Raw genomic sequence first — 71,862 nt, 5'->3', positions numbered from 1 at the left:
ATACTGAGATGCTTTCCAACATGATGATAATGAACTAAACCTCTGAACTGTAACCCATCCACAATTAAATGTTTCCTTTAGAAGAGGTCATGGTGTCTTTACACAGCAATAGAAACCCTAACTTAGACAACCACCTAGAACCCACCTAGCACAGCTCTGCCACACACAAAAAGGTCAGGAAGTATCCTTAAGCTTCCTTGCTTCCTTTTCCCCTCAGAGCTGTGGCCTATAAGACCTCACCAATCTAACCTTTTAAAAAAGAACCACTGCTCCCTCATACTTTAGCACACACACAATCTGGAACATGGTTCACTCTTAGCACTGAAAGTTCAGATGATATCTTCTTGCCATCACCTCTGCAGACCCTACAGCAGTGTGCATACATAATAACTATAATCTGTAACTTTTTGCTGAACCTTGCCAAAATTCAGGTTCTAATCCAGAGCAAACAAAAATTATGCAAGGCATAAAACAGAAGCTAGGAAGAGTAAAATGCAAGCAAAGTCAGAAAAAGGGGTAAATTACTAGTGTAGAGGCAGGACGTAGACTGTTAAGGGACATAAACTCTCAGGAGGCCAGAAAGAAGACTGCTGAGAATGAGTTCCAGGACAGCCCGAGCTCTGGGTTACATACAGTGAGAGAACCTGTCTCAGTGAATGAATGAGTCCATGAATTGACTAATAAAAATTAAAAAAATCTCAGCCTCAATATCTGGTAAAGTAGTGAAAGCATGTTAAAGTCTCTGCAAAAGAGGCTGGGGAGACAAGTCAGCAGTTGGGAGCACTGATTTGTCTTGCAGAAGACCTGCATTCAGTTCCCAGCATCCACATGGCAGCTCACAAGCATTTGTAACTCCAACTCTCAGTGATCTGACATACTCTTCTGGCCTCTGCACATGTGGCACACTGACACAGACACAAGCAAAACACTCACACATGAAATAAAAATAATATTGAAAATATTTATGCAAAAAGTAGTAGCTAACATTTACTGAGGAATTTCTTTTTCTGTTTCTCTCTCTCTCTCTCTTTTTGAGACAGGGTTTCTCTGTATAGCTAGCTTTACCTATGTTGGAACTCACTCGTAGAGCAGGCTGGCTTCAAACTCAAAGAGATTCGCCTGCTTCTGCTTCCCTAGTGCTGGTATTAAAGATGTGCGCTGCCACTGCCTGGCTGAGGGTTTGTAGCACACTGACTGATCTTCATGATAACCCTGCAAAGGTTGTACTATTGTAAAAAGGAGGTGGGGTTTCTCCCAGAATCTAAGAAAGCTCAGCAGGGGCTGGAAAGGGTGCTATAAGCATTGGCTAGTCTTCAAGAGGACCCATTTCAATTCCCAGCAGCCACATGATGGCTCACGAGCATCTGTAACTCCAGTTCCAGATCCAACACTCTCTTCTGGTGTATATGAACACCTAAACATACATAATGCATACATATATACTCAGGCATACACAAAATAAAATCTAAAATAAAATAAAAAAGCTCAAATAATTCATGCAAGTCAATGGCAAATAGCAGAGTCAACTCAAGCCAAGGAACATGGTGGCATACTTTAATTCCAGCATTCAGGAATTAGAAGCAAGGAGGATCTGTGTGTTTGATACCAGCATGATCTACATATTGAGTTCCAGGACAGAGAGGACAATATAGAGAGCCAGCCGCAACTCATTACCCACCCTCTCTCAAGCCAAGGACAGGAAAAAGCCCAAAGTTATACTCTCATGACAACAAAATACCACTTTCTCAAAAAGTGGTGTCTTTAAAGGTTATACAATCTCCACAGATGATGTCAGCACCTAGGGAAGCCTTTGTCTGACAAGGAGGTAGGCCTGTGAACACTGGGCAAATACAAAAGAGGTATGGCATTGCGGTGTTATCTTGCTTAAATAAAGCCTGTCTGAAGGTCAGAGAATGAAGCTTGCCACTAGCTAACCATAGAGGTCTGGAGGTCTGTACAGACAGACAGGAAGTGAGATGTCTGGGCAGAAACAGGAAGTGATATGGCTGGACAGAAAGAGGATATAAGCAGGGAGAAACAGAAACTTGCACTTTTGTCTGCTGAGATGCTAAGGAGGTAAGGTGTGGCTGTGGCTTGTTCCTTCTTCTCTCTGGGCTCTCAGTGTTTTCCTCTATTTCTGACTCTTAAGTTTTTATTATTTAGACCAATTAAGAACTCCATTTACATTTTTTGGCACCCAACATGGGGCATGAACCCACAACCCAGGGATTAAGAGTCTCATACTTTACTAACTCAGGACATTTCAGAAAAACCTCCAAGGGCATAAAACAGACTTAGAAAACAATGGGAAATATTTATCCTCAACACAAGTGCTATAAGATTATGTGACACTTACCTCAGTGTATGACTTTTTGGTTATATGAACATTCTTGGCTCTGTAGGATTGGCGTCTTCTTTTGTAATCTCTCACTTCTGCCAAGATTTCCAGGTAAGATTTTGGACTTTTTCGGCTATTATCTAATGAAAGAATAAAATTATTACATCCTTAGAAGTTTTAAATTCACATATGTATGTAATATATATAGTATATATTATATTATGCATCTGTTTGTGGGTTTGTCCATGTGAGTGAGGGTGTCTGAGGAGTCCAGAGGACGCCATCTGGTCCCTTGGAGCAGGAGTTACAGGCAGCTATGAGCCACCCAATGGGGATACTGAGAACCAAACTTGAGTCCTTTGCAAGAGCATTACAAGCTCTTAACCACTGATCTATCTATTCCCACTTTTAAATTAAGAACTTACAGTTAGGAATAATCCTTTTCAAGGTAACACACAAAAAGTTTCAAAATATTCTATATTATGTACACAAGCAGGCTATTTTTAACCACTCTTTTAACCCATTAGGTAAACACAGAATTGTTCAAGTCCACAGATTACATAAAACTAGCAATTTTACAGGTGGAACTATTTAAAGTAGAAGTTAAAGTAAAACTCCATTCATAAGTAATCCCATTAATTAATAAAATCAATATGAGATAGAGGATACAAAGCCAACCATCTTACCCCACCTCAAATGGCACAAAAATGAAATCACTTTACTAACACTCATGAGATAGAATGCCAAGAAATGTAAGGAATGATATTCATCTTAAACCTTGATTGACTTTAGCAGCCAAGTCTACAAACAGATCGCTGTCGTTTTCAATGACTTGAGAACCCGATCGCTTTTTCTTTGTCTCCTCAATGACAAAATCATAAAGGGCAAGACGATCTGCTTGGGTAAGGTCACAAACAGATCGTTTGTGATTCAGAGGAACTTCAACAGGCAATGAAGAGTACATTCCTAAGAGAGAATAAGACAAGAGTAAATGAGGGGTGATGCACATAGACTTACACTTCCTTTAAGTATGTGCATCAATGCAACATTAACACAAGCTACTTTTTTACATAAAAAAATAAAAAGGATGTGATAAATGGTAATGTCCATGGATGTCTGCTATTCTCTCCACACAAGATTAAGACAGGGTCCATGAAACCAGGCAGTAATAACCACAGGAAAAGGCTTGCTCATCAGAAAGTCTGTTTTCCCTTCATGATGATGTCTTGCCATGTTTGCCAGGTTGGTGAAGACTCTGAGCTTCAAGGGATTCTTCTGCTTCAGCTTCCCAAGTCACTAGGACTACAGGCACAAGCCACAGGAACAGGCTAAGAAAGCCTCTGTATAACTTAAGTATGGCCTCTATTACAAAAGGAGGAATTATTTCTGTGCAAATGTCTTTTTTCTCATAAAAGCTGAAAATATTTTTGTAGGCAATGTACATTTTTAGTCCTTCTAAAAACAAACTAAGGAACTATGAATATGTTTAAAAAACTCATATGAAACATTAATAGACATTCAATACTCAAGTTCATTACATCTGTGCAATGACTAGAATAGGGAATCAAAAAATGCAAATTAAGCCCCAAGTATGATGGCACACACTAATCCTAGCTCTCAGGATTGGGAAGATCACAGTCAGGCCTACACAGCGAGAGGTCAACCTGGGTGGGCTACACAGTGAGACCTTTTTGTTTAAAGTAGAAATCTTAAAGTTCCTAAGACCAGGAGAAGACTATTTAAACTAGTTTTAATTTCCAAAAGAGGAAGTATGCTGGCTTAACTAAACAAATAGAAAAGGTAGCAGCAGTACACCTAACTAGTTATGATCATTCTAAAATCTGCTCACGAACAAACAATAAGTAAATACAATACCTTGATATGATGTATTAAAACATCGAAGAAAAATTTTGTTTTGAGATTCAAGCATTCTCAAAGAAATAAAATGATTGTAACTATAAACAAAGCAGTTGAAAATAGTCTTCCTACTGCAAAGAGAACATCATGACTAAAGGAAGGCTAATGTTTGCTACGTCACCCTAAAAGAGTTATAGGAGCTCTCCCCAGACCTCATTAATATCTCAGATAAGAGGCAAAAGAAGAATCCAAATAAGAGCATACACAGAACTAAGCATATTAAAAAAGAGAAAGGAAAAAAAGGAATGACTTTACATTTCACACTTCTCCACAAGCTAAGGAGAGATCAGTGGCACTGAGGCTGGGGTTTGACACCTGGACGATGCTACCAGGGGCTGGAAATCAGTGAGAATCCCTCTTAAATCAGCCAATCACTCTGATGCTGAGGCACTATCAAAAGACTTTATGTAGCCAGGTGTTAAACATAATATACAACATAAAACTGGCTTTGGCAAGCCTAATAATTCCTTTGAATATAAGCTATAAAAATCTGAGAGGAAAAATACAAAATTAAAAACAGTGCAATAATGAAGTTCAAAGTTCTCTTTTATTCATTAATCTTAAACTTCTTTATGATAGAAACTAACACTTATATATGCAATCAAAATTCCAAACCAAGACTTCTAAGAGCGACAATTATTGAGATAAAGTCAGAAGTTTCAGTGACACTTTTAAAAGGATATCATTTGAAAAAAGGATACTGCATATCTTTAAATAAGGAGTACATTCAGGTTCCTAATTCCTCTTTATACTCACCCCAATTACTGAAAAAGAAAAAGTACAGAAAAGGTTAAACAACAAACTACATTTTAAATGTCTCGTAACAGATATTTGTGATAAAAAAAAAGGATAAGCACACTTAAGCAAGCTTTATTTATAGGAAGTGTAAATTTTCAAACTGAAAGTTTCCATATGTTTATGTGCTGTCAGTCCTCTTCTTGCATTCTTTAAATTGTGGTAAAATAGAAATGAAATACAATTCATCCTTCTTATCAATTTTACTTATACAGTTCAGAGGACTGGACCAGACTTCACTATAAGCACTCATCATCACCTTGTCCCATCTCCAGAACTCTCATCACACCAAAATCAGACTTTAATTAATGCCCATTCTTCCTGTTGTCACTAGCCATCATGGCAAACTTACCCATGACACACATATTTTAGTCAAAGGAACTGTCTCAGTGTGGCACTCATGCCTGTACAGAGCACCTCCACAGGGACAATCCCTAACATTAAATAAAAATAAAAACGAGGCCTATGAGAGAAAACTAATTTACCCAAATGGCCCTCCAAGGTTCTTCTATAGGACGCTGATAGCAAACCATTTGCCACATCTCAAATATGTGTCATGAAACTTAAAGCAACATGAATGCTTAATATTGGAGAAAAAAGGTAAACCACTAAGTATAAAATTATTACTTATGATCAAAAACCAGTCAAAATAGCTGCACAAGACAGTAATCACCTAGGCCTAGGCTGTTCCCATCATGTGGAGGTTAGTAGAGCTTAGGTCTGACTGACACAACAGGCACAACAAAACATTCACTGCCAAAAGACTTCCATTCTAGTGCATCTTAAACTATTAATAAGATGAAGAAATGCATATCGCATCATGTTCACCTGAATAAATCAGTAAGAAAGTAGTTAGAGATTCTTGTTCTCAGGTTCCAGAAGCAAAAAATATCTGAGACATAAGTAGACCACAAAGATAGTCCTGATTTTTAAAAAATGCAGAACCCTACATGAGATTTAAGCACATTTTTAAAAGAGGATTACAGATGACATTAAAATAGCAATCAAATCTTAAGATGAATTCAAAATCAAGTAAGATTCTTTATTCTACTGGGTTCAAAGTAATTCTCAGATGCCCTAAGATCAATTCCCAGTACTACAAAAACCAAGACAACTGCTTCTGTGATGAGCTGAGCTCGGATGTCTAAACTTTACTGTCTAGTTCTATAAAGTCACACCCTGTGACCTTTTCTAAATCTTTTACTTATATAAAACTCACCCATGTCATACTAATACTTTCTGCACATTATTTTTCTTAGACAGTATGCCTACAAGTTACTGTAGCACTTGCCATGTCTATTCTCAAAAGACAAGACAACTATTCTGCTACACAGAAGAACAAAAACTGACAAGTTACTTATGTAAGGGTGAGTAGCAGGCTTACTTTTAGACTGACAAACAATAAATGAATGGTCAGGGCACTGACATGAGCATGTGTGTACAGTCTGATGTTCTCACAACGATGGAATACATTTGAACATCAAAAAGAACCCCAGTCCATGACTATCACTACATGAAGTTCATTTGTAACCCAAAATAGAATTCAGCTGAGAGCCTGTGACACAAGACAGAATTTCATTCTGGATGCAGCCTTGCAGCCACCCAGCAAAGGTGAGTTTCTTTCCTTTATGTTTCTTCACATATATGGAGGAAAACAATTCTCCAACATAGCACAAGTTTGCTGGGAAAAAGAAATGAAACATGCAAAAGAGCTCTGGAGTGAAGGAGTTTAAAAAATAAAAGGATTAGCTGGGTGTGTGGCACATACCAGGAACTCCAGCATTCCCAACGGAGGCTGAGGTAAGAGCATTGTCAGACTGAGGGAGCCTAGGCCAGAGACCCTGTCTCAAAGAATCAAGAGGGGCGGGAGTGGACAACAACAACGAAAACACCAACGGCTTTGAGAACAAACACACAAGGACTTTCTCAGCCTGGCCCTATCAGCCAGTTGTTTACTATCTGTAACATACCGGATTACATGAGCCAAGTACTCTTTCAACTCCAAAACAAACTCATTACTCTATCTAAACCAGCTACAAGTCAGTATCTTAAAAGTCAAGACTCTCAAAAGAACCTTCATTTAAAAAAAGAAAAAAGTTAATTCTACTGCTCTATTAACAGGGCCAACAAACAGAAATAACAGAGATCCTAAAAGACTCAGTGATCACAGATCAGTGATCTATAAATTTGAAAGCTGAACTGAAGCCAACAGGCGCCAAAGTGGGAACCTTGAAAGGAAATATGATTAGGCTGGTAAGATGGCTCAGTGGGTAAAGATCCTTGCCACCAAGTCTGGCCACATGAGTTCAACCCTCAGAAGCCGCACTGTGGAAGGAGAGAATTGACTTCCTAAAGTCGTCCTTGAACCTCTACACGTTATGGCGCATGTGCTACCCCAAATATATTTCTGGCTACTGGAAGTAACGAACGCAAGATACACAGACCAAGAACAAAACAAATCTTCATTCTACCATCACAGTGCAACTCAGGAGAAACCACTTCCAGATAGTTTCTAGTTTGTCAAACTTTAAGGCAGAAACATTTTAAAACAGCTCTTAGCCAGACATGAGACCTTACAAGCCCATGAAGACAAAAGCAGATAACCACCGTGCTTGTGCTTTCCTGGGGCATTCAATGTCTCAGAGATCACAAATGCAAACTTAGGAGGAAATATTCTGAGAGAATAGTATGAATATTTCAATATTTTCAAGCTCTCAGGGTCGGGTACTTGAACCCCAACAGAACAAAACAAGACACCCTTATCTAATATACTTACTCACTAAATAATTTGTTTCTAAAAAACTTACCCACAAGGCAATCACACCTATCAGTTAATGTCAAAACAGTACCCCTGGCTGAGATGGTGTTTGAGGGAGCCTCCCGTGTATCTCAATAGGAAATAGCTATTAATCAAGTTGAAACAATGTAAGCTATTCCACTGTTAAATGTAAAACTGATCCTTTTCCAATGTAACCTTTTCACAAGGGTTTTCTTTGAGAAGTAGTATCATGCTTATATGAGAGAGAAGAAATACCTTGATTCACCACTTAGCTGAAACTACAACAACACTTACTTGGACTATAACAATCCCCATCTTTCCCAGCTGCAGTTTTAGCTTGTTTAATTATCTGGAACTGTGAGTCCTTATCTGAAAAAGAAAAATCAGAATCATGGCTTATAAACTCAATTAAGTTCTGAGCTAGCTACAGCCCAAGAGGTGATCAGTTTCCAGTTAGTTCAGAAAACATAACCAGGCATTCAGGATTAGCAGGTACAAATTCAAGCAACTAATATCTCTTAAAGTCCAGCCTCCACTTGAAGTGTATTAGGTTTATCATAATCTTTAAGGGATGGGGATAGTGTGCGTCCCTGGCAAATAGACTCTAGGTTCAGTCTCCAGTACCATAAAAAGTTAAGAAATGTAAGCAATAACTAGGGCAATATCTCACCAAAAGTTACATATCTGAGTTGAATCAGGGCATCTGCTTCTAAAGGTCAATCAAGACTTTAACCATACACTGCTAATAACTGGAACACATCCTATTTCTATCTTCCCTTTCTCTTCTCTCCACATTGTATGAATCATGATCCTACCACCCTTCCTCGAGTCTTCAGTCAATACTACATGATCATATTTTTGTTATAACCCACAAGGGAGGTATGTGCCCTACTATATAATTGTTTGGTTTTGGTTTTTTAAGACAGGGTTTCTCTATGTAACAGTCCTGGCTATCCAGGAACTTGCTCTATAGACCAGGCAGGTCACAAACTCAGAGATCCACTCGCCTCTGCCTCTCTAGTGCTGAGATTTAAGGTGTGTGCCACCATGCCTGTTCTACCACACAAAATTCTTCAGGATTTTTCACTCCCTGTTAAGATAAGCCCAGTCCTATTTTTACATTACATGAACTATCATCATTGTGTATTAAATACTATTATCATTAATCATAAGAATGTCTATAATACCCATTCTTTTGCTAAAGAAAAATTAACACAAAAACTTGACTATTTTTAAATTATAATCTAATATACTTACTCAAAGTAACTGAAGGAATCTTCAAATTCTCATAGAAAAAAGCAGGATTGTACATTTCATCCTAAACAGTAAAAAAAAAAAAAAAAAAAAGAAACCTTAGCTAGTATTCTTAAGGACTCACAATTGGCTGTTCTAAGATTTGAAATAAATAATACCACTATTTAACTATCTAACAATTTGTGAAGTTAGGCAAAGTACTATCTATTCTACAAGGGCTCACAATACACTCTCCTAACTTACAAATGAATAAATTACATTACAGGTGATGTAATAAACAAGTGTTACCTCTTCCTCTTTGGCATAACCCAGCTTCCTCAATCTGCAAGATTCCATGTGCTTTGCTAGTGATGATTTAGGCATATGATGATTGGAATCATAAGGGCATATCATGATTTCATCCTGCAAAAATCAAACAGAAAGAAGAAAATAGTATTTAACCAACAATCTGGCACTTCCTTTTCTGCAGAGCTCCCTTCAATGTGGGTGCTTGTAAAAAAGGGAATTCTCTCAATGCATCAGTCTAAAGCCTCAGTCCTCTCTCCAGCCCTTCAGAGTTTTACTTCCTTTTTTTCTCGTTTATTTGTTTTCAAGACAAGGTTTCTCTGTGTGGTCTTTGCTATCCTGGAACTCACTCTGTAAACTAAGCTGGCCTCGAACTCACAGAGATCCTCCTTGCTTCTGCCTACAAAGTGCTCAGATTAAAGGTGTGGGCCACCATCATCACCCAACTGAGCTTAACTTTTTTAATGATTGACTCCCTGTCTCCCCAGACTCACAGTCATTGATGTTTATTTCTATAATCTGCCATCACTACCTCACTGACACCGGCCACTAGCAATCTTCCTCCTACTGAAGCCAAAGAGCATACTTGTATTTGAGCTTTTGATCCTGGGACTCCTGGTACACTTTGCTCTCTTTTGTTGCTTGTATGTGCACATGTATACAGGGGCACATGTGTAAATGTGCATGTGTGGAAGTCAGAGATCAACATCAGGTGTCTTTCTCAGTCACTCTCTACCTCATTTTTTGAGACAAGGTCTCTTACTAATCTGAAGTTCGCCTAATTGGGCAAGACTGGCTAGCCAGCAAGCCCCATGTCTCCAGTACTGAGGCTGCTGGTTCTAGGGATGCTCATGCTTCTGAAGCAAGCACATTATCAGCTCAGTGGCCTCCCCAGCCCTTGTTTTGTTTTGTTTGTGTGGCAGGCTCCTGCTATGTAGCCCAAGCTGTCCTTGAACTCACTCATGGCCATCTTCCACCTCAGCCTCCACTGTGCTGGGAATTACAATTATTCCTCACCACATCTAGCTCCTCATAAATGTTTATTTCTACCCCTCTGGTTCTTATTTGGTTTCCTGCAGTTGCCCCTTTTAAATGCTGGTATTTCATGTAATCATTAACCTCTTGTCGTTTGATAACATGTTTCCTAGCAATATTCTGGTTTCAATTATCATTATACTTTTGTTCCCCAAATCTACCTCATCGGGCACCTTACACTAGGAATAAGGTGGCTCAGAGGGCAAAGCATTCACCAATCAAGTCTGAGAGCCTGAGCTCAGAAGAGAGAAATGATCCACAAAACTATCCTGAACCACCCCACATCATATACACACAAAATTTTCCTTAGTCTTTTTAGTAATTAAGTACCTTATTCTTAAAGTTCAACAGGAACAAAAATAAGTTCAATATATTCATGATTTGTGTGATTGTTGATCTTAATTGTCAAATTGATAAAACCTAGAATCACCTAGGGTCTTTGAACCTATATCTATGGAGAAGCATCTTGACTGGGTTAATTTTTGAGGCTGAAGACTGTGGGTGGAACTATTCCCTGGCTCAGGTTGCTAAACTGTACAAAAGGAAAAAGCGGGCTGAACACAGAGATTCATTGCGCTTCTTGGTTGCAGATGCAATGACCAACTGCCTCAAGACCCTGTAGCTTTGGCTTCCCTACCATCATAGACTTTACCTTACACTGCAAGCCTTCTTAGTTTTTGTCCCCTTGTGATAAAACACCCTGCAAAAGCAACTTAAGAAGAGTTTATCTGGCCCACAGTTCCAGATTACAATCCATCCTGCAGAGAAGTCACACCTGCAAAGGTGCAAACGCAGTAGCTATTCACATCCACAATTACAGGATGAGGCAAAGACTGTATGACACGCTAGTGCTTAAGTTATTTTTTCCTTTAATTTAATACAGGGCCCAGCCCATAATATGGTGCCACCCACCTTCAGAGTGAATTTCCCCACCTTAATTAATCCAATTAATAAATCTCTCCCTGGGATGCCCATAGGCCAACCTACTTTATTAGGTATACATCTTATTAAAAACACAAATGTAATTTGAATATGCCCTGGCTTAAAATTTGCCTATGCCTCCTCCCCTGTTGCCCTCATTTAAAAGACAAACAACTACAATAAAACAAGATTCTCTAGTATGACTGACAAGGACCTTTAGGTTCTAACCACCTACCTACCATTACAACATTCGCATGTATATTATGGTGTCCTGGTTGCTCTGGAACCTACTATGTAGACCAGGCTTGCTCAAATTTACAGAGATTCATCTGTCTGCCTCCCAGATGCTGGGATTAAAGGTGTCTACCACTATGCCTGGCCATCAGCTATCCTCCTAATGTTCTAGCCACCCGTAAGTACTTGAAGCTCTCCAATCTTATCATTTAAGCCTGGAATTTCAAGTGTGCTAATGCTTTCTCTGTGCTTCATCTAGCCAATTCTACTCATTTACTTTTCAGCTTTGAAATTTGGGGGGGGGGGGGGGTTGAGCAGGGCCAGGGAGATGACTCAGTAAAAGAAGCATAAGGGCCCCCTGAGTTCAAATTCCCAGAACCCATGCAAAAGACGGGCATGGTTGATATGCATCTGCAATGTCTGTGCTCCCACTATGAGACAGGAGAGCAACAGGAAAATGCCCAGAAGCTCACAGACCAGCTAGAATGGTGTATGCAATATCAAGACAAGAGACCCTGAACAAAGTAAAAGTCAATGATCCATAACCCAGGTCATACCCCATACACACCCACGCAGATTTTTAAAACACACTTTTCCAGAAGCATTTGCTGACCCACCATAGTCTATAGTAACCAGAACTACGAAAATTGTAACTCCACCCATCACAGACTTTGCCACACGACAATACAACAGCTGTCATTTCTCTGTATCCCCCTCACTGCCACCATGAAGCTCCCTACCATGTCATTGCTTTCCACTAAGCAGTATCACAGAAACATGGAGGTTCATTAAGTATCTGGTTGCATCTATTCTAGAAATTATCAATGTCATTTCCCAGGTTTTTTTTTAAGCCAGTTACTCTTCTGAGTATCAGATAAGCGTGTACTCCACAGCTTACTGTCAGTATCTACGGATTTAACAATGGAGTTTTACACATAGCAATTAAGTACACAAATTCTCAGAGGTCAGAAGGCCTGCATTCAAACCCCAGCTGCCATTCAGTATCAGTGTATACACTTTGATGTTGTGTTTCCTCATCTACAGAATGCTGCCAATCATTCTGGCCTCGGAGGGTTAGGGTGAATTTTAAATTAAGTAATGTGTGCCTTATACAAAGTGTTAGGTGAGTGTTAATACCCTGATGCTGAGTAAGCAATGCTATAGAAGGGTGTAGTGGGCCCTGCTCAATGGCCTGGAAATTCCATAAATTATCTAATACATAGCTCAAAATTTTTCAGTTCCCCCAAATTCTACACAGTACCGTTACTAGGTTTTAATCCACGAGCTATAATTGGTTAATTCGCAACTCCAAATATACTTGTAAAGGAACAATGGAGGGTATTTTCCTTCTAATTTCCACTTCAGTTTTAATAGTGAGTAGCTTATATGTAAACCAAACATCTCTTAAATATTTCCATTGGCGTGAGACTTAAACCTTGTTTAGTAAACGCAGTAGAGTAAACGCTGGGGGTATAAGAAATCACTGCGCAATGCAAATTCCCCTTCATCCTGCGCTCATCGGAGCAAAAGTCAAGATCACTCAGATACACTTCTTCAGGGTCAGCTTTAATCGTCCCAGAACCGGTACTTTCCGAGTGGAAGGTGTCCGGGTTTAAGGCAGAGAAAAGAGAACTCGACTCCAGCTTTCCTGACCCTGACTCTGAACGCCATGCGGAATCCTTATGACAGATGACAAAGCAAATCGTCAAACCCATCAGCAGCACCCCCCGGGACATGCATCCAACGACCCCTACGCTCCTCTGCACCGCAGCGGGGTGGAGCGCTCGGAGAGACCCGGACCGAACGCGCGCCTTCCTCTCGACGAGAAGCCCATGGCCCCGGAGAGGCCGGGCCGCCTCGTCCCTCACCTCGGCCGCCGCCTCGTCCCCAGGGTCCAGCTGATCCAGGCTCCATCCCAGGGACGCCGTCACCTCCTCCAGAGTCCGGCAGCAGCTCTCTACGAACTCACTCAACTCCTCCTGCAGCCGCCGCCGCTCCTCCAAAGGAGGAGGCTCAACCTCCATGGTCGCTGCTCGCCTCGCACAGGAAGTAGTCGAACTGCGGGCCGCGCGCGGGCTTCTGGGAGCTGTGGGCGGGGCCAGAGTGGCACCAGCCTATAAGGAAGAGCCGCGGGCAGGGCGGGAGCGGTAGTTTTGAAAGGTGTGTTCCGGGCTCTTCCGGACAAGACTTCGTTTATTTAACAGCTGGTTTGTACTTGTGTCTTATCGTCCCAGAACATCATCTCCCACGCCTCGTCAGCGTTTTTGTTAAAAAATTATTTATATCGGCAAGAAAGCTTAAAGAATAACAAAAAAGTGGCGTAGCCTTCCTCTAGCTCATTAGCATTTCGCCACTTTCAGTTACTCTAAATGTCTTCATAACTTCTTGACGCTGCATCACAAATATTAGCATGCACGTCCTCAGAACCCTTTCCTACATAACTGCAATGCACGATCAAACAGAAATTAAACCGGTGCACGTCTTGGTCCCAGCTCTTGGGAGGCAGAGGCAGGTGGATCTCTGTGAGTTCGAAGCCAGTTAGTTACAAAGCTACACAGAGAAACCCTGTTTCAAAAAATAACAAAAAAAAAAAAAGAAGAAGGAAGTAAGAGAGGGAGGGAGAAAGGAAGGGAGAGAGAAAAGAAAATTCGTAAAATCATCTAAAAGTATAGTTTGTTTTCTGCCATATTCTTCTTATAGTGATTTTATTATAGTTTAATCAATTGGCTATAATTAGTTATAATCTCTTAATTTAGGACATCCTCCTGTCTTCTCTCTCCAGTTCACCCTCCCCTCTCTGAGACAGTGTCACTACATAAGGTGGCTGTCTGGCCTGGAACTCATTTTGGAGACCAGACCTGAGATCTGCCTGTTTCTGCATTCCAAGTACTAAGATTAAAGACTTGCACCACCAGTCTGGGGTAGTTATAGAGAAGAAAGGAGACTGAAATTTTTCTTTTGGGTCTTTGGTGGGCTGTTACCAGTGGTAACTAAGAAAACACAGAGAGTGGTGGAATGTCAGATGACAGATGTTTCTCCCAATCATTTCTGAGCATGGATAGGACGGAGAAGGCAAGAACCTTAAAAACTAAAAATTAAAAGCCAGTTGCTTTAGTTCTGGAAACCAAATTAATTTAGTGTCAGAAGTTATTATTATTTAGCGAAAATGGAAGAGCTTTACAAAATAGTGTGACCACTGCTAACACAGACCATAGCAATGTTTCCTCCATGTCCATATAACCCTCCACTGATCTATTCCTACAATTTAAAAACCATTCTTCCCATGTAGTGTCACGTGTTCACATTTATTAATGGGCATTTGACTCAGTTTCTTTAATAAAATACTTTGACAAAAGCTATTTAAGAGGGTGTCGTGAAACACATTTTATCACAGTAACAGAAAAGTAATTAGTACATGGGGAAAAGGGTTTATTTTGGTTCACAGTTCAGGGCTACAGTCCATCATTCCAGGAGATGTCACTGTGGTAAGAGTCTGAGGAGTCTAGTCCCACAGCATTCACAGCAAAGAAGCAGGGAGCACGGTATAAGTGCATGCATCCCACACTCAGGAACCCTACCCCTTCTCGTTCAGTCCTGGGCCCGACACATGAAATAGTACAGACTACGAAAAGCCGGGCATTGGTGGCGCACGCCTTTAATCCCAGCACTTGGGAGGCAGAGGCAGGCGGACCTCTGTGAGTTCGAGACCATCCTGGTCTACAAAGTGAGTTCCAGGAGAGCCTCCAAAACAATACTGAGAAACCCTGTCTCGAAAAAAAAAAAAAACAGACTACATTCAGAGTAACAGCCAGCTCAACCTGGCATGAAGGAACCTTGGGAATGATCTTCTGAATGATAGTGGGTGCAAACAGGTCTGACCAAGCTCATCATCACAAGCAATGTACTGCAGTCACTCTTGGATGGCTTCTGACTCTTGCCCACCCTCCTGTTATTGATGTATATGATGGTCAACTGACATTCTTTCCTTCTGTTACGAAAGAGCTAGAAAATCTTCAGAGACTTAATGTCAGCCATAACAAACTGAAAATGTGCCCCAAAGGAGTTAGAAACATAAGAAACCTGAAGGTGCTGCATATCTAGCAAAATAAACTAAACTGTGTACTATAAAGATTTGAACTTTCTAGTTTAAAAGATTTAGGTCTTCCAATCATCTGAAAACTCTGCTTGCTATTTTTGCTTTGTCTATCCAGTCTGCTGCAATCCTGTCTATATAGTAGACAACTAAAGGGTCTGTCCACAGAAATAAGCAAAGTAAAAAGATGAAAGCATTTGGGTTGTAGTTCAAGTCTCTCAGGGCCTGTGCCTCCTGAACTGACCAGTGTGGAGTCACTAGAATTAATAATAAATAAGGAATCTCCTTCATGTAGGCTATCAAAAGAATTACATGTATATAAAGAATAGACTGAAACATTAGGACAGTGGTTCTCAATATTCCTTATGCTATGACCCTTTAATTTAGTTTCTTATGTTGTGGTGATCCCTGTGGTTGATTGAAAGAAAATGGCTCCCAAAGGGAGTGGCACTATTAGGAGGTGTGGCTTTGTTGGAGTAGGTGTGGTCTTTTTGGAGGAAGTGTGCCACTGTAGAGGTGGGTTTTGAGGTTTCACATATGCTTAAGCTATGCCCAGTGAGACAGATCAGTTCCTACTGCCTGAGGGATCAAGATATAGCTCCCTCTCTGTTCTCAGCTCCTTCTCCAGAACCATGTCTGCCTGCATGCTCTGAAACAATAAACCACCTAATTAAATGTTTTCCTTTTTAAGAGTTGCCATGGTCATGGTGTCTCTTCACAACAATAGAAACCCTAAGGTACCCCCAACCATAAAATTATTTCCATTTGCTACTTCATAACTATAATGTTGCTAGTGTTACAAATCATAATGTAAACATATAATATATAGGATATCTTAAATGTGACCCCCAAAGGAGTCACAACCCACAGGTTGAGAACCACTGCATTGAGGACAATGTCTTAAGCCTTGAATGTGATCCTGGTGCCAGACCTGAGGGACAACTTAAACTCTCCCTGATGAAACAACTCTGCTGTCATCTTCAGGAAAGCTTGATTAAGTAACAATGGTATTAGTAGTCTGTTCTGCCTATTGGGAAGCCTTCATTTGAAATTCCTGGCACTAGAAGATAATCTTTTACAAACCATTCAAAGGTAAATGGTAAGCAAAGAACCCAAGGAATCCTAAAACCTCCGAAGCAAACTTAATGATCAACAACTGTGGACCTGAGACTGCCTTGGAACTGCCAATGAATCCTGAGTCAGTGGTCACACCTTTGTCACACTAAGGCTGCTAGACTGGAGTGATAGACATGCAACCTTCACTCCCAGTGACTGTGTTTGATACTGTAAAAACACCATCATTTCCGCAGTGAGAATCATCTGTGTGAAACTGAAGAAAACATTTGTACATCTAAAGGACTGACATCTGATGTCAATCTCAGTTTTAACATTGCTAGCAGAGCTGCAAATGATCTACCCTTCCTTTGAGAAATTCAGAGCGCTGCCTGCAGTTCTGCACTCCACCTGCCCGGAAAGCAGCTCTGATCTGCTAACAATCAGGCTGGTTCCGTGGACCTCAGAAAATGAAGCTGATGGAAAATGCGAGCACCTGAGCCTTCTGCACAACGGCCTGCTGCAAACTCCCCTGCAGCTTGGGAAATGCGTGTTTATAAACACTATTAATTGATGGAAATCTGTTCCACATTCCTTGAGCAAGCATATTAAGAAAGGCACAGACATTGTACTGGGGTATGAGAGATCAAATTCCTGCCTGACATATATTTGGCTTCCCATCCTAGGAGTGGTCGTCCTGGAAAGGCCAGAGCTAGCCTCCACTGACTGTATTTACTGCCTCTAAATGCTTTCTTGTTGAGAGTCTTAACAGTTTTTAAAGTGTTCTGTACATTTATAATGGTGTTGGTAACATGCAGTACTGTAGCATTCAGATAGTATTCATACACACTGTGTTGAATATTTTCAGTTTTAAAAAGTATATTTTTTATTTTTTGTGTGTATCAGTGTTTTGCCTCCATATATGTCTGTGTACCACATATGCCTAGTGCCTTTGGAGGCCAGAAGAGGTGTCAAATCTGCTGGAAATGGAGTTACAGATTGTTCTGAGCTACCACGTGGGTACTGGGAAATGAACCTTGTTTTGTAAATTCATTCCCTAGTAACATCACAAGAAATTTTATTTAATATTTTCAGTGACAAAGTGATCATTTTTATAAAAGTGATGCTCCTCGCTCTTGCTTCTTTAACCTGAACATGATTATCCAGATACAGCTTTTTATTAGGAATAAAAGTCAATGATTTTACTAAGTATTATTGAGATTTAAGAGAAAATAAGACTTTCCATCACCCATGATATGACATTTTTATGTGGTTGGTCTCAGGACATGTTTATGTTAGGTTTTTTGGTTTGAGTTTTTAATTTGACTTAATATGCCTTTAATTTGACTTAATATATCTTTTTAGTTCAGCACTTTAATTTTAAAATCTGCTTACAGTGGAGGTTAAGACTAGAGTAGCAGTAATGCAGTCATTCTCTAAAACAGACTCTGATATAAGTAATCTTGGTTCAATAAAAACAAAATGTAAACATTTTTGCTTATAATTAAATTATCAGAAGCAAGTTTATGAGCCATCCTGGAACTCACCCGTGTGATTGTGTCAAGTAACCAATTCAATAGCAGATGTGTCAGCAGGTGTCAAGCTTATGGATGGTTAGGGCGTGTTTATCTAAGGAAAGGTCATTGTTACTAAAGATACATGCTACATGTTCATAATGAAAATTACATAAAAATACTATCCCCCACAGAGGGGTGCCTGCTTATTGGCTCATCTCAGGTGACGCTAGATTTTTCCAACTTGACAGGGAATACCAACCACCCTAGCATTCTGTCCACGTCTAGCTTTTTCCAGCTTGACAGGGAATACCAACCACCCTAGCATTCTGTCCACGTCTAGATTTTTCCAGCTTGACAGGGAATACCAACCACCCTAGCATTCTGTCCACGTCTCTGTTTTGTTATTTATTTTACCATAGAATAGGGAGTGGATTTAGGTTTTAAAATTTGGAATTATTATTTCATCATCATAATTCTTGTTACTATCCAAATGGTTGTAAATTTGGCGGGTGGAAATCATCTTCCTCCCTCCTCCGCATCTTTGACACGGCTCTATCAGTGTTAGGTGCTTTGCTTTGCTTTGTAAGCCAGCGAATCTCTTCTTTTGTGAGTGTCAGCCTTTAGTCTTCCCGTCTTGTTTAAACCCCCAGAACTGAATCTCTCTTATATTTCTAAGCCTCATTATCAGATCTGTGCTCCCCTCCTCACATTTTACCACCAGTGAAAGAACTATGAGGAAAATGTTGGTTAACAATTATTTCCAAAGCCAAATAATATAGCTCCCCCTTTTAATCTTAAAAAGGAGTAAGGTCATTCACTAAACAATAAAAAAATAAGTGTTATGAGGAAAGCATGACACCAGTAAAAACCAAGTGGGCCAGCAGCTTCAAGCAGATGCGGAGTTAGGGTTGAGCCCTAGAGTCATTATTCACACTCTACCCACAGAGTATTATTTTATTTTCTTAGCCAAATGGTAGATGTAAGATCACAGATATCACAGTAGCTGTGTTTCTCTACCTTCTTCCCTCCCTCTCTCTGCCCTCCCTTTCTCTCCCAGAATTCAGGCTACAGCTGACAAATCCCTGCTGTGGAGGTTAGCATACACAGATGAGTGGGGTAGGGAGCAAGCCAACCCAGCCCGCTCCCACACCCACAGCTGCAAGACAAACTTACGGTTCTACCCAGTACCTGGCTCCCTGGCATGTAGAATATGTCAGACTAAATAATATGGTGTGGAATTTCATGACAGCTCTAAAAGTCAGAGTCTCCTTTGTTTAAGGGGATTTCTCTGAAAGTTTGTGCTCTCTCTCTCTCTCTCTCTCTCTCTCTCTCTCTCTCTCTCTCTCTCTCTCTCTCTCTCTGTCTCTCTCTCTGTCTCCACTCCACTTCTCCCTCCCTGTCCATGCTGTGCGTGAGGGAGACCTTTTCTACTCTTCCACTTTAAGCCATCCTTCCTAATGCCCTCTCACTCAACGCCTGATCGTGGCCCCCAGTGGTTGTAAGGTTTTCTTGCAAATAAAGCTCATTATGAAGAGAAATGGGTCTTCGCTTCCTTATTCATCAAACCTGTGACTTCTTTCCCTTTTCTCTTTATTGTACAAATAGGGGAAGTGTGAGAACAATCTTGAAGATGACACAATGACTGTTGCTGAATTTCTCTTTTTATATGGATGCCCAGTGTATGTGAAAGACGTCAAAACTCCACCCAGGTCAAGTATGTGCTGTTTCTAGGACTGTCCCACCTTTTTAAGAATGCTTTAAAATTTTATTATCTGTGTGTGCTGTTTTTGTGAATTTGACAAACTAGAGTCACCTGGCAAGAGGAAATCTCAACTGAAAAATTATTTCTATCAGGTTGACTTTGTGGGCATGTCTGTGAGGTATTTCCTTGACTAATGATTGATGTGGGCGGTGCCGCTCCTGGGCAGCAGATTATAAAAGCCAGCAAGCTGAGCAAGCCACGGAAAGCAAGCTAGGATCCGTTCATGGTTCCTACATGAGCTCCTGCCTTGGACTGTAACCAGTAAGATGGAATAAACGCTTTCCTCCCCAAGTTGGTTTTGCTCAGTACCAAAGCACGTGTGTGGAGGCCAGAGGACAATTCTGTGGATCCGGTTCTCTCCTCCTACCCTTTCGTGGATTTCGAGGGATCAAACTCTGGGCTTCAAGCTTGCAAAGCAAGCAAATTTAAAAACAGCCATCTTTCCAGTCTAAAACTCCCATCTATCTCAGAGTTTGGTAACAACTTTTACAGAAACCTGGAGGACATAGGGAAATCTCGCCAGCTGACCCTATTTCTCTGGTTGCTGTTTTAACCTGAGGAACTCTTCTACAACAATGCTGTTAATCTCTGTTTAATCATCACCTCCATTTTGTTGCTTATTTCACCATGACTTGAGTTTAATTAAACAAATGTGAAGTTTTAAATTTTTAGTATTATATACTTTATTATATTTCATTACTATTTAGTATATAGCTATATAGTATAGAGTATAATAACAAATAGTATATTTGCTATTACTGTTGAATCATCCTATATTTGGTCTATGAAAGCCAGATTAATGCATGCCCTATGTGTCTTTGACACATCCCCATTAGTCTTTGTATGCCAGGCTTCTATTACGGGCTGAGTTGGGTTCTCCCAAAACTTCCATAGTCACAGTGTGACTAAGTTTGGAGATAAGGACTTTAATGAGATGAGATTAAACAAAGCTGTAAGGGTAGGACCTAGTTTGATTTTTAAGTCTTCATAAAAGACACACCTCCTGTGCAGCACAAATTGGATAGAGATTAGCATGACTCTTGTTCAAGGATGGCATGCAAATCCTCAAACATTCCACGCTTTTTACTACAAGATAATTGTGGATCCATGTTATTCCAGCACTACTCACAACAGCTAAGATACAGAACCAGTCTAGGAATCAACCAACAGATGACTGGATAAAGAGAACTTGGTGCACATGTTGTGGCATGTGTAGAGGGTCAGGAAAAATGATGGAACTAGAGACTGTTATGTTCAACAAAATAAGCCAGATTCAGAAAGTCAAGCATCATGCTTTCTCTCATAAGCAAAATTCAGATGGGTGTGGGTGGGTGTGTGGGTGTGTGTCCAGAAAAAGGATCAAGGGGGGGTGTGATCTAAAGGGAGGGGTGGGAGGAATAAGACAGAGTAATGAAATACATGTGACATAAAAGAGGGAAAAGACTATTGGGGAGAGGGAACCAGCAAGAGGGGGAGAAAGGAGAGCAGTAAGAGGGACAGATAGCAATCAAGTGTAATGGTATGTATGGAAACTCCATGATGAGAAAGATGACTCAGAAGTTAGCCCTGCAGCACCTGAACTGTGGCCTTCCAGCCTCCAGAATTGAAGGGTAATAGATTTGTTTAAGCCAAAAGGTCTGTGGTGTGTAATGGAAGCCTGAGGTGCTTAACCGGGTCTAACACAGGAACTCCCTGAATTCTCTCTCTCTCTCTCTCTCTCTCTCTCTCTCTCTCTCTCTCTCTCTCTCTCTCTCTCTCTCTCTCTCCCAACCCCGTCAGTTTTCTTCTTCCTTTTAGACTTACAAGGGCTATTTTTATACTATGTTTTTCTAACCTAAAACCTATGGCATGGCATACAGAACTTAGTGAATGAAATGAACTTCAAATCCTACAAATTAGGAGATGAGGACAAAGAAGAGCTGAACTGTGAGGGGGTGGGAAAAATAGAAAATAGTACTAGAAAGGAAAAATACCATGTTTCATGAAAATAAAGGTAACTTTCAATTGGTACCAAAAGTCCCCAAAGGCATGTTTGATTTTAATGATTTTCTTGTTTTGTGTGCTTAGTATTTTATTTGCTGTTCTACAATACTATCTATAATAAATTTGTGTATATCCGGTTGGTGGATGGAAGTTATCCCACTGTTTGTTTTATGTGTCTCCTGTACCGACCCAGACTGCAAATGCTTTTGTAAATTCTATTGAATTTTTATAGTACCTTGCCCAATACCAGACACAATACATGTTTGTTGAAATGTCTTCCATAGGCTTGTTGTGGAAGGGTTGGTCCCCAAATGGTAGAGCTACTTTGAGATGCTAGAAATTTTAGGGGGAAGGGTCTGGCTAGAGGGAGTAGGCCACTGGTGGGGGGGTCCTTTCCTTCCATTTCCCCTCCCCCTCCTGCCCAGAAGCAATGCAGCCAAGGATTATGAACTGAAACCATGAGGCAGAATAAGTCATTCCTTATCCATAAACTCCTATTTCATTATTCTTTAATGAACTCTTCAGGGACCATTCCCATAGATTCAGGATAAAATGCAACATTACTTCTTTCTAGTGTATCCAGAAAGGAATCTTAGCCATTTTATTTTTTCCCCAGTGCTATGATATATATATATATATATATATATATATATATATATATATATAGGTTTTATGAGACAGGGTTTCTCTGTATTGTTTTGGAGGCTGTCGGTCCAGCCCGGCCTCGAACTCACAGAGACCCGCCTGCCTCTGCCTCCCGAGTGCTGGGATTAAAGGCGTGCACCACCACCGCCCAGCTATGATATATATTTTTTGATGAACTTATCCAGAATAAGCCAGAACAGGGCTTTGGTCTCTAGAATGATCTACTTCTATCAACTTCTTTCCAAGGAGCTAAAGTGAAAGAAATAAGTTCAGAAGACTATCTCTTCTTAAAAAAAAAAATCCAACCTAGTATTTTGAGGGATCTTCTTACTAAGTTAGTTAGTAAACAAATGGTTTAAACCTATATTCTGATACATAAAAATCAGCCACTAAATGTCCGTGTATGTGTAAGGCATTATGAAATCAATACACAGACATTTCCAAAGTCTAAAAGTTTATTGCCAGAACAGCAAACTTCATAAAGACACCTTTTTAAAGCACATAGAAAATGACAAGTCAAATAAACAGGAAAACCTCAACTAACAAGGATCAAGGTTTGCTGCTATTGTGGACATAGTCAAAGTAATACCAAACCAAACAAGTGCACTTAAGAGCATATGGGTAATACAATCTATGTTCTCAAACTAAGGGAAACTTGGGCCAAAATGTTTGGAGTGGGGAGGGGGCGGCTTTCTCCTAGTATAGAAGGTATAACTATTCAGATGAGAAACAACAAAATGAGGACTAAGTAACCAGCAATCTGTTTAATCTCTATTTCCAAGCCCAGAAATTGGACCTTATAGTCCAAAAAAAAAAAAAAAGTTACAGAAAATTGAGCCAAACAGAAGAGAAGAAATACATTCTAAACTCAATCTGCGCTATCCTTACAAGTGATTACCGCTTCACACTACACCGAAGCACACTACATCAGCTGAGCCTTTAAAAGCTAGAGAGTCAAATGAGCCTTTACTACTGCGATTTTATTGCGGCTACGTTTTAAGCACAGAATGTTCTACCACGATACTGCAAGCACCAGGTTTTCTTTGTTATTTAAGATAAAGTAGAAATTCACACAAATGATTCTGAAGTATGGCAACCATTTCTGACCACTAATGCCCAATGGAGCTACTGCTAAATGAATAGGAGTAGGAGTAGGAGGAATTCCCCGTAGCATCAAAGCTTCCTCGCCGAGATCCGCTGCGGGACCCGGAGCGAGAGCCTGAGCGAGATCCGGACCTCGAACCAGAGCGAGAACCAGGGGCAGACATGTTATATGGGCTAGGCAAACCCTTGGAGGACACGGAGGCGGCTTCCAGAAGGCGCAGCCCGGTGATATCCTCCACCATGGAGCGATTCATGGCATCCTTGTAGGAGATTTTTAATTTGGTTTTGGGGCAGGTGAGGATTTTGGCATAGCTGCTGATATCTTGCAACCTCTGAGCTGCACGGCCATCGATGAAACCCTTTCGAATGGCTTCCTCGGTGCTGATCCTCCCATGCACTTCCGGGTCAACGAGGCCTCCGGTGAGGAACTGGAACTCCAGGAAGCGCTGGCCTGCCTCATAGGGAAGCCATTTTTCTTTCACTGCCTCTGCTGCAGACATCTTCTTCTTTCCTTTTACGCCTTCGAAGCCAATGAAGGCCTTCTGGGCAGGCTTCAGCCTGGTGGCCATATCTTGGTCAATGAGACCCTGGGAGACCGCATCTTGAAGAGACAGCTTCTGACCCGTGGTAGGGTGGATGATGCCACCAGTGCAAGCCTGAGCCTCCAGAAGCCTCTGGCCAGTGATGCTATCCACAATGCCCCTCTCTATGCCTTCTGTAATCGAGATTTTCTCCAGGTTTTCTGTGTCAAAGATGGCTGCGATGGGGCTTGACTCCTCCAGGGGGTCAGACAGAGAGCTGCTTCTGATGGTTAGATTTCTAACGCTGGATATGGTAGAAATCTTACTTACTGATTCGTGCCGGGAGCTGCTAAAAACATCATCATTGACACCACCGCTCAAGCCGCCGCTATTGCCAACACCGTTTTTCAGGGAGATCATATCAGCAAACTGCGTGAGGCTCAGGCTGCCGGATCGGTACTGATCGAAGAACTTCCTGTCAACCAGGCCTTTGTCAATGGCATCTTGAATGTCATACTGACTGCCCGTCTTCCTGTCTACCAGGACCACCCTGGTGGAGCCATCGGACCCTGTAATGGTTATTTCTTCCCACTCGCACTCCTGCTCACACAGCTCTTTGAAGGTTTCGTAATCAATAAGGCCTTTCTTGTAGGCCTCCTGAACAGACATCTCCTTGTTGGTTTCTGGGTCGACTATGACCACTCGCCGCTTGCGGAGGGTGTTCTTTTGCGATGTCTGCACCTGTTTCTTCTTTTCTTTCAGAGGTAGAAGACAGAGCCCTGTTTCCTCATCTTTGATGCATCTCTCCTTCAGTTGCAGATAGGTAAGGTTTTCTTCGGTGTTTGGATCAAAAAAGCCTTTGGTATCATCACTAGGGTCTGAGAGGATCTCGCTAAGCTCCTCATTAAAGTATCCCCTCTTATACGCCATGTCAACCGGCAAACGATGGCTCTCCTTTGGATCGATGATACCGCCAGTTGCGATCTGGGCTTCCAGGAGGCGGATGCCGTGGCCCTTCTCGATGAGCTCTTTGTTCATTGCTTGGAACAAAGAGATGATGTTTCCGGTCTCAGGGTCATTATACCCAGTGACAGCTCGTTCTGCAGACAGTAGCTTCTCTTTGAACTCAATGCCCACCAGACCTCTTTTGTAGGCTTCCTCCACAGGTAACCTCAAATTGCTGACAGGATCCACTATAAAACCAGTGGCTGCCTGGGCTTCCAGCAACTCCAGGGCCGTCCCAGGTCGAACTAAGCCAATCTTCATAGCCTCATAAATGCCAAGCTTCTGCTTGGTGGTTTCATTATATATGCCTGCTATGCAGCTTGAACCCTGGAGGAAGTCCTTAATTCTCTCGCCAACCTCGTCATAAGAAATCTGACCCGATTCCAGTTCATTTACAGTGGATGGTCTCAATATGCCAGAATCAACCAGTTCGGTGACCGTCACAGGCTGTCTGATCCCTTGGAAGGACATGCTTCTCTTCTGTACTGACAGCAGGAGCAGACCCGTGTGCGGTTCGATTCTGCACCGTTCTCTCAGCTGCATGTAGCTGACCTTCTTCTTGGTGATCGGATCCACGAAGTTCTTCTGACTATCTCGGGGATCATTCAGGGAGCGATACAAATCTCTGTCAATCAGCCCACGGGCCAAAGCGACATCTTTTGGCAAAAAGACACTGTTGACGGGGTCTACTACACCCCCTGAAGCAATCTGGGCTTCCAGCAGGCGCATTCCGGTTTCTCTGTCAATCAAATTCTTCTTGATGGCTTCAGAAACAGATACTGTCTTGCCTGAAAATGGGTCGTCAAAACCCGTGATGGCTTTCTCGGCTGTGTAGATCTGCTGGCGGTCGTCGAAGTCAATGAGATCGCGAGCTATGGCATTGTCCACGGTGAGCTTCTCATTCCGATGGGGATCGATGATGCCACCCGTGGCTGCCTGGGCCTCCAGAAGCATGACCGTGGATTCTGGGGTGATGAATTTCTTTCTCTTGGCCTCCACCAGAGAGTATTTTTCCTTGGGAGAAGCGGAAGCTCCAGCAATGGCCCCTGCGCCCCGGAGGAAAGGCTGGATCTCGGAAGCCACCTCCTCCACTGACTTCTTCCCCTTCAACAGCTTGTCCAGCGTTGTCTTGTCGATCAGTTGGCACTCATAGAGCTGCATGGCTGTCACCTTCTTCCTCAGTCCATCAAACACCAGCTTAGAGGAGTCAACAGTCCACTCGTACTCCGTCTGGGTCTCCCGATGGGACCCATACGGGCGCTGCCTGAGTTTGTCAATCTCCCTCTGGAGCCGGCAGCGTTCCGTTTCCAGCTGGGACTGCGTCTCCCTGGTGGAATCCTCCAGCTTGCGCCTGCACCTCTCCTCGATCCTCTTGATCTCTGCTTGGAGCCTCTCAATCTCACTTCTAAGGCTGTTCTTCTCTCTCTCACTCTTCTCTCTTTCTGACTCTATCTTCCTAATGGCCTCCTCCTTGCGGGAGTACTGAGTTTTCCATTGGTTCAGGTCGTTCTGGATCTGCTGTTTCTCACACTCCAAGCGCTGTTTCACCCTGCTTTCTGCCTCCAGCGTTGCTTTGGCACGGTTCAGCTCATCCTCCAGCCTCTGCAGTCTTGCCTTGTCTTGCTCCAGGACTTTAATTTTCACCAGCAGGCTCTCTCTCTCCTGAACCACTTGAGTGCACTGACTCTTTGACTCCTGAATCCGATTAGATGCCTAGAATTTAAAAAGGAAGAAATGGGGAAAAATATTGTTTAGATACTAACATATGAGCATCATAATTTAACTTCTTTTCATACATACATATCTTAAACATAGTCTCGTTTTCCCTGTCTGCATTTTCCCTGCATATACTATTAATTTGTTGCCTTACACAGTCCTGGAAAAAAATATGAAAATGTAGATTGCCACTTCGTAAATGGCTTCATACTTACTGTTTTGTGTTCCTTTTCCATAGACAAAACTAGAAGATGTAGACCTGCCTTACTTTTAACAGTAATTATAGTTTGAAAAAAAGGGGGGTAATTTAGCATCCTTGCTGTACCTACATCTCACCTCGTATATTATACTGACACATTTAGTAAAGCAATACAAATTTACAAATACACATACCACACCGCCCCACACAAATATTGTCCATAGAGGTCAAATATATTAGAAGTTATTTTAAAATAAGGGCTTATTAGAAGAAGAAAAGTCAAGCAAAAATAAATGTTAGGATCCTAATCGAAAGACAACAGGCTAAGGCATGCAGAAAAGTCATCTAAGCAAGGTGGAATTTAAAATTGTGTAAGAATTAATATATTTCACTGAGAAAAAAACTGAATTAAAGATGTACGTTCAGACCACTAAATAAGAACAAATAAGAACCACCTTCTATTTTAGTATATTAAAATTTTGATGTTGGGACTTGAACCCAGGATCTTGAGCATGCAAAGTGCATGATCTACCACTCAGTGAAAGCCCCAGCAAAGAGCTACCTTCTAGAAAGGAGAGTGGAACATTCATGGGAAATAACCTTAGATGTTTTTCTCATGCAAAAGTAGGGCCAAGCACAGGTTTCCAACAGACTGGCATCCAACAAAGCAACAGGACAGAGGGCAAATAGCATTAGAATTATTTTAAAGCCATAGTGTAGCTCTAACAAGTAGTAAGTCCAAGAGCAGTAAAAAAGAAAAATTAGACATTCTGGAAACAGCAAGAGAACAGTTCAGATTAGATCAGGCATCAGGTATCGAGAAACAGTCAAGCTTTGATCAAATATTTGTGAATACCTCTAAAGCCTGCTTTTGGAATTTCTCAATTTCCTGTCTCAAATTTTCCCTCTCTCTCTGTAAATCATTAATGAGCCCCTGCAGTTCCAGGGTTCGGTTGTTGCTGATCTGCAGCTGGCTCCTTAGCTCCGAGATGGTAGCGTTTTTATCGCTGTCCGCTTCACTTCGGCCCCTCCGCAGGTCATCGTATTCCAGCCTCAGGTTGCGCAGTTCCTCCTCCAGCATCAGGTGCTCCTTGGTCAGGTTCTCAGTGAGAGACTGCAACCTCTCGATCTCTATTTTACTTTCATTGAGGCTTCTGCTTTTGTCTTCAATGGCCTTCTGGAAATGCTCGTTCCTCAAGTGAGCCTGCTTGACATTTTCTTGTTCCTGCACTAACTGCCGCCTAAGGGCCTCCACATCCAAGGAGAGCCTCCTCAGCTCCTCCTGGGTCCTCTGCTTCTCCCGCAGGTGGCCGTCCAGCACATCCCTCTGCTGTCTGAGATCATCCTCACTCCTTTTCTTAACGATGGATGCCTGCTCCAGCTGCTGGGTCAGGCTGGTGATTTTAATGGCTTGCTCTTTCAAAGACCTCCTCATGCCCTCCAGCTCCTCCTCCAGCAGCTTCCTCTTGGAGGAGTCATCGGAGGCCGACCTTTTCAGCCTATTCAGCTCCTCCTCCACTTTCTGCTTCTGCAACTGCAGATCCTTCAGCGAGCTCTGGAACCTCGTGATGTCCTGATCCTTCACCGTCCTCTCCTGGGAGACCCTCTCATAGTCAATTCGCAGGCGTGTTAACTCCTGCTCCTGCACCTTCAGTTTGCTTATGGTCTCGGTGGCGCTGTTGTTGGCTTTCTGCAGGTCATACTGGGCTCTCTGCAACTTGGAATTTTCATCCTCCAGACATTTCCTCTCATTGGTTTCTTTTTCTACCAGCTGTTTGAGCCTTTCGATCTCCTTGTTTTTATCTTGGATGGTCTTGGCGGCATCGTCTAAGGACTGCTTGTACCTCATGCCCTCTTCAGTTCGCATCTGAGTGACCTGTCGCAGCTCTATCTCCAACTGCTGCTTCCTCTGCGACATCTCTGAGCCAGTGGCCTTTTGCTGCTGGACATTTTCTTCGACCCTCCTGAGATTGTCAGTGGTCTGGGCTAGCGTGTTCTTCAGCCTCTTTACCTCCTCAGACAAGCTCCTGTTTTCTCTGGTGAGATTGTCTATCTGAGCTCGGTAGCCACTGGTGTCCTCTTCCTTTTGCATGGTCAGCTGGTGGATGGTAGTCTTGGTGATGTTGATCTCCGTCTCAAACTGGTTTTTTAAGCTAATGATCTCCTCATCGTAACTGTTTCTTACCTTACCCAGTTCATTTTCGTATTCCCAGCGGCGCTTGGCCTCATCCTGAAACTCGGCTTTGAGCCTTTCGATCTCTTTATTTTTCTCCTGAATTGTCTTGGCAGCCTCCTCCAAGGACTGCTTGTGCCTTGCGTTGTCCTCCGAGCGCTGCTGAATGACCTGCTTCAGTTCAATCTCCAGGTGTTGTTTCTTTTGCATGATTTCTGAGCCACAGGCTTTCTGCTGCAGGGCATTTTCCTCAGCCCGCCTCCGCTGCTCTGTGGCCTGCAAGATACTGTCATTGAGCCTGACTATCTCATCCTTAAGGTCTCGGTTCTCCCGGGAGAGTCTGTCAAGCTGATTTCTGAGATTCTTGGAATCGTCTTCCTTCTGCATGGAGATCTCCTTGATGGTAGTCTTCGTAATGTTAATCTCTGTTTCATACTTGTTCCTTAAATTACTCATCTCCTCATTATAGTGGTTTCTTACCTTTGCCAGCTCATTTTCATATTCTCTCTTCCGGGCGCCCTCCTCCTGCAGCAGAACCCTCAACCTCTCTATCTCGTACTCCTTCTCCTTGATGGCTTTCTCAGACTCCAGCTTCTGCCAGCCAAGGTTCTCCTTCTCACATTGCCTTGCCTTCTGCAACTGATCGTAGTCATTTTTCTGTTGGTCGAATCTGTCTTCCACGGTCTTTCTCCTGCGCTTTTCGTCTTCGATCTCGTATGTCAGACGGGTGATCTTCTCGTTGAGCTCCTTAATTTGGCCATAGCACTTGTCTAGGTTTTGCTTGGCTGACTTTCCATCCAGCTCAGCTTGTCTCTTCAGCTCCTCCAGGCTCACGAGCTTTGCTTTGAACTGGGAACACTCTGCCTGGTACTTTTGCAGGTTCTGATCCAGGAACTTATTCTTATTGCAGTTTTCTGAGTTGGCATCTCGGGCCAGTCTTAGCTCCTCTTCCAAAACTTCAATCTTGGTATTTTTCAGCTGTGGATATGAAATCAGAAATCATGTTGAAAAGAAAGCACTTTGTACCACAAAGAAGGAACAGCACTTTCCCTCTTCATACCTGTTTGTGTTTCCTTTACATACATACATACATACATACACACACACACACACACACACACACACACACAAATACCAGAAAAAAAAACTACCAGAAAAAATTCAAAGACCCTCCATGCCTATCATAGTGCTTCCATCAGCCGCTCCTATGATCTTAGGGAGTGACATCAACTTTGAACTCCAGTCTCCTCAGTTTCTAAAATGAAGTCATTTCCCCCATGATCAAAAGCTTATGATTAACTGTGCATGTTGGCACATCCTGTGATCCTATACTTCAGAGGCTGAGGTAGGAGGACTGGGAATTTGAGACCAGCCGACTTTTGCTATTTTGTCTCACAAACAAAATCTGAAAGCTTATCATGTACCATTATTTCAAAGATATAGAGAAAATGAATTCAATTCTTTTCTCAGAAATGGAAAATAAACTGAGTAATGATTCGATGTTAAATTAAAATTCAGCTAGTCCAGGGTGAGCATCTCTGAAATTTTGCATAAATAAAGCAAATTCCTCAGCTAAGCACTAAATGAAACCATGGTTTTGAGCAAGGTAATGTAATCACAATTTGGCAAATACTACCTGAGTTCACTTGGAGCAGCCATGCAAGAGCACAGCACTGAGGCCAGACTCAAACTGTGTCACACCAACTATTTGGAGCACAGATAATAAGGAAGCAGAAATATAATGAAGCAGAGATAATAAGGTTCTATGATATTTCTTCCTTTCTTTAAAAAACAAACAACAAAACTCCAAGGGAACGAATTACCTTCAGATCTTCCAAACTCTTCAGCATCTCACTTAAGAACCTGTAGTAGTCCCCAGACCTTGTCAGCAGTTCTATGTACCGAGCATGAATATCTGCAGCCTTGGGGGAAGAGAAAAATATCTATGTATACTGCATTTCTTAAAAGCCTCTTGCAATTTTGTTTTCTTAAAATAATAAAACAAGCCGGGCGGTGGTGGCACACGCCTTTAATCCCAGCACTCAGGAGGCAGAGGCAGGCAGATCTCTGTGAGTTGGAGGCCGGGCTGGACCCACAGCCTCCAAAACAATACAGAGAAACCCTGTCTTGTAAAAAACAAAATAAAATAAAACAGTAACATTGTAACATAAAGAGTAAATTCCTGTTGGTCAGTTGTGCTGGATCCAGAATCTAGAAATACAGCAACACAAAGGACCAGAGCCATCTGTGTCCCTTCCCCATCTTTCCAGGCTTTCCCCCAAGCCCACGGTTGGCATTCTCTGACATCTTTGGGGGAAATGCTATCTTTTAGAAATATACTATATAACTTCCAATTCTCAGGAGTCTACCTTCTACCAAATACAGCAAGTCAAGTCCGATATACAAATGACACACTTGGACTTCCAGGATTATTTCCTAAACTGGGTCATGTGTAGATAACTCACATAGAAGGGAGCCTAAAACTGCAAATAAGCCCTGCATTTCAGTGGGTGCTCTATACCAGGGATGCATTCAGGCATGGTGGGGAAGCTGGGCAGGAAACAGGAAAAAGACAGGCAGAAGGGACAATAGACATTAAGCGACATGCAATGACTTTTGATGGTAGACATTAAGAGTATGTAAAGACTTTTGATGGGAGATAGTAAGAGATATGCAATGACTTATATACCTCTTGAAGAATCACCCCAGATGGGGACTGAACCATGGTCCTCTTGATAGGTATGTTCAATAGCGTTTCCAGCCCGGAGGTGTATGATGCTAGCTGGAGTTCATAATCCTGCAGAATAACAATGTTTAAGAAAGGCATCTTTATTTTGGTGGGTTCTCAAACCCAGGATCTTGCCTTCGAGGGAAACACTACCATTAATCTATACCTCAGTCCTTAGAAAACCTGTGTTTGTTCTTGTTTTTTTGAGACCCAGTCTCACTCTGTTCCAGAATGGCCTGGAACTCACTGTCTTGTTCAGACTGGCTTGAATTCACAGCAATATTCCTGCCTCAGCCTCCTGAGTGCTAGGATTGAATATGTAACCCATTACATGTAGCTCAAGAAAAGTCTTAATAGATTTAAAAAGAGTCATTAACAGTCTATAATTCCACAGATTTATATCATCACAAATCATTTCCAAAAATTACCTACAAAGGCCATTGGCAACATTAATATCGTTAATATTGTTATTAAATAAAATGTTCAATCTTGTATAGAATGCCAACCTAATGAATAAAAACTAGCCCTTTTCACAGGTATATTTCCATAGTGCAATGAATTCAAGTAAACAGGACCCAAACTTTGTCATTTAGAAGTGTGGGCCTTGAATGACTGAGCTATCTCTCCAACCTGAATTCAAGTAGACAAATAGTAGATGGGTTCTTCAGGTCAGAATATATACAATTACCACCCTTAAGAAGTGTATAATCTTCAAAGCAAAACAACAAATAAAGCAATGTTTAATAATCTAATAATATTCTTGATGAAATAGCCTTTCAATTTTAAATATTTATTTTGAGGATAACTTACAAAGTCAGTTTTCTCCTAACATATGAGTTCTGGGGGCCAAACTCAGGTTGTCACAGTTGGTGGCAAGCACCTTCATCTAAGTGAGCCATCCTGCCAGCTGACACCAACCATTCTTTTTCTAAATCATTGGTATATACATACACCAATACAGTGAGTTTCAAGTCTATACCCTCCCCCACTGTACCAACATTCTTAATGAAACCAATATACCTTAATTGAGTTTGCGCAAAGCTCAGCAATTTTATGGACTTCTTCTGATTTATCTCGTTTGCCAGATATTTCATTGTGCAGGTTCTATACAGAGAATACAATATTTACAAATGTTAAAGCATACAAGTGCAAGTGTTATTTCACTTTTACGGTGGTTTTTTTTCCTTTGGCTTATTGCTCTGTGGACTCATGTTCAGTAATGGAGCGAGAGAAGCACTTGTCTCCATTCAGAAAGGAGAAGGAAGCCCCATGGTTTATTACTTACAAGGGGATCCTTTCAATCAGCACTTTTTGTGGCTATAACTTCTTTTTTACTTTTTCTTTTCCTTTTTGAGATAGGATCAAGGGTGACCTTGAACTCAAGGTCCTCCTATCTCAGCTCTCAAGCCCTGGGATCACTGACATGTACTACATCAACTCAACTATAATCATTCCTTACCATGGCATGAAAACAACCTCCACTATTACTATTTTTCAATTGTATTTCTTCCTAAACATCCCAGTGGCTTCTCCTCTGTGCACACTTTAAACATTCACAAAGTGAATTCATAATACGAAATATTCATCATTTCAAACCAGGAGCAAACACAGCTTTAACACAGTCTCAACAGAGAGCTTTGGGATGATAAGTGTGTTTATACCTTCTGCTCATTTAAAAACCGCATGACTGTGTTGGAATCTCCAAACTTCATGGACTCTAAAGAGTCCTGGCGGCGTTTGGCATCATAGAGCCACTTGCAGAAGCTCTGATAGTTATCTCGATAATTCCTCAGTTGTTTGATTTGTTTCTCCAGGTCCCACAATCTAGGAAAAATGTACAAAAAAATTGAAGACACTCTTATTTGTACCTAAAGTTCTCCTTGGTGTCTACCTAACATGCAAACACAAAAATTTAAATGTGAATATTCATCATAGCATTTTTTTCATCATATCCCAAAACTAAACCTGCAAATATCCATCAACTGTGGTACACTTCCAAACAAAAGAATAGTACCTAGCCATAAAAGGATATGAAAAACTGGCTTTGGTAGCACTTGGGAGGTAGCATTGGGAAGATCAAGGGTTTAAGGCCAATCTTGGCTGCATATGGCACTGGAAGCCATATGTTACATGAGATCCTGTCTTACCATCTCCTCCATAAAAACCCAAAAATTAAACAAAATTCAACTGGCAGAAAGTTAATTTAATTTTTAAAAGACAGATGAGAAAAAAAGTACTCAGGTGTGATGGTACATGCCAATAACCCTTGTATTTAGGAGGCTGAGGCAGGAGGACCTCAAGTTTCAAACCAGCCTAAGCTATATAGCATGACTCTATTTCAAAACCCCCAGGTCTTGGGGAGTAGGTCAGAGGTAGCACACTTGTCTAGAATGGGGAAGGCCGTGGGTTCGATCTCCACCACCACAGAAATAAACAAATAAGGTGAAATAAACAGTGTAGGAAACATGCCACAATGGACATGAAGCATGGAAGCTGCAGCTATGAGAACGCCACTCCCAGACGACTACACACCGTATGAATACATTTGTGGAAAATGTCCAGCATAGTCAAAACCAGTGACAGAAAATAAGCTGGCCAAGCAAAGGCACTGCTTTGTGACAATGCTGGCTTTTGGTAGCATTAGATCTACTGAATGGGAAGACCTCGGGCACGGAGGCTGACACACCTGAAGTCTATCTGTTTGTCTATCTTTTGCCAGCGATCTGTCAGCTGCATCACTTTCTCATTGAACTTGCCCAGGTCCAGGTCGTAGAGAGGGTACTGCTGTGAAGACTGAGCATGGACCTGCTGGGCCTTCTGCAGCTCTGTCTTCATGGTGGCCAACAGGGACTTCTTCAAGTTCAAGTCATTTTTTATTTTCTGCAAATCAAAGGGGGAAAAGGTACATACAAATTCATCTCTTTCTCCATTATATACCACCCCCAAGTCATTATTTTATTCACTTATGTATCTATTTCTGGTGCTGAGGCAAGTAGCATCCTACCACTTACCACTAAGCTGTATACTGGTTCATATCATTAACTTTAAAAGAGGAAAGTTCCAGCACTGTAGCTGGAACTTAAGAGTCACATGGCTCTGGGCTTGACCCTCAGTATCTCAAAGCTGGCAATCCCTCTGCTCTGCCTCTCAAGTATTGGGATTACAGACATGAACTGCCACAGTTGGCTGAGAGATCCCAAAGTGAAGAAACTATTCTACTCAGCACTCCACCAATCCCCGCTACAAACCACTTCCATACTGTTTCCGCTAAAAGGCCTTTGAAAACAGAGTTCCCTATCAGTGACTGACGTCAGCCACCTGTGGCCAATGAAAGCAAGAACGTCTCCAACCCCTTGAAACCTCGTTGCACAAAGCATGGGCTGTTGGCGAGGTAGTACACACCAGTAATCCCAGTGCCAGGAGATAAAGGCATGGGGACCAGGAGTTCCAGGTCAGCCTCAGCTACACAGTGCTTTTGAGATCAGTGTGACATACATGAGACCCTCTCTTTAAAAAGAAACAGACGGCATGGACTTCAGCCAATTCTATCAAGCAGATCACACGAGTGTATGACGCTGACACTAGAAGAAACTAGGGTATACGGGCTCCATCCTGTCAGTTTTCCTGTAAAACTGTAATTATTCAAAAAATAAAATGTGTTTTCAAAAAGAGAAATAAAATAAAACACTCATGAAAGTTTGGTGAGGTTTTAGAGTAGAGGGCCCAGTCCTCCATCACTTCCTGGAGGCCAGGCTACGGTTACAACCTTTGCCTTACCTTCAGTCCACAGCGATAAGCTTCTACTTTATCCAGGTCCAGACAGACAGTTTCCTCCTCCGTCAGCCTGGCTTCATAGACCTTCAGCATGTCTTCTGTTTGCAGAACAGCCTGGAGAAGAGCTCTTATGGAGCACAGGCTGGAAAGACAAGAGAGGCGGATAAAGTTTTCAGTGACACAAACGGATGGTGACTGTTGGCTCTCATCACTATTCGGGAAACAGGATGGTGTTAAAGCAGTGTGTGTGGGGGGGGTGTCTATAAGGCACAAGCTCCCAAAGGCCAGCCACCTATAACGTTGCGCTTACCTGTTTAAGTAGCCATCTGTGACGCCGTTGATATTTTCCAGCTTCTGAAATAGCCCGAATATCTCATTCTGTAAATAGCAGTATTTTTCAGACCCTCGGAAGTTGGCAAGCATATCCTTAAGCTGATTGAGAACCTCGGCGATGGCTTGGGAGTCATTCTGTACACTCTGCCAAAAAAGAAGGGAAGCACATTTCACTAGCTGTACAAATGCTTCAAGCTTATTTTTATCATGCCCCTTTAAGACCTGCAGCAGGCTGTTCGGCTCTGCATAAGAAAAACCACTGTTCCATATATGCACACCTATATACATATGGTAGTTTACATGTATAAAAGTACGTGGCAGGCGACCAACAGGTAAGAGCACCTAAAGTCTAATCCCTTAGCAATGAATATATTATTACCCACAGTCCCCTGCTGCATGCCAGCTCTCAGACTGGCCTTGCTGTAAGTGTGTACCACACCTCCTCACTGCCTCCAAACCCCATCCCTGGTCATCACTACTCATCGGTTTCTATAGGTCTGACTCCTTTTTAAATCCCACATGTAAGTGAGGTCACATACTGCTTGTCTCTGTGGTCCATTACACTCAGCATAACATCCCCCAGGTTCAGCAACTCTCAATTTTTCTTTCTTTTTAAAAACTGAATAATATCCCATGTTGAACTGGAGAAATGGCTTAGGGGTTAGCAGCCTGAGCTGCTCTTGCAAAGGACCTGAGCTGGGGATTCCAGCGCTTACCTGGGACAGCTCACCACTGCCTGTAACTTCAGCTCTAGGGGATCTGACACCCTCTTCTGGCCCATACCTCACTGACCTTGCCATAATTTAAACTAAATACAGATTCCAGAGTGTACATATACCACAAGTTTAGCAACCTGTACACACACACACACACACACACACACACACACACACACACACACGTATATACACATGCATACATAAAAATATATATACCTTGTACTGTAGCTGTGTGATTTACAAGATTAGCTTTTAACCTTAAAAAAAGTCTTCAGTGTAGCAGTGGAAAACAAATACACTTGCCTATAAACATGTAAGCCATGGGGTTTTTCCTCACTGAGAGATGAACATAGGGACCCGTGGGGTCACCGTTAACCGGCCCTACCTTGAGCTCATTGATTTTCACTGTGATGTGGTGTGTGGAGCCTTGGTCTGTGAGCAGGAGATTTTTAAGGGTCATCCTGCCCTCGCAATGCTCCATCTGCCTGCGGATCTTCTGCAGCTCCATCAGCAGCCACGTCTCCTGTTTGTCGTTCTCTCTGTTGGTTTCAATTACTTTATTGTGGTTGACATCTTGGCAGGAGCCCACATGAGTGATTTCAGTTTTGGTGACTGTAAAAGTAAATTAAGACCATAAATAAGACAGACTGCCCAGGTGGTAAGGTGCTAGGCACCTCACTATATGAAAATATGCCCATGACTTCATTCTAGAGCTCAGGCATAAGCATTTTACACATCTGCTATGTAGCTGATAAGGCTTATTGTCCCCCAAGTATTCATTCGCTGGGAGACTGGTCCCTAGTGAAATAGTACTGATGTAGTGGGGTCTGTAAGAGGTGGACCTAGTAGAAGATGATTAGATTCTGAGGGGATCACCCTCAGCAAGGATGAATGCCTATCTGCTAGGGGTTGGATACGTTCTGGCACTGACCAGTCCTCAGTCCTTTCTACACGCTACCATCCCCCTTCTACTTCTCTGTTGACTTAAGACAGAGCCATGGATCACTCGCCAGGCTCCACACTCTTTCCCAACCATCAGAGTAATGAATAAGCAAACTTCTTGACAAATTATCCACTTTAAGGTATTCTGTTACATCAACACACAGAGCATCTTAAGTATCTTCCAAAGGGACAGCTGTACACAAAACCACATATGTGACTGATCTAAAGAGAGAAGATGGTCCAGGCTGACCTGTCTGGTGCTGGGGGTGGCCAGGCAGCTGAATGACCAGGGTCTGGTAATGCTTCTGGGCATCAGTGAACTGAGACTGCATCCTCCGCTTGTCATCGTCCCCAAACATCTCTGAGCCTTGGCTGTTTTTGATGAAATCTTGGTAATGGAGCTCAAGGTCTTCAATGGTCTTCATGTAATCTTCCTGTCTCATGGTTTTCAGCTAGAGGAGAAACAGGCATGGTGAGTTGAGAAGACCTGAATGTCCTCATACCCCCATGCAAGAAGAATGCGAGACAGAGGGGGCAGGGCGACCCTCATCATAGGCCAAGTAAGATTAAAAAAATAAAAAAGGTCTTGGGGTTTCGTCCATGTTGCTAAGGGGCACAGCAGTTAGCTTGCCAGTGACTTTTTCAAATAAAATATTGTACAGAAGTTCAAATGTAAACAAAGCACAATAAAGCACAGTCATTCCATGAAGATAAAGGGCTCAGGGGCCCTAAGGTTTCCTAGCCTGTTCCCTTCTCACTTACCGCTCCATTAAAAGACTCCTCCACCCAAGGCTCTGCCAACCACACCTTAAGGACCTCTGGCTTAGAGGAATGCTTTCAGAGATCCTCCAAGAATCATCCTGACTTCCGCTTCTGCCATGTTTCAGTAGATAGGTCTGGCTTCATTCCCATTATCTTAAGGAGCTGGGTGCTTACCCTGTCTTTTTTTCATAGGTATTTCTGGCTTTTCAGATCACTTCAGTGCGTATTTCTCACAAAACCAGCCATGCACTAATTCCTCCTTGTTTTGTGGTGCTAGCAGAAGCACCCAAGGCTTCACGAATGCTAAGCAAGCTTTCTATCCCTCAGCCCCGCCCCATTCTGTACAGTACTGGGGAAGGCTGAGAGGCCTCCTGTGGTGAGACACAAAATCCTCGTGTGTCCAGGGTGGTCAAGCAGTGAGTGACCCTCTAGGCAGCCCCACGGACATACCTTGGCAATAGTCATGGCCCTGATCTTCTCAATGTCAATCATGCAGTAGTGCCAAGACACCAGGCTCTTCATGTTGATGTAGAGCTGGTTCCACAGAGCCAAGATGGCTTCATAGTACTGCTCAATCCTGGAAGGAGGAAGAGGAAAACACTCCAGTCCAAACAGAAAACCGGGACAGGCTTGCACAACTGCCCAGAAATCTAAACCAAACCTTATGAAGTGATTGTGTAATTTTTAAATTGTCAACACTTCAATAGATTCAGACTAACCTACTTCCCAGAAGTAAATTCTCAACTTTATCTATAGTCATGCAGATCACTTAAATCATTCTGGGTGACACAGGCTGTCTAATGTTCTGTTGGATTGACTGATGGCAGTGTTTTGAATGGAAAGTGGCTCAAATGCTGACCACCCCCACCCCAAAACCCACGACAGGAGAGGGAAGGATTGCATACCCAACACTCTCCACTCTGCATGAGGATCAAGATTTCCAAACTAAAACATTTGAAGAATCTGCTGTGGATACTCTGTAGTATAGGATACTCTATACAATGTATGTCCCACCTGCTGTTGAACCCATGCTGACATGAGGGGGCATGGCTACAGTTGAAACAACTTAGCTGCTAGGAAAGAGAAGCTCATCAAAACAGCAGCTTCAAAGGGCGTGGCAAGTGTCGCTCATGCTTGCCTCTAGCTCTCCTATATGGTCAGATATTCTCTTCTATCCATAATAAAATCTTCAACATAATTTTCAAGACACAGTAACAGTGTCTTCATAAAGATCCTTTTCTGGGGGATGATGACAATAAGCAAACACTGCTTTAAGCTTCTTGCTCAGACACAAGCACGCCTGTCCCCACCGTTCAGTGCCACAGCTGCTGGGAACTCCAGAACTTACTTGCAAGAAAGGTCCACGGCCAGTGGGTTTGGAGGAGGGATGATCAGGCCCACGGAAGGGACGAGCATGTCAACGCCTCCAGGACCCGTCACGTACCACTTGCTGCGCTCATTGTTGTCCTTCAGGATGCATTCGTCCCCCTTGTGCACAATTTTCTGCCAGGTAAAGAAATAGGGAAGAAAATGAAGACATATAAACTGGTGACACTCTCGCACTTGCTTTCTCCCATCAAATGAAGACAATCATGACATTCCCAAGCAGTAACTATGTGTAAATAATACATGTGAACCAAAGGGTATCTAACAGTTAGCTACATCCTAAGCCAGTTGAAGAAAGAAACTCTTCAAAGACCTCTTCCACAAGGCAAACCCTCATCATATCTTCTTCCTGTTTCGAGTTCATGCTTTATATATTAGATGTTAATATGGGTGGGGGGGTCACTTGTCTCACTCATTTGCTCTTACATTTTAAGAATGAAAACATCATGGCATTAGTCTGTTTAAAAAAAAAAAGACCAACCTTTTAAATGAACTTCTGCCAGGCCTGGTGGCTCAGGCCTCTAGTCCCATCTACTCATGAGGCAGAGGCAGGAGGATTACAAATTCAAAGGCTGCCTGAGATATGAGCAAGATTAAGTATAGCCGATTTAGCAAGATCATGTCTCATAACAGTAAGCACAAAAAGGCCTGGATGTATCTGACTGCCTGACATGTGTGAGGCCCTAGGTTTAACGGCCAATACAATAAAAAAATAAATTCAATTAATTAATTCCAGCTATTTTTTTTAAAGGCAAGATCTCACTGTGCAGGATAGGCTGGCCTGAAATTCATTATGTAGACCAGGGCGACCTTGAACTCACAGAGATCCTCCTGTTTCTGCCTCCCGCATGCTGGGATTAAAGGTTTGTACCACCACACCTGGGTCTATAGAGCCTCTTAAGGGCTAGAGGTGCAGCTCGGTGACAAAGTGCTTGCTTAGCCCTGGGCCCTAGCACCACAGAAATAAAAAGCAAAAACAAAGAAGAAAAATTCCAACCTATGTATTACAGCAACAATCTGAACCGGTAAAACATAAGAAATTTTATTTTTTTTCATCTCATATTGCAATATAATCGACTTTTTTCCTTTTATTTATTTTTAATTTTACTTATTTACTTGTTTGTTTATTTATTTATTTATTGATTGATTGTTGCTTGAAACAAGATCTCACTCTGTACCCTGGACTGGCTTCCAGTCTGAGGGAGTCCTGTGTCCCACCGAGCTCAGTCCAGTCTGAGGGAGTCCTGTGTCGGCCTCCCCCGCCCCCACCACGCTCAGTCCAGTCTCCCCAACGCTGGGATTGCAGGTGTGTGCCGCCGCGCTCAGTCCAGCTCACTTCTTTCCCACCACACAAGGTCTTAGAACATTCCACAGGGGAGAACAGACTCCTGTTTCACAGAGCTCATCTAACCAGGCAGTCGCATTTCGCTTCCTAGGCCCCTCAAGCTTTTATTGTAAGGAAGCAGAACTGTGGAAGCCACATAGATAAGAACAGAAACGAACCCACTTCTCTATAAACCTGTGCTTCTCACAGAGCCTACAGGACTGGTGTGATCCAGAACTGCCAAGAACCTGCAGGAGCTATGACAGCGCCATTTCCTGCTTCCCATGCTCTTGTCTGAAGCTTAAAGACAACCGTTGTTGAGTGAGGGGTGGAGCTCAGAGGCACAGTACAGGCTCAGCACAGCACGAAGCTTTGCCTCCCTTCAGCAGCACCCAAAGGAAGCAGTTACCATCCCGCTCCCGCTCCTGACGGTCCTCAGCGATTCGGCCCTGAGTCACTGCATTCGCTCCACAGGAGACTGCTTCATTTAGAAAAGACATGACTGTGACGCTTATTGAACCCAAGGTTAGTTTTGCTCTCTTGTCTGACGAAAGCTTACGTAAAGAGGGAAGGCTCTGCTATGTGGAGTACACACCTGGTCTTGTTTGTAGTCGCACAGAGCCTTGAGAATAATGGGCTTGTTGCTCCTGTAGTCTGGGTTCCGAGGCTTCAGCTGCACAATCTTCTTAGACTTGTTTACCAAGTTCTGCACCTGCCGCTTGTACTCAAGGATTTTCTCCCGTTCTTTCTGCAATTGCAAGAACAATCTGCTTTAACCACAGGAACCCTGTGAGTTTTAGAGGCCTCTTGGGGAAGCTGCCACGACATCAGAGTGAAATATAGCTGTAGTTCCATTAGTAATAATAAGCCACAAATTCAGCAGGAGGGAAGATACCCTTCCATGGTAAGCCTGTTGAATTAACTGGGCGGGAGAGAGCGTCTCTGTGAAAGGGCCATGTGGATAAAATGAGAAGTGTGTTTTCCCAAGGGAGTGGTCAAGTTAAGTCATGGCATTCTCCCCACTCAGTAAATAACTGAGCTACTGGAGCAAAGGCCCTTCCTTCCCGCAGCTGGGCACACAGAGATGCCACGGAAAGAGGAAGACACTGAGGTATAGGCTCTGGGTGTGTGCTGCGCTCCATCACAGCCTGCCCTGGGTCCGGGGTGCATCAAATCCCCTGGGTGCAGCTGCTGAGGGGCTGGCGGGGGGTGGGGAGCACGGTACCTCCAGTTCTTTGATCTGCTCCAGCAGGTGCTGCAGAGGCATGTTCTTGTCACAGGGGTATTTCTTCCTGATGGAGTCCTGCAGGCCCTTCAGGTAGGCTTCAGTCGACTGGGCCTCTTCAAAAAACTGTTAGGGATGACAACAGCTCCAGTCAGTGAAAAGGCACTCGATGCCAGGGTTCGGATCATGACTGTCATGCAAAGGTTTTTGTGTTAAAGGCCAGGCTCCCAGAGTGGCATTGAATGGGGTGGAATCTTTAGAATAAAGTGCACCAAAGGTAGTCTTTGGATCATTAGGGTGTGCTTTAGGAAAGAATCATGGAACCCCAGTCTGCTCGTCTCCCCCCTTACTCTCGGTCAGCTTTGCTCTCTCCTGAGCTCCCTGCTATGATGAGGTGTCTCTTCACCAACTAGAATAATGGGGCCCATGGGGTCCAGACTGGACCATCTAAAACTGTTGGCCAAATAAACTTTTTCATCTGCATAAGTTAATTATCCTGGGCGTTTTGCTAAAATTAGGGGCCAGCTAACCAACACAACCATTTAGTAGTTCTGTTTCAGGAGCCAGCCCCTGCAAGCTTCTTCTAAGTGGCTAAAGAAAAAGACTAGAGTAGAAGCATTCACAGACTTGGTAGCAGCTGAGTGACTGCTGACCACATCACAGATTTGTGATCCTCTAAACCAAGGACAGTAAGTAGGATTTAAACAATACAGTCTAGAGCGCTTCCTTGCTTCTAACACATACTCAAAAGATAAGATATTGATAACATTGCAATGCATATGACCCCCTTATTTGCATATCTGTGTAGCATATGTGCTTATTAACACCTCATCCATACAATGCATGCATGTACCATATTATTTTAGACTAGGAAAAGTTCCCTGGAAATCACCATGGGTCTGATCTTCCCATTTAGCACATGAGAAATGGAAGCCAGGAGTTGTGACATGTTCTAAAGTTACACAACTACATGGTAGAAGGACTGGAACCAGACTTCATCATTGTCATCAACAATTCTTCTCATAATTCCATGGCTACTCTAAAGTATCAGCCAGGGCCAGCAAGATGGCTCAGTGGGTAAAGATGCCTGTCACCAGGTCTGATGAGCTGAGCCCTATCTCTAGGACCCACATGGTAGACAACTCAAGCAGATTGTCCTCTGACCTCCACATGCCCATTATGACATGCAACTGCCACACACACACACACACACACACACACACACACGCAAATATAAATTTTTCAGAAAAGATATGTCTAAAAACCTGAAAGTAGGCAGCATTTTCTTTGAGATGGACATCAATGCACTTGGTGATTTGCAGAATCCAACTCCACTGTGTCTGAAGTGTATCCATATATGCCTGAAACAAGAAAGCATCAAGACATCAGCTGCCTCCTGTGCCCACTCAGAGGCACAGAGGGGGGCCTCCTGCACAGACCCATGAGCCACATGAAACAGATACCTATTCATTTCACCCCAGGCCAAGCAAACTTTTGTCCAATGCCTGGAGACAGAATATACCACCTGAGATCTCTTGGTGCAGTTAGTACTTACAAACAGAGTTACCATCAAAGGGATATCATTCAAAAAATAGGTCTTGCCCAAATTGAGCAGCTACTAGCCAATCAGAGCAGGCACTGGGGCACTACATCATGGGGAGGCAGGATGCATTTGAGTAGAAATCTTTACGGACTTAAGGTAGTAACTTTTATCAGATAACGTGGGTATTTCAGTTTAACAACTACTATGGCCATGGCAACACTACCACCTACATCAGCCTTGAGTCTAGCCCACAGATAGCAGTCTCCAGCAAAAGTCAGCAAATCCTGCCCAAGGGCTACATCTGGCCCACTGCTTTTACTTATAAATAAAGCTTTATTGGAACACGGTCATAGTAATTCATCTACAGTGTCCATAGATGCTTTTATGATACAAGAACAGAGTTAAGTAATTGTGACAGAGATCATTTGGTAGAGTATAAAATATTTCTAGGTTCTCCAAAGGGGAAAAATGTGCCAATCTCTAGCCTAGGGTGCTGATCCCCAAATAGCAGATAAAGTTGGCACAGCTTCATAATGGAGATGCACCATTCATCCACAGAGATGTCTTGTATGAAGTTCTTTTCCCTAGTAAAAGTGCAAACCCCATGAAGCCTACCTCAATTTTGTCTGAAGCTGGATGCTGATTGAGGACAAGCTGGTCACTTTCCTGTTTAAGCTTATTTAGTTCCTTTTCCTTGACTTCCAGTTGACTCATGCGGATCTGGGAAAGAAAAGACCAAATAAATCCTTTACAGAGAGTCAGTTAGGGTTCTGTTACATTACACTATTTAGAGGCAGCTACATACAAAATTGCATTTTGGGAGTGACTGATTCTAAGGACTCATGTTACAATGTCCTCAAGAATAACAGCATTTTTGATGCTGAAAGTCAAGGTTGGACTTGTGGCATGACCTATCCCTAACTCCAGATGCTTGGGATGGAAAGTGAAACAAAGGTCTCAGATTTGGGATCTACTATTGTAGAACATTTGCATATACATAGAGATATTTTGGAGGACTCAAGTCTTAAGGCAAAATTCATTTACATTCCCTACCCACATAGCCTGAAGATAATGTTATATAATATTTCGGGGCCCCTGGATTTTGATTGTCACCTGTCACCTGAAGTCAGGTGTGGAATATTCTACTTATGGTATCATGGTGGCACTCAAAGTTTCAGAGAGAGCACTCTGGACTTCAGATTTTCAAATTCCTAACTCCAGATTTTGACTCACTGTTCTATAGCGCCACCCACTCCAGATGGCTATATTCCCACACTACCTACGAATCACTGTCTTCAGAGATTAAACAATGAACTTGCGGATGGGAGTCTGTTCAGCCAGCAATGGTACATCCCCATAGTCCCATCTACTTGGTAGGATAAGGCAAGATGATTATTTGAGTTCCACAACACAGTGGCATTTCTGACTTACAGAGGGAAACCCTATCTTTAAAAATAAAGGGGGAGAGGCTGGAGAGATGTTCAGTGGTTAAGAGCACTGACTACTCTTCCGGAGGAGTTGGGTTCGAGTCCCAGCACCCACGCAGCAGCTAACAATCTCCTGTAACTCCAGTTCCTGGGGGATATGATGCCCTCTTCTGGCACTTGTGGGCATTGCATGCACATGGTACACAGACACACATGCAGGCAAACATAAAATAAAACCAAATAAATCTTCCATCCCTGAGCAGTGTTCCCAACGTTAAATTACAAGTGGCTGATCAAGTTATTTAAAAAGATCTCTCGTCCCCCTACCCCAGCAGCAGGCTAAAGGCAAGTGGGGGCTCTTACAGAGAAGGCCTCCTGCTTCTGAGCAATGTTTGTGTTCTTGTCGCTCCAGTCGTACAGCAGCTCCTCCTCCTCGCAGTCGTTGATCCACATGATCTCGCGAGAGGTGGCCTGAATTATGTTCTGCAGCTGGCGCAAGTGGTCCATCCTCTCAAAGGACGCTTTCTGCAGACAAGTCCGAGAGCGGCATTAAGATAACAACACGCAGGGACTGTGCCGTCAAACCTGTGTCGTTCTCTACCCAGACCATCTGAGACCAGGTAAAACCTCTTAACCTGCTGCATCACCTGGTATAGGAGAGAGACCCTGTCCGAATTTGTGATGCTTGTGGGGCCAGGGCAATCTCAGATCCGAACATCCTAATTCCAAAGGGTCTTTCTCATCTTTACCCGCCTGGTGCTGGAGACACTCAGGGTCTCCCTCACCCTAGAGAAGCACTCTACTTTTGGGCTACATTTCCAGCCTCTGAAGAGTCTTGATTCAGACAATGTTGTTTGAGGCCAGCCAAATGGCTCAGTGGATAAAACATTTTCTGGACAAGCCTGATGACCTGAGTTCAATCCCCAGGTCCCATTCAAAGTACTGACTCTACAAAGTTGTCCTCTGACCTCTATTTGCATTATAGCATACCTATATACATACACACATGCATAGACACATATACCCACACACTCGCATACATGCACACACACATATACATGCACCAATTATAATAAACAAAAAATTAGACCTCTGTACACATTACAGCATATGCATACCTATATACATGCACACCCAATTATAATAAACAAAAAATTAAAAGATAGTGATGTTTGGGTTTAATAAATTTAGGTAACTAAAGGGGAACTAGACTCATAGATAATTCGTGTTTTCTCTCATGGGTAAGTTGGGCTTTGCCCACATAAACTTCAGGTGCCATCAGATTTATGCCCATTCCGACAGGAAAGGTAGTGTATCCCCAGCAGCCACACTGTTTTAAAAGCACTGTGACCTGCAAAGGTGAAAACTGGATGACACAAATAGAAGTGTGGAAATCGCTGCTGACACCGTCTGTCACGAGATGATGACAGGCTGGTAAAACATGTGAGGAAAACATACTTCATCCCTGTTTATATTTGTTCAAGAAGGCTGCAACCCTTTATCAGCTGCATGCATCCAACAAGAGTCGTTTATGTAAAATTTAACCTGAGAAGGGGACAGTGCTAGGCACTGTCTTCAGAAACCAAACCAAAACCTCCGAAACATCAACTCTAAAAGAGAAGCAGCAACGATAAAATTATCATCTACGAACACAGGAGCCAGTGTGTCCTGGCTCTTTGGTGAACACAAGCCAAGAGTATGGTCCACCAGAGACCCTTACCACTTAAGGAACTGAGCTGAACTGACAACAAAGGCTAAATGGGCTTACCAGCAGGTTTTCATATTCCTCCTCCAACTGGTAGATTGCGGACTTCTCGCGCTGGGAAATAAGAAAATGCAGGTAATTATTTTGTCCTGCCCGTGGAGGTCTATAGAAAGGGTAGCCCTTCTACATCTCCTTGTAAGATGCTGGCCTCGGCCCCCTCAGTAAAAAGATGCAATTGCTCTATGAGGTCTTTTACCCACAGTGACCTTTCCCCAGATGGTTTGAGGGTCTCTTTCTGGACATTCATGCCTTCTCCACAAAGTAAATACACTTATCACTTCAAGGCTTGCTATAGAAAATATGATTTTGGATCCTCCAGATCTTAGAGACATGAAGGAGAAAGCTGAGCAGATATTCAAGTGGACAAGAGTAAGGTTTAAATTGTAAAAAGGCAGGGCAAAGTGGAAGTGAAACTTGGATCGTTACAGTAAGTGATTTCATGCATGCAGACAGGGGCCGGTGAGGAACACTGAGACACGACCACGCGCCGAGACCAGACTACTGTCCTGTGCTGTCACCCTCACTTGGCCCAGGAGAGGTATCGACATGAGATACAATTTCCTGAAGGGCAAATGTGACTTTATTCCCACCCAGAAGAAAACTCAGCGACTCCCCAGCAATATAAGCTACGTGATAATTTCACTGTCTTCAGATGCTTTGCTTTGTGCAGTGATGGCCTACCTGCCACCTCCCTAGATACCTATGCATAAACCATAAACTCATGATATCCTGCGCGAACTCAATATTTGGTTCAATTCCTTCTCCAGGACCCGTAAATCTTTCCCCCCTTCTCTTTTACACAATGGAGTGTTTTGTTTTGTTTGTTTTAATTTCTAGTCCCTTGGAAAGAAAATAATAGCTGTGGGTTTCAGACAACTTTGCCCGTGGCACAGCCTTCTACAGCCTCCATGATGGATGTGTGAAGTACCAGGTCAGCTTTGATTTTGTCCAGCTGCCAGCGGTAGTCTCCGATGGCATTGTGGATGCTCCTGTGGCTGTTGATGTGCTGCTCCACTGCTCCCAAGTCCACACCCCAGGCCATCAGGTCCATCTCCGCCTGCAGAAAGGGGGGGCAGCCCTTTAATGTCCCTCCTCTGCAACAGACCCACTTCTCTGTCGCATCGGGGATCAAGATATCACACACAGCTCTGCTTCAGATAAAACTCAAAATATACAACCACCCAGGAAGCTAAGCTTGAATACAGGAGTTCAAAACTACCCTAAGTACACAGCAAGGACCCATCTCAATAGAAAAGGAAGAAGGAAGGAGGGAGGGAGGGAGAGAGGGAGGGAGGGAGGGAGGGAGGGAGGGAGGGAGGGAGGGAGGGAGGGAGGACGGACTGACTATATGAAGTATGGTCTGAAGTCAAAATACTTGTTAATGTTTTAAGATTACCAAATGGCTAATGAGAATCACCAAATACATATTCAATTAGTCTGGCTCCAGCCCAAGACGCACTGAGGAAGAAAATCAGTAATGGGTTCCTTGCCACCTAGACTGGTCTCCTGAAAACGAATCTACATAGGAGAATGCAGGTGTGGGGCTGGAGCTTGTTAAATGGCTCAGCAGGTAAAAGGGATTGGGGTTGACTCCCAGAACCCACAGTGGAAGGAGAGAACTGATGCCCAAATATTGTCCTTTGACCCCAACACCTTGGCATCCAGGTCCTGTACTCACACACAATGACAATGATGTCATTTTTTTTAAAGTTGAAAAGGAGAATGCAAATTTGTATGACTGGATACTAGTATGTATGATACATTGTAAGTACTAATAGACGTTTCTTTCTTCAATCATTTTTTAAACGAATGTCAGAAATCATTAATGACACAATCATGCACTGCCTCTCAGACTAAACACTAACCTAAAGTAGTCATTATTTATTCCTTTAAATCATCTTTTGTTTACTCTTGCTATATCAAATCTACAGGCTCACAAAAGCTAGGCAGGTGACCTACCATTAGGCTACAAATCCAGCACTAAATTATGTTGATGAACGTTATATAGTTAAATGCTGGCTCAGAAATACAGCACTTCAAAATTCCTTTTCAACCAGTGAAAACTCTGTATGGTTCATTTCAAAGGGAGGTTCAGTCCAGCGTCTCTTCCTCCTTTTGCATGAGCACATGTAAATTTCTAAATCACCTGTGTCATCTGTCGGACATGCCAAGGGCAAACATCCCAAGCTGGGATGGCAGCAAGAACAGAGCACAATTGTCCTAAGCCACACCCGTGTTCTAGTGCTCTTGGCAAGGCTTCAGAGAGGAGCCCTTTCAGAGTCAGAGAACTGAAGGTTAGCAAGGACTTTGCCCTTGTCTCCTGCAATTGTCCATGCTTTAAATCAGAAACAGCAGTTGCTATGCCATCGGGAAGCTAGGGATGACCCAGGGCCAGCTCACACAGCTCATTACCTGCCAGGTGTATAGTATCTGGCTCGCCCATCAGCAGAAGCACAGATGAGGGAAACAAAGTGGAACCCTGGCAGGGAGATGTGTGTCTGCCTCTGGACACACTGCTGGGGAAAGGGCTCCCTTATCAGCCCAAGCCTCAGCTGGGTCTCCCGGGAGTGAGTGAAGAATGCAGACTATGTGTTGGGGGAGGTGGGGTAAGAAGGAAAAGGCCACACAAAACCACTGCAAACCTACAGCAGGAACCAAGCAGCTTTTAGTTTGCTGAGAATCTTAAGAGCCATCTGACCATATCAAAAGCATGGCTCATGGGTGTTAGGAAATGATGGAACAATATGTTTGTGTGAGAATGCCATTTCCTGAAGTTTAAAGACGTACAGATTTTTCTACCAACTTTTGTTGTTGTTTTTTGGTTTTGTTTTGTTTTGTTTTTTGTGGCTGTTGTTTGTCCATTTGTTGGTGTTGGAGAGTTTCCTTATGTAGCCCAGACTGAGATTATAGGCATGTACCACCACACCCAGCTCTACAAAGTGTTCTTACAATGCTACACCCACAGTAATACCGAAAATGACTAACTCTGAGCTGTCACTTAATGTAACTGTCATGCTGTCTTAGAGGACATCAGAGGATATGACATCTCATAATTACTTTGGTTCAAAGTTTGTCTTGCCTCCCATCAAGGATCCTTGAAGGTACAGTTCAAGCCCCATTAACTCAAGTCTTCCTCAGAACTAGAATGTCATTTTCTCCCTACTCCTAAGCAAGATTTTATTATAGCTCTTACAAGGCAATTGTTTGGCATTTGAGGTGTATCTTGTTCTTGTTGTCTTCAATAATACTCATCCTCATACCTATGAGCCATCATTTCTGAGCCCTCCATTTCTATCAATCATTGTGCCAATGTAAATGAATGCTCAAGAAATGTGTGTTCAGAAATGGAGGCCAGGGTCTGTGCAGCTCAAAGTCATCCTGAGCTCCACAGCTAGTTCAAGGCAGCCTGGGCTCTATGAGACCCTGTCTCAAAAAGCAAAGAGGTTTTCAAAGCCTTGCAGGGAATCTGAAGACGTGCAAACAAAAACAGTTAGGTTTCTGAGATAATCGCTGATGTTTCTCTATTATCTACTCCACCTTCCAGAATAGTTTATGATCTTCATAATAAACAGAGGGTGTGGAGGTAGGCATGGTAGAACACACTATAATCCCAGTATCTTGGAGATATGAGGCAGGAGGGTCACAAGTTTGAGGCTCACTTAAGGTACAAAGCAAGACCCTGCCTCAAAAACAAAAACAAATGGGCTGGAGAGATGGCTCATTGGTTAAGAGCCCTGACTGTTCTTTTAAAGGACCTGGGTTTGATTCCCAGCACCTACATGGTGGTTCACAACCCTCTGTAATCCAGTTCTCGGTGATTCAGTGCCCCCTTCTGGCCTCCATGGGCACTGCATGCATATGGTAATATATGCCATATACAGGTAATATATGGCAACAAAACACCATACACATAAAAAATGAAAAGAAAACAAACAAAATATAAACTTAAATAATAACCAAATGAGTGAGTGAATGAAATTGAAATGAATTAGTGGCAAAAGGACTCACCACACAAGAATACACCCAAAACCTTTTAAAGGCTGGGCTGGGAGTAAGTGGCACTTGCCTGTGGTCCTATATATTCTGGAGGTTGACCTGGGAGAATGACTTGAGTCTGAATGTTCAAGACTAGCCTGGGCAACACAATTTAACACAGTCTCAAAGAAAGGGTAGGGAATGTTAAAATAGCTAAGAAATTCTAGAACCACTTAGAAATTGGTCCACCAATTAATCGAGTTCTTACAGCACTGCATAACTACCTTTCCACAATGTCTCATTCTAACATATCCACCTCTCAAAGAGGGATGGCTCATTGGAAGATTTTCATTATAAATGTCCATCTACATGATTATGGCATGTTTCTCTGGCCACCTGTTCATTACCAGCCTTAATTACTACATAAAACAACAAAACAGTAATTAGCATTGAGAAATACTTTGTAGACATTCCAGTTGCAGGGAAAAGATCAGCACATACTCCTAGTGCCATTACTTGACTTGACCCCCACACAAGTGTCTTGAGACTTACACAGTCAGACAACTGATCTTCAAAAAAGCACCAAGGAGCCCAAACCAGAACACCCGGTGTCCCGGTGTCCAACTCCTCCCACGTGATAATATTGTACAGCTTATTTTTAATTTAAAATGTTCTCACTCTTGCCTTACTATTTCAAATGAGCCATAGAAGCGTTCTTTCTTTCCAGTGTCTGTGTGATTCAGATGAGGTCGGTTGCAACTCAGACAGAATGACCCGGTGACTTAGCAGGTGTCTGCCACTGGGGGGGGGGGACTGACTGTACCACCCTCTTCATCTGAAGTACCTGGGCTCAGGGCTCTGAGTACCAGCACACGTAGGTTTACCCTCTTACCCTCTGCTGCTTCATCCAGCCCAGGCACTCGCCCGTGAGGCGTTTGGTGAACTCATCCCACCCAGAGCCGCTCTGGCAGGTGTACCCTCCACCTCCCTTGGAGCTGGCCCTTCGGACTCGAGGGACACTGATGGCCTTGTACAGGGCTCGCATTTGTTCCTGGAGCTGAAGCAGTCTGAAAGGAAAACAATGTTGTCACAAGAAAACACCCTATGAAAACCCTTTTCTGGATTTCCTTTGGGTCGATCTACAGGCTAAGGATGTTGCATTGGAAGATTTTTTTTCCTTTACCCTATGACCTCCAATTTGATTACACGGAAGTATAAATGCTAGGAAGCCACTCACAACCCAGAACATCATGAAAAGTGTCACTGCCTGTGCCTAACATGACAGCGCCTCGATTTCTCTTGAGTTTCATTCTGGGAATTTTATCTCTCCAGTACCCCGGGCCTCAAAAGCATGAGAGCAAATTCAAACTACATATTTCTGCTGTGAAACAACCACTTCCAACTCCAAGTCTCACTTTATTAAATAAAAGTTGATGTCAGCCGGGTGTTGGTGGCACACGCCTTTAATCCCAACACTCAGGAGGCAGAGGCAGGCGGATCTCTGTGAGTTGGAGACCAGCCCGGTCTACCAAGTGAGTTCCAGGACAGGCTCCCAAACAATACAGAGAAACCCTGTCTCAAAAAACCAAAAAACAAAAACAAGTTGATGTCAGCCTCTGGAGAGGTCAAATGCTATACCAGAGGCCTCTGCCACCATCTAAATGGAGGGAAGGCTCATGACCCACTCAGTCTTTCAAACTAGCAAAGAATTCTTACAGCACTGGGAACTGAACCCCATGCAAGTACTCTACCACATCCTTTGTCCTTAAAAAAAAAAAAAAACAAAAAACAAAAGCAACTTAACTGATTTTGACATAAGTTCTCACTAAATTGTCCAGGCAGGCCTTGAACTTTTGATCCTCCAGCTTGGCCTCCTGAGTACCCAGGATCACAGGGCTCTGCTACCATTCCAGGAAGAGCTTAGCATTTTGGAATGGTTATTTTCTTGCAGGTCTACTTAATTCTCGTAGCATCTCGGGAGTCCACAAAAGATGAAAGTTGCAGTTTTACATTTGAAATAGATAATGCTACAATGTCCCAAGTAAGGGAGGTGTTCTTGGGGCATGTGTGCATCCCCTGGAAAAAGCCTGAGGTCACCATCTGGAGGTCCCCAGCCAAGCTCTGCACCCAATACCTTTTCTGATAAGCATCACAGGGCTGGCCCATCTGCCGCATCTCCCGGATCAAGCTGTCTGTGATTTCCATCTGATCATTGGCCTGTGCAAAACACTCATCCAGCTCTCTGCTCCGGGACAGCTGTATTCCATCTCCATACTTCAGTTCCTAGCAGGAAGAATTCGCATGAAAATGTGTAAGATTGTAAGGAAAAGATTCATGTTCATCCATGAAAGCAAACCGTCTACTGTAATGCAACAGATGGTATGAACCCCTAGTCAAACTGCTTGTTTTTAACTGAGCTGAGCACGGTGGTACTCACCCCTAATCCCACACCTTTGGAGGCTGAGGCAGGAGGATCAGGAGTTTGAGGCTGACCTGTAGTATACAGAGGGACTCTATCTTAAAAACAAAAACAAAAACAGGGCCAGTGAAATGCCTCAGCGGGTAAAGGTGCCTGCCACCAAGCCTGGCAATCTGAGTTGGATGCTCGGCACCCACATAGTAGAAGGAGGGAACCAACTCCCGGAAGTTGTCCTTTGACCTCTATACTCATTCCCCTGGCATGCACTCACTCACTCACTCACTCACTCACTCACTCAAACACTCACTCACAAAAGCATATGCACACACACACACACACACACAATAAAAAACAGTTCAAAACATATATGTGTGTATGTGTGCGTGTTTATATGTGAAGTTAGCTATCTCCTTCCACATTATGTGGTTCCAGGGATCAAGCTAAGGTGGTCAGGCTTGCATGACAACAGCCTTTCCCACTGAACCAACTTGCCAGCCTTCTCCTTCCTTCCATATGTTGAATTTCAATCTTTCGTTTTACACCCAGTTCCTATTTGCTGCGAATTTGACTGAGCTAAGATGGCGGGACCACTTACAAGGCAGGGCCTCTTCAACACCACTGAGCCTTCCCTGTATTTCAGAGAGACATAACTTTTTCAGAAAAAAAGAATGGCACACTACAGTTGTGTCAGATGTCACCAATGGAGGGGGCTGGGAGAGAAGTCCGTGAGACCCATTTTGTAGTCTCTCGTGAGTCTGTCTACTTCACATTAAAGATGTTTGTAAACAGAAAGCCTCCTCCGCTGCTTCGCTGCCATTTAACGGCTTAGCTCCATTTTCCACTTGCTGCCCTCCTTCAGCTGCGGCCAAAGGCATCTTACTTCTGTACGCAAAAGTGTTAGTAAATGTGACACAACTTCCCAAACACTCGTTTTAGTCTTTGAACGCACGTCCATAGAAATAATAAACTGGCAATGCTAAGGCATCCACAGTCCCTACAAGCCACACACAGAGCTTCATGCATGTTCTAATTGAGTACTGGTACACCCTACCTGCTTTGGAGGAAGGAGTCAGCCAGGTATGGGAGGAGTTGGAGGAGTATTGCTAAGCCAAACTCATCAATTCATGTGATTAATGCATGAATAAGTTATCTTCAGAGTGGGGCGGCTATAAAAGCCAACTTGGCTAGGAGTGTTGTGTGCTCTTTGTCTGCTGCCATGTGATGCCTTCTGCCACCTGGGGTCTCTGCCAGGAAGAAGGTCATTGCCAGATGCTGCCCTCAGCTTGGGCCAGAACCATGAGCCAAAGCAAACCTCTTTTCTTTACAGTTCGCCCAGTCTGTGGCGTTGTTATTAGCAACAGAAAATAGATTAAGGTAACATCCTTATCTTGTCTGGCCTGAAAAGACCATCTCTAGACACTAATAATGTGAGAGGCCCAACAACAGGGATGCACAGGCTGTGGTGAGGGCGTGAGCTCCTCAGAAACCAGCGTGGGCCGGGACCAGACTCTGAGAAGTGAGAGAGAGAGTTTACCGGCTGTGCAATCAGCTCCGCCCGCATCAGACAGTCCGCACAGTTCTGCAGCAGTTCCTGGATCGTGTTCTGGTTCTGGTGCCTGGACATGGTGCCAGTTTGACTGTGGAGACAAAGAAAACAGACAGAAGATGACTTTTAGGAATTTAAAAATAATATCCAACTTTCATAGAAATTGCAAAGATTGGCTCAGAAATGGTCCTGTGAATCTCCTCACTCCACATTGTTCACACAATGAGGTTTCCCTCATAAGTGTGTGTGTGTCGATATATCACCTGTTCCTGACCCATTTGACAATGAAAGTACCCTTTCACACTGAAACATTTCAATATATAGTCCCTAGTAATGAAGACAATTAGTTATATAATCACAGTACAATTGTCTAAATCATGGAAATTAAAATGGATATCATACTATTTTCTAATCTATAGAATTTTGTGTTTTGTTGGTTTTGTTTGTTTGAGACAAGGTCTCACTGAGTATTCCTGGATGGCCTGGAACTCACTATGTAGACCAGGGTGGCCTCGCATTCATGGAGTTCTTTGCCTCCCAAGTGCTGGGACTAGAGCTGCGTTTCACCAATGTTTCGTTAGGTTAACCCAAAAATGTCCTTCATGACAATTTCTCCTCAGGTCAAAGATCTAATCCAGACCAACTTTGTGACCTGTAAAAACACATGACAGCAATGGCAGCCAGTGATCTCATCGGGCCTGTCACTCCTCCTGCTCCCTCCCACAGCCAAATCCCCGGGACATGTCCTTCTATGGTCAGCGGGCCAAGCACAGACAACAGGGATGTCACTAGCAAATCCCAGCACAGGAAAACAGAGGAGACAAGAGCAAAGCTAATCCTACAAAAGTACTTTCCACATTCACAGCAAGAGGCAGGAAGAACAAAGAAATCAAGGTATGAGGGAAAAGACGGAAGATTTAAGCATATTTCGTAGCTTACAGCCCCTGAATAGTGGTTTCTTCCCACAGTGTGGCTCATTCTAGGTTCTTAATCTGGTGATATGAATCAAGCTGCAGGCCTGCCCACTGCAGCTTGGTTTAAGAGAGATTTAAAGCACATCACATTGTGTCTAATATGTGTGGACGGCTGGATGAATATGCTGTAAGATGCCGAACTTCGGGGGTAGAGAGCTAGCTTAGTGGTTAAGAGCATGCGCCGTGCTTGCAGAGGACCTGGATTCAGTTCCCAACACCTCACTGGGCAGCTCAAACGTGCAACTCCAACTCCAGGGCCTCACACACCCTTTTCTGGCCCCCAAGAACACCTGCTTATGCATGCACATATGCATACTTCAAACCAATTTCAATTTTTAAAAAAATGGACAAACTTCCTGATAGGGCTTGAGAGACACCTGGTCCTTCAGCTAGCTCCAGTTTGTACCAGTTTTTATCGGTTTGATGCCTCTCTATCAAACTGAAATCTGTGTGTCCCTCTATGCCTTCTTTTAAAGGCTTGTGTAGTTTTGAACTACGTGTCTCAGTGTGTGCAGATCTGTGTGCGGATCTGTGTGGGTGCCTGGGGAGGCAGGAGGGCATTCGATCCCCTGGAGCTGATGTTACAAGCAAGTAGTTGGCTGTGAGCTGTCCAACATGGTGCTAGGAACCGAACTTAGTTCTCCTGCAAGACCAGTTAACGCTCTTAAGAGCTGAGTCATCTCCCCAGCCCACCCTGTAGGTTTTTAAGTAAGAATTGCACTGTTAAGAGAAATGGGGTGTTGAGCTAGGAGTTCAGTTCAGTGAGACAGCACTTGCCTGGCATGTGCCCTGGGTTACAAGCTTAGCAATGGGTGGAAATTGAAAGAACAATGACTATAACATAGCCAGGTGGGGAGGCCCACGTCAACGTGGGAGCCTCTGCCTCACTGCCTCACTACGAATTACCACACCACAGGAAAGCATTTTCTTTCTTTTTCCTGCCACCTATTTGGGGTTCCTCCCTGCAAGCAAGGCTCCCCAACAAGCCAGCACTAGCTGGATGTGGGTGAGGATCCCAGCTTCCCTTGGGAACCACTCCCCAATGACGACACTGGCTCCCTGCGGCAGGCCCAGACAGCGCTCTGCCTGAGCGTCCACCTGTCAAAGCCTGGACAGCCTCCTCCACTCCTGCACAGTGAGTACAACCAGTCTCGCTTCCTCTCGGCATTACACAGGAGATCTGGCGTGATTCCCACGCCGCTGGGACAGAGACAAGACTACATCTGTTGCCCTAACTTGTAGAGAATTCCAGCTGCCTTAGAACACTTTCCCGATGTACCTGCCAGAAAGCAGGAGGAACTGTAAGAAACAAAGGGAGAAACAGAGACCCGTAGGAACCCTGCTGAGAATTCTAGGATAAATAAGAAGATGGCTTGAGTTCAGGAGTTCAAAACCAACCTGGGCAACAGTGAGATTCCACATAAAATAAAGAGAGAAGAAAGGAAAGGAGGGACAGAGAGAGAGAAATGAAGGGAAGGAGAGAAGGAGGGAGGGAAGGAAGAAGGGAGGGATTAGTAAAGTCTTATATAATTACAATTGTTTCCTTTCTTTTTTTTTTTCTTCTCCGTTTACTCTTTTGTTATTTGAGACAGGGTCTCACCCCATAGCCTAGACAGGCCTGAAACTCACTATGCAGCCAGGCTGGCCTCATTCTCATAGCAATCCTCCTGCCTCGGCTTAGTGGTACTGGGATTCACAATCAGCCTGTTTTCTTCATTGAAAGGTGAGTACCTTTCTTCTGAAGCATTTGGAAAGTTCTGTTCTGCAAGGTGGCTTGGACAGTGTTGTCCACAAAGAATGCCAGTTCCAAGCACACGAATGAAGGAGTTATCTCTCCACACAACAAAAGTCAGACTTTCTTAACCAAGTTAACAAAGTATACCACAGTAAAAACCACCATAAACTGAGCCATAAGACAGACAATTAAGGGCACCTGGGTATGACATACATAAGAACTTTGTAACATCTTGGCAACTTTCCAGTCAATAGAAATCAACTTCGGAATAAAAATGTATTAAACAGGGGTATTGACTGGTAGAGGATGTGCTTAACATGAGCGAGGCCCTGGGTTCAACCCCTGGCACCACACACACACACACACAGACACACACACACACACACACACCAAATATACACAGATGCAGGAAGTTCAAACTCAATTATGAATAAACGCATCCAGAGTGCCATACACGTTTTTAGTCAATTTACAAGATGAAACTCTTTGGACAACAAAACATAAATTCTGGATCTTCTGAAACGGTACCATTAGAGTATGCTATATAACACTCCCAGATGTGTTGCCTCCAGGGAGAGGGAGCTGGGCAGTCTCCCACTGGGTCAGAGCATCCGGGTGGCTCGTCTTCGTATGCCCTCATAGTGTGGAAGACAGTCCTGTTAATGGAGACCTACTGGATCCTACCTAAGACAAGGCATCCTATCCTCTCACCCTGCCCACACATGTCTGAATAGTCTTTAAAAAGGTAGACTCTGTTCACTGTTCTAAAAAACGACGGGCGACGTGACACACGCCTTTAATCCCAGCACTCAGGAGGCAGAGGCAGGCAGATCTCTGTGAGTTCGAGGCCAGCCCAGTCTACAGAGTGAGTGCCAGGACAGGCTCCAAAGCAATACAGAGAAACCTTGTCTCGAAAAACCAAATAATAATAATACTAATTCTAAAAAACTCTGCACCCTTTACTAGAGGACTTTCATGATTCAACAAACGCCCTGTGTTTTGCCTTGCATCTTAGAAGATGAAGAGGGATGCACAGAAATGAAGTTTCTTTAAAACTGAAGCAACAAAAACCAATTGTTTGAATATGAAAGTAAGACCCTCTGTCATGGTTACTTGTCTAATTTACATATCCAGGTGGCTGGGTGCTAAGACTCTCTACAGGATGTCTGAAACCTTGAAGAGCACTAAAATCTATGGGTTGTTGAAGCAGCATCTCACACCATAGCACAGGCTAGACCAGAAGTCACGATGTAACCAGGCTGACTTCAAACTCATGCTAATCCTGCCTTTGGTCTCCTGAGTGCTGGAATTATAGCCACCAAGCCAGGCATGAATCCTGTTTTACTATACTCTTAAAAATCTGTTTTCACAGTACTGAAATGATATTGTTTTTTCCCTATTTATACATGTATATGGTGACACCTAATCTATAAATTAGGTACAATAAGAGAAGAAAAAGAAAACAGAACTGTTATATTTAGATATAGCAGTACATTGTAGTAAAGGGCATTTCAAACTTCAGAATGTTTTTTTCTGAATTTACCCAGGTTTTTTTTGTTAGTTTGCTTTGTATGTTGGTTTTGAGACAGGATCTTAATATGTCACCACGGTGAGCCTCCTCCTGTCAGGGCAATCCTCCTGGTCTTTTGAGTGTTGCGATGTTGAGATTACAGGAGTAAGGCCCTGCCCTCACCCCACTTATTTATTTATTTATTTATTTATTTATTTATTTATTTATTTGAGACAAGATCTCATGTCCCCACCTTGGCCTCAAACCCGCTCTGTGGCTAAGGGTAACCTTGAATGTCTGGCCCTACCTCTATCTCCGCAGTGCTGGGATTACAAGGCTGAGCCACCACTCCTGCCTAATGTCCATTGGGTATTTTTAGACAGTGGCTGACCAACAGGCAACTGAAAGAGCAGAAAGAGAAACCATGGGTAGCAGAGAGGGGTCTATTATCTCATCCTTAAAGGAAGCCTCCTTTTAGTCTCCATCTATTATAAAAAAAAAAAAACACTGCTAATGGAGGGCAGTCAAGAAAGCCATTGGAAACAGAGCAAAGAGACCTGGGTGCTCATTAGCTCTGTCCATCTCAAGAAGAGAGTCTGGCCAGCAACTGGGGAAAGGGGCATCCACCCTGACATTTCAGCCACAGAGGATGCTTCATACACAGAGCTGGCTGTGCTTAATCAAGAAGTGCAAGCAGAGAGGATTTTGACTACTGGGTTAGATATTCTCCTTCCCAGCATGCCGTGAGTGCAGATCCCTGGCCGTGAGAGTTGGGGAGCACAATACAATACTTTCTTTCTTCCTTCCTTCCTTTTTTTTTTTTTCTTTTTGGTATTAAGAATCAAACCCTGGTCTTCAAGCAAGTTAGGCAAGTGCTGGACTGCTGGCTTATATCACCTGTTTGGGTTTAAGCTCACTCTGTAATCCAGTATGGACCTGGCAATCCTCTTTCTCCACCCCTGAGTGCTAGGATCGAAAGGCTCTGCTGCCACACCCAGTTTATACGGTGCTGGGGATGTACCCAGGTCTCTGTGCCTGCTAAGCAACCGCTCTGCCAACCGAGCTTCATTCCCAGCCCAAAGTGGAAAGTTTACAAACCACATCCAGAATCAAACTAGCAAGCATACAGCAACTATGTTTCACTTTAAAGTGTGTTCTGTTTTATAGACATAAAAGGTAAAAGATATGGGGGGAAGCTCATGTGGGTTAAATGATAAGACTATTGACTTCTACGCTAAAATTGACAGATATTCTTGGGTAATTAAAGAGGTACCTTAGAAGATGAACTTTTCTGACATTGTTTTAATCTTCACACTCAGAAAGACAAATGACTCATCCTGCACAGAACCTGCCTGCGCAAACATTTTTTTAAATTCATTCTAAAACTTGTTTAAACAAGAAAGGCTCTAAGCTTTTGTAAAAGGAGGCCTTCATCGGTGGCTAAAAGGAAAATGTGTTCTGGAGTTAAGTCCAAAAACAAAACACACAGTTGTGTGTGTGAACAGCATCCAGCTATGTTTTATCTCAGCATGCTCAAATAACATTTGTTTCTTGAAAAGGAGATTCAAAAATTAGCTATCTTAAAGCACATGTTGAACATTTGCTTCCAGAATATAATAGAAAAAAATTTGATGACAGACATGAAACATTCCAAGGTAAAGATGTGTTGTTTTACAAAATAACTTCATAATAATTTTTATTGCTCATTAGACATTCATGTCACCTTACTATATTTCTTTCTATGTGTACATAATCTTTTCCATGTTACATCTTTCCTTCCTCTCTCTTTTCATCTTTCTCTTCCTTCTTCCTTTGGGTCATTTAGGGTCTTGCATTTATGCCTGAAATGAGGTTGTATGTCTCTCTGTATTCAGATTCATTGAATAAACCCACCCCCCCAAAAAAACCCTCAGTTAATGTCTGTTGGACATCGCAACTACACGGTGCATTAATCTTCAGGCTTAATCAATTCTCCTTTTATCATTTTCAAAGTGTCTTTCATGTATCCTACACTGCTAGCTTCTTTCAAGAATCTTAAATAAAACAAAATTTAAAAATGTATAATTTTAGCCCATTAACGCTTAACTCACTTAACACCCTAGCCATCAGCCGTGTTGTTGGATGGCCACTCCTCAGAAGTGACAGGCCCAATGATCCATCTTCCTCAGGGCTTACCCACACTAGTCTGCCCACACGTCTGCACGACTTTACACACAGGTGTGGCTACCCTACACCTTCATCATCTAGCCCTCCTACACGCACCTAACAACACAAGGTTTTGCACACTGCAGGTGCTCAGTGCCTGCTGGTTCAGCTCAGTAGAGCAGAAGAAAAACAAAGGCAAATGCACGGCATTAAACCAACCGTCCTGGTGTAGACCAGCAACCAGGGCATGGATCTATCCCAGTCACTGTTCCCATGCAACAAATGAGGGTAGAGGACTCTTTCCCTGGAGATTCAGATGAACAGGTCTCCTCTGACCTCTGACCTGTTAAATGTTGTCCCAGTATAAGAACTGTAGCTTAGCAGTGGTGGTGGCAGTGGTGTACACATTTAATCCCACCCTTTGGGAGACAGAAGCAGTCCTGGTCTACAGAGCGAGTTCCAGGACAGCCAGGGCTACACAAAGAAACCCTGTCTCAAAACAAACAAACAAAACCCGTGGGGCAGTATTCCAATAAAAAGTCTCACTTCTTTTGGGGTGGTTCTCCACCATTTTCTATGTGTCAGGTGGCTACTGCAGATGAGGGTGAGGCTTAGGTGTGTACTTAGGTCTACAGGGGGCTGCAGACATGAACTCCAGGGCTCTGCCTAAGGTGGCTGCTCCCGCTGTTAAGATGGACGTGGTTCTGAAGTTCCCTTTTGTGTTTCTGTCTTTGCCCCAAGCTATTGTTTTAAAGACAGTGTGCAGGAAAAGGGAGACAAGTACCTACAGGAAAACAAGGAAATGATTGTGGATTCATACATTGAAATTCTGCAGCAGACTTTGTGAATACATACAATTTTTATGCTGTAGTGTAGCCATTAAAATATATTTAAAAAGGAAAGAAGAAAAAGAGGAAACAGATTGGGTGTCAAGTATGTAGCATTCAGGAGTCCTGTAAGACTCAAAAACAACTATTTCAGGCAATTAAGTGAGAATGATGCATTTTAGCTGTATAAAAGAATTCCTCGCCGGGCGGTGGTGGAACACGCCTTTAATCCCAGCACTCGGGGTAAGACAATTCAGAGAAAGATGTCTTCATTATTTGGTTGTTTTTATTATTCAGTAGAAATGACACCAAAATATTTGGTTCTTACAAATTCTGTGTCAAAACAGAGATTTCTGTTTTGAAATACTTTCCTATGCAATAACATTTGTTTTACTGACCTCAAAAAAAAATTATCTACCCTTTTTACCCCTGAAAACATCAGTTCCTTCTTCCCCCAGGTGGCAGATAAAGCCAGAGGTGTGATGTTTGTGTCAAAAAGCTTATTTCCAAGCTAAACCCTCGACTATTTGCTGTTACTTTTCACTAAAGGGTCTGTATTTTTGATGGAATGTAGAGGTCTCATCCAAGGTTACAAAGTAAGTGAAACCTCCATGCCAAGGTGTCTGAGGTGAGGTATGAATTGTGGGTCTGAACTAGCATTTCCTAGGATGTTGTTTCCAGTGGTGGCTCGGCATTGTCTTGGGATCTTTGGGGCTATGACCTCACCCCCAGAACCACCTCTGACCATTTCCAGTTTTCAAGAGTCGGGGTCACTGGCACCCAGTAAGAAAAAGAAGAGCTGAACAGGGAGCAGAGCTCCCAGCCCCTCATCCTGACCAAAAGGCTTCTAAAATCTTAGAGAAGCTCCTCATCTGGAAAGACTGGTTACCCGAGTCAAGGTGGACTCTCAAAGTCACACCCAGCTTCTCTTTGCTCCACCTTAAGAAGTCAGCACTGAGACATCAGAACATCAGCAGATCTTCTCTTCCCAAGACATTTCAACCTCCTGAACTACAATGAAACCATGTCCATGTTTGGAAAAAAAATAAACTACTGTTGAAAGCTGTTTTGTCCCATTAAATACCAATCACACAACATCCTAATGCAGAATCAACAATTAGTCTGCGTAATACAAGAATCATGTTGGGTGGGGTTTTTCTAAGTGCATGAAACTCCTCCTAAGAGTATTAACAAAATAAAACAATGCATTAGGAAATAAGTATCTCACCGAATGCAGAAAGAGGATGCAAAGGAATTAATGAGGTCAGAAATTGTACTGGCTAGAAAAAGTTTGCAAGTAGAAAAGATGAATTCTAAGGACAGAGGTTTGATCTTTTTTCAGCTGGTGTGATAATCTGGATAATAAACTAAACCACTTGTTAGCTGTAAGACCTTGGGCAAAATGTTTTAACTACTTTAACCTCAGTTTCCCATCTGTAAATTGGGAGGTTGGTTGTGAGGTTTGCGATTACATGAGGCTTATCGCAGGTGTCTAGCAGGTGATGGGAGCTATTATTAACCATGGGTCTAATGTTTTACAAAATATACAATTTACCCGGGCTTAATAACAATACCAATGTTGTCTGCTGGATATTGAATTTACCTGAATCATATTTTGCCATCATTTAAAAACTTTTTAGAATATGCATCCTCTGAGTTACCTAGGCTCTGAGTTTCATGCATCCTCGGATTCTCACCAGGCAAAGCCCTGACCCCACCTGGGCAGTGTGGACTTTCCCACACAGCTGCACCGCCCACGCCCAGACTTCCCTTTTGTCCTCCTGCAATGGAGCAATGGTGAGATCAGCCAGGTTGTACACATGGCACTGCCCTGCAGAGTAGTCACAGGGGCAGCCCTCCAGAGGCTCAGTGACCACCAAACCTCCCTGTGCCCTAGAATGGAGGAAAGTCTGGTGGCAATGAAAACCTGGCATGGACTTCATCTATAGACAATGATCCAGGCTTTCCCAAAATCTTTCCTCCTTTCTCCTGTTTTCCAGTGTTCAGTGACCATGCAACAAGGAGCCCACTTTACATACCTCTTGAACTTTGCCCATGCTCTATACACCCGTCTACACCTGCTGAATTACACTTTTTAATAAAGTCTCACCAAGGTCCCCATGACCGATGTTATCTCTACTCATGAAAGCTTTGAAGCTATTTGTGCACCTCTAATGTGTGTGTGTGAGTGTGTGTGTGTGTGTGTGTGTGTGAGTGTGTGTGTGTGAGTGTGTGTGTGTAGCCAAGGCCTTGAGAAAGCTGGGCAAGCACTGTAGCACCAGGGTATACCCCTCAATACTACACACTCTTCTCATGATTTTTGTTTGCTCACATTAACTCTTTGTAAGCTTCACACGTGTTTGCAGCAAACACTCAGAAAATACTTGCTAAGTCAATGACAAAAAATGGAATTTTACATACATTAACATGTAACGACAGACCGGTCTGGTCTAGAAATCAATGTGGGAAAACCAAGATGAGGCTAGGTAATCTCTAGTGGTCCATTTCAGTCTGTGGCCCATTTCACTCTTGTTAGTTCTGGTTTACCTTATTGCTCAGGATGTAGTATGCTAGGCCAGAGCTCTTCACCTGAGCCACAGTCTCAGCCCCCCGCTTTGGTTTTGAAATAATGAGAACTGGGCAAGAATAAGTTTTAACATTATAGCCACATATTTCTGAAACTTAACGCCTACTGCCTTTAATCCATCCACAAAATCCTAGACTTGGATTGGTGGAAAAGCTGAGTGTGAGATTTGGTTACTTTGATGACAACTGTATTTTGGTGATGAGAATTTTATTTTAGCTACAAGAATGAGATTCCAGAAATTCTGCTTTATTTGAAAGAAGATTAATTAATATGATGTCTTATGCAAGGAAAATCCAAAACTTATTTTCAAGCTTCATGCCTTTTATATTACCAAGTGTGTAACACTCAATACCATTTATTAAGTGGAACACAAGAAGTCAAGTAGATATAGATCCCACCTAGCCTAAAATAAGCACAGGACAGGTGTGGGGGAGGAGAGGGTATCACAGTGTAAATTCAACCCAAAGGTGTTCTGAAAATGGACAAGAGCCAGTAATGAAATAGAGACACACTTTACAGTGGTTTCAATGACAAAAGATCTGGGTTCTCTACACAAAGTTACCGACTTACATAAGGAGGAAGGCTTCCTACATTTATTTCAAAAATCACCACTCTAATTCAACCCAGAGAGACAAGTTTAAATTCAACTAGTAGTTTCTACACTGAGTTTTGTACAGAGAGGAAGAAAAAATACATTTTATTTAGAAAGACATATTAAAGTCTTAATTGTTCATTTAGTAGAGGTCTCCAGCTCTGTTAGGCAGACAGGGCCTCCTAGTTGTACAAAGCCCGGGCAATGAACAAACAGCTCCCTCCACACAAAACTAAAACGCTACCAGAAAAACAGGTCTGGGTGCATGGACTCCCCACTCAGTCCCCATTAATTGAAAATGCAGAAGTCAGCACTTATGGGTCATTTTCTATTCAGCAGCACTAGGACAGGTCCAACAGGCTTGGGGGAGGGGGCTCTATCACCTGGGTCGCAGGAGAATGACAATCTCTGACTCCAGGCCCACCCCCTGACACAGCATGGCCACTGACCAACATCAGTCCTTAGGGGACAAAAAAAAATCCTTTCTCCAAGTGACGTTGTTTTCCACTTGGGTCTGCTTTCCCTTCCAGAAGATATACCGTTTGACAGGTTTATAAACAGCTTTTCTTTGTTGGGGAGGGAACAGAGAAATACTGTACAACGAAAAATCATCGTTCCCCGGCCAAATTAAAAGTTTTTTAGAAGAATCCTAATTAAGACGTGTATCTTTACCCAGTTCAAATATCAATGAATAAATTAAAAATATTACTTCTCTATAAAACCTTAAGAAGCCAAGGAAGTAAAATAACCAATTACTAGGCACTGACGATTGTTGTTTGAGAGGGCTGGGGGTGTAGATCAGCGGGTGGGGGTGTAGATCAGCGGGAGAACACTTGCCTACTGTGTGCAAAGGCTTTGGGTTTGATTCCCAGGACGGCAAAAATAACAAACCTAGATAAAAAAAACCTAGGCTACTAGAAGCAGACTAAATAATAAGATAAATAATGATAACTTGGTTCATAAAGTGTTGAAAAGAACTACTGAAAATCCCTGCATATTCTGTCCCACACTTGAATTGTGTAATCCACACATTTACAAAAAAAGTGGGAAGGCGAAGACAAAGTAAATTTGAGATTTAGGTGGCTGGCCAAATTATTTTAAAACCCGGTGTCACCGGACACAATCGTTCACGGAAATCCCCGGGCGCGTTTTGTTCACCCTGATGCTACAGAAACAAATAAATTTAAACAGAAAACAGAGTGCAGCTGGAAGACGGTCCAGTCTCTAAAACTGCTGGCAAAACAAAACTCCTCCGGAGCCACCAGGTTTCTCCTCCTCCGCCTGCGGCCAGAGCGCTGCGGAAGTTTTAAGGTAGTGGGAGAGCCGGCTCTTTCCCTGAGGCGCGAGCAGGGTAGGGCTGGGAAGGGGCGGGTCGCAAAAGTCTCACGGCTCACGTGGGCTTGCCGAGAGCAGCTCTGGGGACTGTGTGAAAGGATGCTCATTACCTTCTCCCACCCACCCGTGACTCCCTCGGGTGTGATTTCCCCGGCGGTGCCGCGAGGAGGCCCAGCCCTTAGTGCCAGGAGTTCCTCTGCGGCTCCTTAGCCTGGGAGCCCCGGTGCTTACTCCACGGCCCAGAATTTGATTGAGCCCACTCTATAAAGATCAGAGAGATGTCTAACTTATTACAAAGTCACCCAGGAGCCTTATCCGAAGTTTTTGTTGTTGTTTTGTTTTAAAAGAGACTCGGGGCCTCGGGTGAGATCGGGGTTGCCCAGTGGCCAGAGTAGGAGCGAAACAGGCCGGTTCAGGCCAAGCTTGCACCCCGCGCCGAGAGGCCATGCCTGCAGAGGAGCCCCATTTGCGTGACAGGGGAGTCTCAGGCAGGGTGAAGGACGCAACTTGGGTGCAAATGCCCTCGGGTAGCCAAGTAACCTAAGCGCCACCGCCACCGTCGCCCTCGGGTAACCATGAGTCGTGAGCCCTGAGTCACTCCGAGGCCACCGGACAGCAAAGGGGACCCCACTCCTCCACAGCTTTACTTTTCATTAGTTTGCAAGCTGCGTTTTGGGGCCGCTGCCCCGCATTGCCTGACCTATCACCAGCTGGAACAAAGCCGGGTCCACGACGCAGGGGACAGCGGGGGGGGGGGGACACACAACGAAAGGGACCTGTGTCCCTGCCTTCTACCTCTCCCCTTCTCAGTGGAGGAAAGGAGGCGGCGCCCCTAGGGCCACCCTCTAGGGCAGAAGTGAGGAAAGGACCATGGGACCCGGCCCAGGCGCACACTAAGGTGGTTGCCGGGATCCCGCACACACCCACGCTCCCTGGTCTCAATGGAGAGGTCTGGGCGTCTGGACACTGGGTCCTGCGCTTCCGTGACCTCGGGCGTAGCACTTTCCTCGGCCTAGCCCAGGGTTTCCTGGTCGGCCCCGGAGGCGCGCCCCTTCCTGGCTCAAAGTCCTGGGACTGAGCTAGGTGGCTGCCGGCAGGTACCCACCAGTAGCCATCGGAGTTCTGGTCGTTGACCGTGCAGCGCCGGGAGTAGTACATCCTGCTGGTGCCACCGCCCCCGCCGCCGCCACCGCCGCCAACGCCGCCGCAGGTCATCTCATAGCGCAGGTCGGGGCCGGACTCCGCGCGGGTCATGCGGCCCAGCGTGTTGATCCGCGGGTGGGAGCCGCCGTTGCAGCTCATGTCGCCGGTCACTCGGAGAGCGGCTCAGCACCGCGGCATACGCGAGGCGCCGCCTCGGAGCACTCGAGGGGCTCCCGGAGAGGAGCGCGGGGCGCAGGAGGCTGGCGAGGGCGCAGCGCTCCCGCAGGGCGGAGACGGGGACGGCGACTGGCTGGGCGCGGGAGCCGGACCGGAGCTGTGGCTCGGAGGGCGGCGAGGGCTCAGAGGAGCTGGGTCGCGGCTGGGTGTTGGTGTTGGTCGAGGCGGCGCGAGTCTCCTCCCCGCTGGCACCAGGCGCCCAGACCACACCTGGCCGGCTTCTTCCCAGGACCGGGTGCGGCCGCCTCGCCTCCCCCCCCCCCCCGCGTGTCACCGACGCCTGGGGCCGCCCTCCCCAACCTGCGGCTCCGCCCTGCGCCACCTAAGCCTGAGCAGCAGAGAGGGGCGGGGACCTGGAGACCCGACCTCCTCTGGGCGCCACGACCCTGTGGGACTTGCTCAGGCACTAGGCGCCCAGCTTGGTCACAGTGGCCCACCTTTTGGGGAACCCCCCTACGTGCCAGGGGCGGAAATAAAGTGGACTGGAAGGGCCTCTCGATTGGACGACTCTAGTAAAACATTGACTTTTTGCTTATCCCAGGAAGCCACACCAGCTTCTATTTAAATTATCCCAGGAGTTCGATCTCTGTTGTGTAAAAGCTATTTTCACAGAGAACCCCAAAAAGGGCTTCTCCAGAAATAATTTATCATGAGGATAAAGACATTTCTTCTGCTATTTTCCATCAGATGACAGAACAATGTAAGTTACAGGTTTGTTTGTTTGTTTCCCTTTCACTCTCGTTTTCAACAAGAAGCTGTGAGTTTTTAAAACACAGAACCCAAGTTTTCAACTTGGTGTAATCCTGGCACTCCGGAAGCAGGACTGAGTTCAAGGCCAGTCTGGGCTGCACACAAGGACTTTGCCTCAAACAGAAACAAGACACGACTTTCCATTTCGCGAAAAGAAACATGAGCTCGCTTGTGATAGGCTGCTGAGACCCAACCTAGCTCCCTTTCTGCGCCCAAGAACCCTGAACCGTCCCAGATGAGTAACACCCAGTCAGAACATTCCACCGATTTGTTCCAAGGCCACTCCTAGGTAGTAGATGTGTGTTAACTACACCATAGTCTCTGTGAAATGGCTTTAGATACAGATTCCGTACATTGGACAGTAAAAGCTGTTTGAATAACTTTGGGACAGTGTTAAATGCTCTTTAGTAAACACCACTTAAATAACTTTGTAGTAAATATTCTTAGTTTCCTAAATAATGCCAATTAGCTTTCCTGGTTGTACAGTGTGTTTTTCACATGTTTATGAGCTGATTAAAGCAACCCCAAAAGTAAATATCAGCTGGACAGTGGTGGCACATGCCTTTAATCCCTGCACTTTGAGGCAAAAGCAGGCAGATCTCTGTGAGTTCAAAGCCAGCCTGGTCTACAAATTGAGTTCCAGGACTGTCAGAGCTGTTACACAGAGAAACCCTGTCCCCCCACCCCACCCCCCAAAAAAAGATCAAGCTACATTGGCATGGGAGAAGGGGAGAGGTGGGTTTCTAAATGTGTGTCATAGCTACGTCTCCATTGACACTTCAACCTTTTGGACACAAATTTTGACAAAGAGATCTTGCTTGTGCTTTTGCTTCATGAGCAGACCAACTTGAAGACAAACACATAGTGAGGGAACAGTTCACCACTGTTAATACTCCCACTAGTTTCTACAGCCATCCAGTTTCCTCTGGTTTCCAATAAAGAATTCACCAGGCCAAAGAGTGTAGGCAAAACTGCCTTTTCAGAAATAGAATCAGTATCTGGAAGTCAGCCTCCACACAAACAACCAATAGTATCCAAAGACATTCGAGGTGTCAGTCACTAATGCACAGAATTTGGTTTGGGATGTTTTCCCACTTTTATACATCTTGTTTGTCCGGCAAATACCATAGGGAAGGGCTGGCACCAGTGTCACAAAAGATAACAATAAACAGCACATAGCTGCTGTCCTCATAAACGCTATAGTAGAAATGCAATTTAAGCCACTCGAGAGCCCCTTTCTCCAATACTAAACCACTCGAGAGCCCCTTTCTCCAATACTAAACCACTCGAGAGCCCCTTTCTCCAATACTAAACCACTCGAGAGCCCCTTTCTCCAATACTAAACCACTCGAGAGCCCCTTTCTCCAATACTAAACCACTCGAGAGCCCCTTTCTCCAATACTAAACCACTCGAGAGCCCCTTTCTCCAATACTAAACCACTCGAGAGCCCCTTTCTCCAATACTAAAGAGGATATACAGCTGACCTGTGAATTCACCTTAAGTACAATCCCTTTATCTACAAAACACCTCGCAGCAAGAAAAGCTCTTCTAAGCCAAAGAAGATCTGAGCGCTCACGTCGGCTAGTCAGGAGCCAGGCTGCTCACACCACGCAGACTCGGAGCTGCTCAGTCTATTTACAGAGCAGGGGAAGAAGTGAAAACCGCAGCCCAACCAGATAGATGCAGACTTGTGGCCATCATTGCTTCCTGACCTACCTTGCTGCGTCTTGCCCTTCTCCAGGTCCTTCCAAGAATATTGGTGGCTCTAAAACTGACCAAACAAGCCTAGCTGCGAAGACGGTGATTTCGTTTATCTTCCTCTTAGGCGAGCAGGAAGATAAAGCCTAGCTGCGAAGACGGTGGTTTCGTTTATCTTCCTCTTAGGCGAGCAGGAAGATAAAAGAGTGAAATAAGCAGGTTGGCAAAATCAGGAAGATGGACTCCAGACATACACACAACATTAGTTGTCTAGGCTGGCTCGTGCCGTGACAAAAACGTTGAACATCAGAGGGACCATCGTTCTGATCTCTGTGCTATATAATTCACTCAGGCAAGGACGCAGCTCAGAAAATGGAAATCTCGGCATCTTCCTTGCCAGCCTTCTCTGGTAAGGACCAGGGATGAAGTACCACATGGAATCATCCTTAAAATGGAAATTGCATAAAAAGTTTAAGGAGCCACCCGCTGCTAGGTGTGAATATTTAGTGTTTCCATCTTTATCACTAGATCAGACATCTTCTTGCTAACATGCATTTCCATGATGAGCCATATTGGATATATAGCATGGACCAGCCCATAGGCTCAATGCTAGACACACAAAGGTTGGGGAGATATAGCCCTTGTCCTGTAGAACATCAAAATCTGCACTATGAAATCGTTCACAACAAGGCATTGCCTATGCTGTTGTATTCCTGTACCTGTGAGGACACAGTGAAGGGTTGTCAAGCCTGTTTTTTACAACTGGGTTTTCAAAGTACAGGCCTGGAAGTCTGGAAGTCTTCACTAGCCAGGCTGACTGAGGTCAGCTATTTTTTCCCTGCCACTTGTAGATAGCTTCCCTTGTACTGATAGAGACAGTTCCCTGACAGGCAGCCTTGTTTCGGGCTAACCTTAGAAATGACCTTGCAGCTAGGAAAGAGCCCTCAGTCGTATCCTGAGCAGATTTAAAACACTAAACAGAGCACCTGGATTTCAGTGAAATGAAGACACCCCATTTGCTGACTCAGAATCCCACACGATCCTTCACTATCTCTTTGTAGAAGGTGATAAACCTTTGTTGCAAAACCATTTACTGCCCCTGAGTTCAAAGCAGCCAGTCTGACTGCAAGA

General features: G+C 43.7%; 2 protein-coding genes across 3 annotated transcripts in view; both read right to left on the bottom strand.

Moving 5' to 3' along the window:
* The window catches only part of Snrnp48 (small nuclear ribonucleoprotein U11/U12 subunit 48), a 19,655-nt gene extending 6,033 nt beyond the window's left edge, over positions 1-13,622 (bottom strand). The window contains exons 1-6 of the mRNA XM_005066372.4: positions 13,427-13,622; positions 9,372-9,485; positions 9,087-9,147; positions 8,124-8,198; positions 3,116-3,304; positions 2,357-2,478 (exon numbers count right to left, since the gene is read on the bottom strand). Coding sequence (XP_005066429.1) covers positions 2,357-2,478; positions 3,116-3,304; positions 8,124-8,198; positions 9,087-9,147; positions 9,372-9,485; positions 13,427-13,582 — 717 coding nt within the window. The 5' untranslated portion in view covers positions 13,583-13,622. The remainder of the gene's footprint in view (positions 1-2,356; positions 2,479-3,115; positions 3,305-8,123; positions 8,199-9,086; positions 9,148-9,371; positions 9,486-13,426) is intronic.
* A 9,426-nt stretch (positions 13,623-23,048) lies between these two features.
* LOC101826587 (desmoplakin) lies at positions 23,049-68,419 on the bottom strand. 2 transcript variants are annotated; one of them, XM_005066373.4, is made up of 24 exons: positions 68,008-68,419; positions 55,186-55,288; positions 53,367-53,515; positions 52,125-52,299; positions 48,186-48,314; positions 47,261-47,311; positions 45,856-46,017; positions 44,681-44,785; positions 43,788-43,883; positions 42,523-42,648; positions 41,893-42,045; positions 39,936-40,090; positions 39,038-39,164; positions 38,076-38,277; positions 37,269-37,495; positions 36,142-36,308; positions 35,835-35,973; positions 34,744-34,937; positions 33,719-33,881; positions 33,078-33,161; positions 32,019-32,126; positions 31,153-31,251; positions 28,013-30,307; positions 23,049-26,954 (listed from the first exon to the last, which is right to left on the bottom strand). In XM_005066373.4, the coding sequence occupies exons 1-24, from the start codon at positions 68,202-68,204 to the stop codon at positions 23,721-23,723; spliced, it is 8,640 nt and encodes a 2,879-aa protein (XP_005066430.1). In that variant the 5' UTR covers positions 68,205-68,419; the 3' UTR covers positions 23,049-23,720. The 2 variants fall into 2 exon arrangements, with proteins under 2 accessions (XP_005066430.1, XP_005066431.1); XM_005066374.4 differs by having other exon boundaries at positions 29,810-30,307; positions 68,008-68,412.
* Between the last annotated feature and the right edge of the window lie 3,443 nt (positions 68,420-71,862).

Source organism: Mesocricetus auratus, unplaced genomic scaffold (assembly GCF_017639785.1).
Source record: "Mesocricetus auratus isolate SY011 unplaced genomic scaffold, BCM_Maur_2.0 Super-Scaffold_100013, whole genome shotgun sequence".
Classification (NCBI taxonomy): domain Eukaryota; kingdom Metazoa; phylum Chordata; class Mammalia; order Rodentia; family Cricetidae; genus Mesocricetus; species Mesocricetus auratus.
This window is presented reverse-complemented; position numbering and strand designations above follow the sequence as displayed.

Bases quoted from the DNA above. Each gene is read 5' to 3' on its own strand.
- LOC101826587 (XM_005066373.4), bottom strand. From the start codon at position 68,204: ATGAGCTGCAACGGCGGCTCCCACCCGCGGATCAACACGCTGGGCCGC. The intron at 55,289-68,007 runs GTGGGTACCTGC...TTGTCTCCACAG, and splicing joins CAGAACTCCGATGGCTACTG to TCAAACTGGCACCATGTCCA. The intron at 46,018-47,260 runs GTAAGCCCATTT...ACTTGTCTGCAG, and splicing joins AGGAATATGAAAACCTGCTG to AAAGCGTCCTTTGAGAGGAT.